We start from the raw sequence: 59,247 nt of genomic DNA, 5'->3' as shown, positions 1-59,247 counted from the left end.
TCTTTCTGTGCCCACTTAATAACACAGAGGTACAAAAGAACAGGAGATAAAAGTGCCTAATGCAGAGCCCTTCAACCAAATTGAAGGTACTTTTTTGGATGATTGGCCTCTGTGAAGACCGATCACCGAGCTAGTCTCCAAACTGGGTGACTGAGAAATCAGCCTGTAAACTCTGCCTGATGTGGAGTATGCACCATCTTTCTGCTTATAACAATTCAACTCACTTTAGTTTGGGGAGCTCAGTTGCAACTTGGCCAAGGCTTGGAAATCTTTAGTTTGCACAGGAGTGCCAATGAAAATAGGCAACATTCTGGCAGGTAACACTATTGTTGTGCAGCATTATCTATAATTGAGTGAGAACAAATTCTGCAATGAGTCCAGGCCTCTGGCTTGGATAATTTATAATATAAATATATATATTAGCAATCGCCAGGATTACTCCATTCCTGTCTAGCTCACGATTCAGGTTGTGGAGTTTACTGTGGGCTGCGATCTGTTCCAATCATCCATTGCCAGGCATTTTATCTGGAATGGAGAGAGACCTTGCTCACGTTTACTCTTTTGTTCCTCTCTCTATCCCACCCCCATGCTCCCAATCACCTCCCACCACCTCAGACCGGACGTAGACAGTAGTCGGTCATATCCACCAATTGGACAGCAGACACCATATCCATATGTGTGGCACAATCCTCTTTAATATCTGCACTCCCATCATTGGGACCCCACATATAGACTTGCAGCGCGCACCTTTGGTTAGGCCATATTCGGAGTATTGCGTGCAGTTCTGGTCACCACACTACCAGAAAGATGTGGAAGCTTTGGAGAGAGTGCAAAGAAAGTTCACCAGGATGTTGCCTGGTCTTGAGAGTGTTGGCTATGAGGAGAGGTTGAATAAACTAGGATTGTTTTCACTGGAAAGGCAGAGATTGAGGAGAGACTTGATAGAGATCTACAAAATTATGAAAGGCATAGACAGGGTGGATAGTCAGAGGCTTTTTCCAGGGTGGAAGTGTCAGTTACAAGGGGGCACAAGTTCAAGGTGAGAGGGGGAAAGTTTAAGGGAGATGTGCAGGGGAGGTTTTTCACGCAAAGAGTGGTGGGTGCCTGGAATGCGCTGCCAAAGGAGGTGGTGGAAGTAGGTACTCCTGCAACATTTAAGGGGCATCTGGATGGGTACAGGAATAGGGAGGCATTAGAGGGATATGGACCGAGTAAGGGCAGAATGTTTCTTTAGTTTAGTTCGGACATCATGATCAGCACATGCTTGGAGGGCTGAATGGCCTGTTCCTGTGCTGTACTTTTCTTTGTTCTTTGTATTATTTTGCGGTGAAGACAAGTCACCAGGAAGTACTGGCTTCATCACAATAAAAGTAAAATTCTGCAGTTACTGAAAATTCAAAACAGAAAACGTCCAGCGGGGCCGTGACAACACCTGTCGAGACAGAAACCGAGCCGATACCCGGACTCGAATATGGCTCTTCTTCAGAACTGAAGGAGATTAGAAATGACATTTATATTTTTATCTTATATATATATATTTACATATGAACATGTACATGACCTTATAGGTGCAATCAAGATAACTTACAGCACTTTGTTTCCCAGTTCTGAATTCCTTCCTCAGTTAATTGACTGCTGGAAAATTCCGTGCAGGACAGTTTACAACATACCAACCGCCTAGATATTCCAAAACATTCAACACCAATGTGCTCTATCGAGTGTACGCTACACCAAATGCTTAACCTAGCTCCTGCTGACAGACTTTGGTAACAAGGCAGCACTTGTCACGTACAACAAGTGGGGCAGAATTCTCTGTTTTTGAGACCAGGTGTGGTGGTGGGTGGTTCCAGCAGCGCCTCTCCCGCTGGCCAGAATGGTGGCATCCGCGCGCCACATTCTGTGCTTGGAACCTCATTAATTATGCACAGATGAGTTGCCCTCCGAGTCACCTGGCAAGTCAGCACCTGATTTGTCCACTTACTGTCTGCTGGTGGGTTCAAAGCTCTCAACATCATATTTAAACAGCAGTCCAGCACACTCGTATCACTCTCTCCAGCCCTGTCTTTTACCAGACTGTGCAGGATGTCAGCAACCCAGAGGGAAAAGGCTCGCAGCCTCAAGAAGCAGTCTGTTGCTTGATTCAACCACAATCTCCCTGAGCCCATCACCTGTGAGCTGCCCAGGCCCCACTCGAACATCTACCCACCACATCAGGACTCTTCATCCATCCCCTTCCAGTGAACAGTATGGCATCCCTTTAAACCCCGTGTTTGTGAGCTTTTCATGCAGCCTTGTCGGAGTGCAGCTTCCCTCCCCTCAGTCTTCCCTCTGCCTTCCATTGTTTGTCTTCTTCATCCACCTCCTTGCCCCTTTGCCCGCCATCACGATCCCTCACCTGCCTTGCACAACCCTCCTTCCACATTGCTCCAGTTGTCTTAGTCAGGTCGCGCCAGCCATCTCTCCCACTCCTCGGTTGACCTCACCGTGCACTCCACCACCGGTCAAACTTCGGACCTTTGTTGCGGTGGCTGCATGAGTCCTGCAGCACAGTGCTGTCCATATAAACACTGGTGTGTGGCACCAGGGAGAAGGAGGCTGCTATACTTTCCATTGAATCCACCCCCTGTGTCGCTGGGAAACCCGTGGCTGTGGTGTGTCACCGGCCAGACTGGAAGATCCTGCCGGTGAGAAGGGCGGGAGCAGTTCTGGCAGCATTTGTGGAGAGAGAAAATCGAGTTAACATTTTGAGTCCATATCATTATTTTTGATACAAATTAGGAGCAAATGTAGACCATTTGGCCCCTCGAGCCTGCTCCGATTTTCAATAAGATCGTGACTGATCTGATTGTGGCCTCAACTTCATATTCTGCCCACCCCCGATAACCTTTGACTCCCTTGTTAGTCAGGAAGATATCTAACTTATTCAGGGTCCCTGGCGCTGTGAGGCAGCAGTGCTAACCACTGTGTCACCATCTCTCCAGTCAGGAAAAAAATTCATTTTGTACCAGTGAACTAATTAGGAACAAACTGCTGTAATTTATTCAATTTGCTTCAATCACCTTCAATATACACAAATCAACAATAATATCTGTCATGTATCTTAGCCAACTACATCCTACTCTCTGGCATAATGGCATTTTATTAGTCCGTAAAATTCAGAAGCTAACTCCTGTCTTGGCTGACCCCACTTCCCATGTTGCACAGTGACCTCAGATACCAGCCCAAAGTTCAAATGAATGTTCTCATGGGTTCCCTTAAAGGTCACTGCCAAATCAGATTAACACATGACTCTACGTCTGGGCATGCATCCATCTTGTCTGGGTAGTGCACAAACTCTATTCATGAAATATGATTAGTGTCCTAGACGTTCTCTCCGTCCAAAGCTTTACTGATAAATCTTGCATATTCCCAAGGTGATGCACCATCAATCGAGCAAAGACTAGTTTGTAAACAAGAACAAATAGACTTTTATTAGCAAAAGACTTGGAGCACACCTATGCCGATGAACTGGTCCAGACTGAGGCACTGGGGTGGGGGGCAGTCGCCTTTATAACTGGACCAGGGGGGGAGGAGTCTTGGGTAGGGCCAGCAGGGATGTGTCCAGGCATGTCACATATACAGGTAATAAGCCAACAGTGGTTTACCACACAAGGTCTAAATATTCTCTTGGAATATGACTAATCCAAATGCCTTTTTACCATGATGCCTTGCAACAAATTGCTGTTGGCTAAAATGAACAATATATCTTAAACAATACATTAATACATTCAAAATATCAGCATATGTGTTTTAAAATCATAAGCACATGTGTGTAAACTATTCTTTTGTTAGCTTATAAGCTTGGTTTAAAAATCGTTTAACTGAATACTGGTAGTTCTGTCAGTGCCTTAATGTCTAATGGCTTAAAAATCTTACCAACCTATTGGGATTCCCACTTATAGATGGGAGACCCCTTACTTTTAAATGGTGTCTTCTAGTGTTGGTCTCTCCCACAAGGGGAAACATCTTTTCAGATTCCGCCGTGTCAAGTTCCCTCAGAATCTTATATGTTTCAATAAGATCACCTCCCAATCTTCTAAACTCCAACAGATACAGTCTCAGCCTATCAAACCTTTCCTATATAACTTCCATCCCAGGTATCAATCACATGAACCTTATAGAATCCCTACGGTACAGAAGGAGGCCATTCGGCCCGTCGAGCCTGCACTGACAACAATCCCTCCCAGGCCCTATCTCCATAACCTCACGTATTTACCCTGCTAAACCCCCTGACACTAAGGGGCAATTGAGCATGGCCAATCAACCTAACCCGCACATCTTTGGACAGCGGGAGGAAACCAGAGCACCCGGAGGAAACCCACGCAGACGCGGGGAGAACGTGCAAACTCCGCACAGACAGTGACCCGAGATCGGAATCGAACCTGGGTCCCTGGCGCTGTGAGGCAGCAGTGCTAACCACTGTGTCACCATCTCTCCAGTCAGGAAAAAAATTCATTTTGTACCGGTGAACTAATTAAGAACAAGCTGCTGTAATTTATTCAATTTGCTTCATAACATCTATTATAGTGATCTTGAAGTGAAAAAAAATGTAAAGTGGAAAAGCAACAGGAAGCAGGCATTTATATTTTTTTTAAATCTCAGCACGCTTGGCAGATTAATTATAGGAATGAATAATAACTTTTACTGAATGGGGAGGACTTATCCCTCTTATTAATCCCCTCCTCCTCCCCTACCCCCAGCAACAATCAGCAGGTCAGCTCATTCAAATGAGCTCTCATTTGATTCTGATCACAAATTACATGCTAATTACTTGCTAAATTGCTGCTTCCATCACGCAACAGGGGTTTGGGTAGAAAAAAGAACATTTCTGGACATTTACTAAAACACAGTTTGGCAGAGAATTAGAAATGAGCTTGAATTCTGGATGGTTCTTCTCCTACAGGTTTTTTAAAAAGTAATATCTGCAAAGAACAAAGAACATTACAGCACAGGAACAGGCCCTTCGGCCCACTAAGCCTGCACCGATATGTGGTTTCTCTCCCTCTGTTCGCCTCCCGTTCCTATGTCTCTTCTGGATAAGAATGGTTCGATCAAGCAGACGCAGCATGGATTCATGAGAGGAAAGTCGTGTTTGACGAACTTACTGGATTTTTATGAAGATGTGACTAGTGCGGTTGACGGAGGGGAACCGGTAGATGTGGTGTTTTTGGATTTCCAAAAGGCATTCGATAAGGTGCCTCACAAAAGGTCGCTGCAGAAGATTGGGGCACACGGAGTTGGGGGTAGGGTGTTAGCGTGGATTGGGGATTGGCTATCCAACAGGAAGCAGAGAGTTGGAATAAATGGGTGCTTTTCTGGTTGGCAGATGGTGACTAGTGGCGTGCCGCAGGGATCGGTACTGGGGCCTCAACTGTTTACTATTTACATAGATGATCTGGAGGAGGGGACTGAGTGTAGGGTAACAAAGTTTGCTGACGACACGAAGATAAGTGGGAAAGTGAATTGCGTGGAGGAAGCGGAAGGTCTGCAGAGAGATTTGAATAGGCTGAGTGAGTGGGCGAGGATTTGGCAGATGGAGTATAACGTTGGCAAATGCGAGGTTATTCACTTTGGAAGAAATAATAGCAAATTGGATTATTATTTAAATGGAAAAAAATTACAACATGCTACTGTGCAAAGGGACCTGGGGGTCCTTGTGCATGAGTCGCAAAAACTCAGTCTACAAGTACAGCAGGTGATCAAGAAGGCAAATGGGATGTTGGCATTTATCGCGAGGGGGATAGAATATAAAAGTAGAGAAGTCTTGCTGCATCTGTACAAGGCATTGGTGAGGCCACAGCTGGAATACTGTGTGCAGTTTTGGTCCCCTTGCGAAAGGATATATTGGCCTGGGAGGGAGTGCAGAGAAGGTTCACCAGGTTGATACCGGAGATGAGGGGTGTAGATTATGAGGAGAGATTGAGCAGATTAGGTTTGTACTCGTTGGAGTTTAGAAGGCTGAGGGGTGATCTTATAGAGGCATATAAGATAATGAAGGGGCTGGATAGGGTAGAAGTGGAGAGATTCTTTCCACTTAGAAAGGAAACCAGAACTAGAGGGCACAGCCTCAAAATAAAGGGGGGTCAGTTTAGGACAGAGTTGAGGAGAAACTTCTTCTCTCAGAGGGTGGTGAATCTCTGGAATTCTCTGCCCACTGAAGTGGTGGAGGCTACCTCGTTGAATATGTTTAAGTCACGGATAGATGGATTTCTGATCGGTAGGGGAATTAAGGGTTATGGGGAGCAGGCGGGTAAGTGGAACTGATTCACTTCAGATCAGCCATGATCTTATTGAATGGCGGGGCAGGCTCGAGGGGCTAGATGGCCTACTCCTGCTCCTATTTCTTATGTTCTTACGTTCTCTCAAGATACACCTTGAATGTGTTAACGTGCCTGCTTCCACCACCTCCACTGGCAGTGTGTTCCAGGCACCCACCACCCTCTGTGTGAAAAGTTTTCCCCGCATGTCTCCCCTAAACTTACCGCCTCTCACCTTAAACCTGTGCCCTCTTGTAGTCAGCCCTTCCACCCTGGGAAAAAGCCTCTGACTGTCCATCCTATCTATGCCTCTCATTATTTTGTAGACTTCTATCAGGTCACCCCTCAGCCTCGTTCTACTTTGAACTTTTTCTCCAAATCCACCGCACCTTTCCTGACAAGATATTAGCATTTATCACAGCTTTCTAAAAGAAAGTGCAACTTTAAAAATGTTTTAAACCCAGTCTTCATGTTCCTATACACTTGCTGTCGCAAAACTCCATAATAATATCGGTAAATGTTCGGCAGATAAAAACTAAATGATCCTACGCTAAGGTAAGCATTATTTTCTTAAGCTCCTATCTTTGCCACTCTTAAATAAATGATCAGATGTATGGGGAGGGTTGCTTCTCCGTCTTGTCAAGCAATTTGACAATCAAATTTACGGTTTGCAATTCAATCCTTTATTGTGTTCAACAAGTCTTTGGCACATAGAATGCCGCAAATCAGAAGACCTACAGAGGAATAAATTATATTACTCCATTATTCCCCTAAGTGATATATGGGGTGATGGGGTAGTCCAATTCTAGGGGTCACAGTTTGAGGATAAGGGGTAAACCTTTTAGAACTGAGGTGAGGAGACATTTCTTCACCCAGAGAGTAGTGAATGTGTGGAATTCACTACCACAGAATGTAGTTGAGGCTAAAACTTTGTATGATTTCAAGGAGAAATTAGATATAGATCTTTGGGCTGAAGGGATCATAGAATCTATAGAATCCCTACAGTGCAGAGTGAGGCCATTCGGCCCATTGAGTCTGCACTGACAACAATCTCACCCAGGCCTATCCTTGTAACCCACATAATCTCCCTGACACTAAGGGGCTATCCCACCCAGAGCTGTTTCCCTGTAACCCCAAGTATTTATCCTACTAATCTCCCTAACCTACACATCTACGGACACTAAGGGGCAATTTTGCATGGCCAATCCACCTAATCATCTCACGTTTGGAGTGTGGGAAGAAACCGGATCAAGGCATATGTGGGCGGGCGGAGGTGGGGCGGGTGGGGGGGGGGGGGGGGGGGGGGGGGGGGGAGGGCGGGGGGGGAGGGGAGGCAGGATCTGGATATTGAATTCAATGATCAGCTATGATCAAAATGAATGGCAGTTTCTAGTTTCTATATAATTTAGTAATCGATCCTTTTAATCCTGACACTCTCTAGAAATTGTTAACGAAAAGTCAAGGCTTACGGTCACGCACGGTCTTTGCTGATTCACTCTGACATGAAAAGTGTTGTTGTGAATAAGAGTTCCTATAAAACTTCCAGATGGTCAAACTGTTTATTACATAGGCATGTAACTCATCATCCTGAGATTGTTGCGCCATTTCCTTATTTCACAATTACTTGATGCTGGGGCAATAAAAGGAAGCCGACAGGTATGAATCCTGCGTGCCGTACCCCACATCCTGTACTTCCACCGAAACCAATTAACACATTCATAAAAGTTGTGCCCTAACATGTTAAATCAGAAAGGCATCCTGAGAATGAACAGGTTTAATCAGTTCATTATGCCTAATGTAAATCTATAAATGATTTATAATTAAGAAGAGAGTGAAACTTAAATCATATGAGATTAAACCAAATCCTAATTATACATATATATACACTGTAGAGATTCTGTGATTCTGTGATTACTGGCCCATTATTGATAAAGGTGGATCTCCTGAAAATGATGTTGGATCTTCAGGTACATTCGGAGGCTGGCGGATGAACCCCCTCCGGAAATCAAATCTAGAAGGTTCTCCTGCAGATGCTCCCCCCCCACCCACTGCTGTGAAGATCCAGCGTCCAGGGGTGCGGGTGGCCTCTACCCTGAACGATGGGGGCAGGCCTCAGGCACTGTTCAGGTGAGTCCCAACATTTGCACACCTTGGTCTACAGATGCTGTTACACCAGCTGAGATTTTCCAGCACTTTGTCTTTTGGTATCTGCACACCTCGTTGTTCCAAACATGTTTCTCACTGGCACCGCGGAGAACTGGGTGTGGGTGGAATACCTGTATTCCGGTTGAATTTGCATCCAATTAACAGGATGCAAATTAGTTTCACGCCAGCCTCCATTAGGTTTTCCAGCCCCTCATGGCGGGCACCAACAGGTGATCCAGCGGGAAATTCACACCAACGTAAAACCAATTTCTGGCCTCCCACCATATTCTCCCCCACATCCGCCATCAAACCTGCTGGTGGGGTCTTGGGAGAATTCCACCCTATGGGCATGATTCTTGAACTTGGCTGCAGATGGGATTCTCCAGTCCCGCTGCAGTGAACGGAGATTTGGCTCAGTGCCAACTTCTCCGTTCTTGCTGGCAATCGCAGCAAGGTATAAATGGCCGGAGAATTCTGGACAATATCAATCTTGTTCACCAGGAGAAAGATTGTATCATTCCTTGTCCAGAGATGTGCAGGTTAGAGCAAAGATCAAAGAACAATACAGCACAGGAACAGGCCCTTCGGCCCTCCAAGCCTGCACCGATCATGTGTTCCTAACTAGACCATCTGTTTGTATCCCTCTATTCCCAGTCTGTTCATGTGGCTATCTAGATAAGTCTTAAATGATCCTAGCGTGTCTGCCTCAACCACCTTGCTTGGTAGCGCATTCCAGGCCCCCACCACCCTCTGTGTAAAAAACTTCCCCAACTTATCTGTATTGAACCTTGCCCTCCTTACCTTGAACTTGTGACCCCTTGTGTTTGTCATTTCTGACCTGGGAAAAAGCTTCCAACTGTTCATCCTATCTATGCCCCTCAGCTTCCGTCTTTCCAGGGAGGACAACCCGAGAATACTCAATCTCACTTCATAGCTAATATCCTCCATACCAAGCAACATCCTGGTAAACCTTTTCTGCACTCTCTCCAAAGCCTCCACGTCCTTCTGGTAGTGTGGCGCCCAGAACTGGACGCAGTATTCCAAATGTGGTCTAACCAACGTTCTATATAACTGCAACATCATATGCCAACTTTTATACTCTATGCCCCGTCCAATAAAGGCAAGCATGCCATATGCCTTCTTTACCACCTTTTCCACCTGTGCTGCCACCTTTAAGGATCTGTGGACTTACGCACCCAGATCCCTCTGTGCGACTATACTCCTGATGGTTCTGCCATTTATTGTATAGCTCCCCTCTTGCGTTAGATCTACCAAAATGCATCACTTCGCATTTATCTGGATTAAATTCCATCTGTCATTTCTCCGCCCAATTTTCCAGCCTATCTATATCCTGCTGTATTCTCTGCCAATGTTCATCACTATCCGCAACTCCAGCAATCTTTGTGTCATCCGCAAACTTACTAATCAGACCAGCTACATCTTCTTCCAAATCATTTATATATATCACAAACAGCAGAGGTCCCAGTATAGAGCCCTGCGGAACACCAGTAGTCACAGACCTCCAATCAGAAAACGATCCCTCCACTGCTACCCTCTATCTTCTATGGCCAAGATGTGGAGATGCCGGCGTTGGACTGGGGTAAGTACAGTAAGAGTTTTAACAAGCTGTGGGGGTTTTAACAAGCTGTGGGGGTTACTGATAGTGTGACATAAACCCAACATCCTGGTTTAGGCTGTCCTCATGTGTGTGGAACTTGGCTATCAGTTTCTGCACAGTGACTCTGCGCTGTCGTGTGTCGTGAAGGCCGCCTTGGAGAACGCTTACCCAAAGATCAGAGGCTGAATGCCCGTGACCGCTGAAGTGCTCCCCCATAGGAAGAGAACAGTCTTGCCTGTTGATTGTCGAGCGGTGTTCATTCATTCCTGGACTTGCAGAATCTCACTGGCTGTCCTGTCTGGAGACAATACACATCTCTTTAACCTTTGCTTAATTTTCTCTCCACTCACATTGTCTGTATCTTTAAGACCTGGTTGGTTGTAGAGATTCGCATTCTAACCAGTATTCTGTAACTTGATTTTGTGTCTCTGTGCCCTGTTTGAGAGCAGATTTCCACTCCATCTGACAAAGGAGCAGCGCTCCGAAAGCTAATGGTATTTGCTACCAAATAAACCTGTTGGACTTTAACCTTATGTTGTTAAAACTCTTATTCTATGGCCAAGCCAGTTCTGTACCCATTTAGCTAGTTCACCTTTGATCCCGTGAGATTTAACCTTTTGCACCAGCCTGCCATGAGGGACCTTGTCAAATGCTTTACTAAAATCCATGTAGACGACATCCACGGCCCTTCCCTTGTCAATCATTTTTGTCACCTCCTCAAAAAACTCAACCAAATTTGTGAGGCATGATCTCCCTCATACAAAACCATGTTGTCTATCGCTAATGAGACTATCTAAATGTGTATAGATCCTATCTCTAAGAATCTTCTCCAACAATTTCCCTACCACAGACATCAAGCTCACTGGCCTATAATTACCCGGGTTATCCTTGCTACCCTTCTTAAATAACGGGACCACGTTTGCTATCCTCCAATCCTCTGGGACTTCACCTGTGTCCAATGAAGAAACAAAGATTTCTGTTAGAGGCTCAGCAATTTCATCTCTTGTCTCTCTCAGTAATCTAGGACAGATGCCATCTGGCCCTGGGGATTTGTCTACCTTAATGCTTCCTAAAACACCTAACACTTCCTCCCTTGTAATTGCGATTTGTTCTAACGGGTCTACACATCCCTCTGAGACACTATCAATCAACGTGTCCCTCTCCTTTGTGAATACTGATGCAAAGTATTCATTTAGGATCTCACCTAATTCCTTGGGTTCTAAGCATACTTCCCCTCCTTTGTTCTTGAGAAGTCTGACTCTTTCCCTGACAAACCTCTTGTTCCTAACGTATGTATAAAATGCCTTGGGATTCTCCTTAATCCTGTCTGCCAAGGACATTTCGTGACCCCTTTTTGCCTTTCTAACTCCCTGTTTGAGTTCTTTTCTACTTTCTCTGTATTCCTCCAGTGCTTCATCTGTTTTTAGCTGCCTGGACCTTATGTATGCCTCTTTTTTCTTTTTGATTAGACCCACTGGTTATCCATGGCTCTTGAATCCTACCTTTCCTGTCCTTCCTTTTTACAGGCACATGCCTGTCCTGCACTCCCATCAACTGCTCCTTAAAAGACTCCCACATGCCAGATGTGGATTTACCCTCAAACAGCCTCTCCCAATCAACAGCCACCAAATCCTGCCTAATCTGGCTGTAGTTAACCTTCCCCCAATTCGGCACTTTACCCATAGGACAACACTCATCCTTTTCCATGACTATCCGAAAGTTTACAGAATTGTGGTCACTGTTCGCCACATGTTCCCCCACTGAAACTTTGATGACCTGACCGGGCTCATTCCCCAGTACTAGGTCCAGTATAGCCCCCTCTCTAGTTGGACTATCAACATATTGTTCCAAAGAACCTTCCTGGACACATTTTACAAATTCCTCCCTGTCCAGACCCCCAGCCCTAAGGGATTTCCAGTCTATCTGAGGGAAATTAAAGTCTCCCACTACAACCCTATTTTTTCTACACCGGTCCAGAATCTCCTTACATATCCGTTCCTCAACCTCCCGTGGGCTGTTGGGAGGCCTGTAGTATACCCCCAGCAAAGTGACTGCACCCTTCTTGTTTCTGCGCTCTACCCACAGTGTCTCGTTACATGATCCTTCCAAATTGTCCACCCTCTGTACTGCTGTAATATGCTCCCTAACCAGTATTGCTACTCCCCCACCTCTTCTAGCCCCTCCTCTGTCTCGCCTAAAACACTTATACCCATTCAGCTGCCAGTCCTGTCCTTCTTTTAACCAAGTCTCTGTCACTGCAACCACATCCGAGTTCCGCGCATGCATTAAGGCCCTAAGTTCATCTGTCTTGCCCGTTACCCTCCTTGCATTGAAGCAGATGCACTCCAGACCTCCAGGCCCACTGAGTTCATCCTCCCCAGATTGCTCTTCCTCTTAAGTAGCCTTGTCCTGGCCCCATGCTCGTCCCCATTCTCTACGCTTGCTGACCTATTGTTCTGATCCCCACCCCCCTGCCACATTAGTTTAAACCCACCCGAACCACACTAGCAAACCGCCCAGCCAGGATATTGGTGCCCCTCCAGTTTAGATGTAACCTGTCCTTCTTGTACAGGTCCCACCCTCCCTGGAAGACTTCCCAGTGATCCACGAATCTGAAACCCTCCCTCCTGCACCAGTTCTTTAGCCACGTGTTCAGCTGCACAATCTCCCTGTTCCTAGCCTCACTAGCACGTGGCACAGGGAGTAATCCAGAGATTGCTACCCTGGAGATCCTGCTTTTTAGCCTTCTACCTAACTCCCTAAATTGCTCTTACAGGACCTCCCTGCTCTTTCTGCCTATGTCATTTGTACCAATGTGGACAATGACGTCTGTCTGATTACCCTCCCCTTTTAGGATGCTTTTTACCCGCTCAGAGACATCCAGGACCCTGGCACCAGGGAGGCAGACTACCATCCTGGAGTCTCGTTCGCACCTGCAGAACTGCCTGTCTGTGCCTCTAACTATTGAGTCCCCCTCTACTATTGCTCTCCTATTCTCCCCCTTTCCCTTCTGAACCACAGAGCCCGACTCCGTGCCAGAGACCTGATCACCGTGGCTTACCCCTGGAAGGTCATCCCCCCCCACAGTATCCAAAACGGTATACTTATTTTGGAGGAGAACAACCACAGGGGATCCCTGCACTGACTGCTTCCTCCCGTCCCCTATCCTGACTGTCACCCAGCTTCGTTTTTAGGTCTTACCACTTCCCGATAACTGCTATCTATCACCCCCTCTGCCTCCCGAATGATCCGAAGTTCACCCAGTTCCAGCTCCAATTCCCTAAGGCGGTCTGTGAGGAGCTGGAGCTTGGTGCACCTCCCACAGGTGAAGTCAGCAGGGTCACTAATGGTGATCCTTACCTCCCACATCCCGGAAGAGGAGCATTGAACTGCCCTAACTGCCATCCTCTCCACCCAAACTCCCAACAAGGTGGATTGGCCATGCTGATTTGCACCTGAATGTCTAAAGATGGGTAAGTTAGGTGGATAGTCATGATAAATGTGTGGGGTTACAGGGATAGGGTGGAGGGAAAGGACTGGGCAGGATGCTCTTTCAGAGGGTCAGTGCAGACTCGATGGCCTCTTTCTGCAATGTCGGGATTCTATGGTTCTGTTGTATGAAACCATTACATTTGCAAACCTAGGACGGCATGATGGCACCGTAGTTAGCACTGCTGCCTCACAGCACCAGGGACCTGGGTCTGATTCCCGGCTTTGGTCACTGTCTGTGCAGAATCTGCTCGTTCTCCCCATGTCTGTGTGGGTTTCCTCCGTGTATTCCGGCTTTCTCACAGTCTGAAAGATGTGCTGGTTGGGCGCATTGGCTGTGCTAAATGCTCCTTCAGTGTACCCGAACAGGCGCCGGAGTGTGATGACTGGGGAATTCTCACAATAACTTCACTGCAGTGTTAATGTAAGCCTACTTGTGACACAAATAAAATAAACTTTATTATTTCAAGTATTCAGAATGTTAACTGAAGAGAATGAAAGTGTAACACGGACTGAAATAATTGTCTTATTGCCCTTGTCCAAGTGGTATGGTTCAATTGCCACACTGTTCAAACGACATAGGGCAATCATGCTTGTCCATGTTATCTGATATGTAACATATTTGAGCAGCCTGTCAGAATTAGCCGTGAAGACTAAATCCAATTGATGAAAATTAAAACTTCAGACTAAATCAGAAACTGCATGTCTCCTCTGCCTCCTCCAGGAAAGCAATGTTTTAAAATTTCAGTCTGCTGACTTTTCTAAATTAGTCATCATGAAAAATGTCCATTGTTTTTCTGTACCGAGAACAGGAATTATATCAATGCGCTTTTAGAATTTTAACTGGGCCAATCCTGTATTGCAGCAAACATAATATTCACATTATGACATTCAGTGCAAAGCATTTGTTGATTAGAGTAGAATCATGCACCAGAACTAACATGTTGGGCGAGATTCTCTGACCTCCCAGCCGCAAGTTTCCTGCCGACAGGTGGTGGCGCGTTGTTTGCTAGCGGTGGGGTTCTCTGGTCTCACTGTTGTCAATGGGAATTTCCATTGATGTCACCTCACGCTGGCGGGAAGCCTGTGGAAGTGGGTGCGCTGCCGATGGGACCAGAGAATCCCGCTGGCGTGAACGGCCGGAGAATTCCGGCCTTTATGTTTTATAGCAGAGTTCTACAAAGGTATGTGGTAACCTTGTCCATATAGTCCTTTCTCACGTGTTCTCTTGCCATTGGAAGCATCAGCAGAGCCTGACCCTCTCTTTACCTTTATCAACCTTTGTTTTCTAACAGTAGTCTTGGGATAACGATTCACTTTTTGTGGAACTCTTCCCTAGTCCAAAACCATTAACACACGTGCAACACCTGAGATCAGCATAGACAAGATCCAAAACTTGCAACTGTCCTGGTCTACATGGCTTGACACAATGCCAGGCCAGAAATTTACTCACTTAACTATTTGGCTGCCAATGTATGAATGTTACCAGAGGATAACAGAGGAAGAGAGGTTGGATAGGCTTGGGTTGTCTTCATTGCCGCAGAGAAGACTGAGGGGTGACTGAGGTGTACAAGATTATGAGGGGCATGGACAGATTGGATAAGGAGCAACTAATCCCCTTAGTTGAAGGGTCTGTCACCAGAGGACACAAGTTCAAGGTGAGGACAGAAGGTTTGGGAGGATGTGACCACCTTTTTACCAAGAAGGTGGTGACGGTTTGGAATGCGCTGCCTGGAGGGTGGTAGGGGCGAGTTGCCTCACAGTGCCTGGGCTGCACCGTGGCACAGTGATTAGTACTGCTGCCTCACAGCTCCAGGGACCTGGGTTCAATTCCCGGCTTGGATCGCTGTCTGTCTGGAGCTTGCACATTCTCCCTGTGTCTGCACGGGTTTCCTCCGGGTGCTCCGGTTTCCTCCCACAGTCCAAAGATGTGCGGCTTAGGTGCATTGGCCATGCTAAATTGCCCCTTAGTGTCCTGGGATGTGTAGATTAGAGGGATTAGCGGGGTAAATGTATGGGGTTGTGGGGATAGGGCCTGGGGTGGGATTGTTGTCGGTGCAGACTCGATGGGCCAAATGGCCTCCTTCTGCACTGTAGGGATTCTATGATTCCGTGAACATCCTTTGAAAAGTACCTGGATGAGCACTTGGCACAACAATATTCAAAGCTATGGGTCAAGTGCTGATAAATTGGATTAAGTGATAGGCCAGGTGTTTCTCACATGTCGATGGGCTGAAAGGCCTTTTATGCTCTGTATGATTCTATGGTTATTACTTCTCAACAAAGTGGTTTCCTGTCAGTGGTAATTAAATATTAGCAAACACTGGTTAACTAATTAATTAGGTTGCCAACTGCCAAAACATTATTACGTCAATGTTGCACTTGAATGAGTATTCAACAAAAAATGCAGAATGTATTGCAAAGTAACTGCCAAGTAATACTGCATAATTTCAAAAGAAATTGAGGTTGGGTGTTATTTTTCTGATGACTATGATCATTCATTCATCCCATTATCTAACTTGACAGTGTAGATCTGTTGCTCATACAAACATTCTTCCACTACCACATGGCAATGCATCATGAATAGTTACCGACGTGACAGAGTTGGTGATGGGTGAAAGCAGTTAGAGGAAATTGGATGCTGTCAGTATATGGCAGTGGGGTCCGCCCCCTAAAACCCTGCAGATAGTTTGCATTTCATGAAATGACTTTGTGAGACTTAGGAGGGAATTTTACCGGCACGTCCGCCCGAGGTTTGTACGATCCTGCTCGAGACCAATGCCGTTCTCGGAGTCTTGCCTGCCCCCGGAATCGGGGTGGACGTGCCGGTAAAATTCTGGCCTTAGGGTGGGATTCTCTGGCCATTCACGCTGATGGGATTCTCCAGTCCCGCTGCAGTGAACGGAGATTTGGCTGACCGCCAAATTCTCCATCCGCGCTTGCGGCAGCAGCAGTGGGGCTTGAACAGCAGAAGAATTCTGGCCTTAAACTTCTATCTCGCTGTCTAACTGGAGTGTAATTCTTACCAGTATACTGCTGTAACAATGCTTCATTAGTCCTTTAAATACCTAAAAGAGCAAGTGGTTTCCAATATTACACACCAAATGACTTTCTGTGAATTAATTAGCGAATAATATTATAAACCTGAATTAAGGTAATGTGTAGAGCTCATGTATTTTAATGAAAGCTTTTTAATTTGAATTATAAAGGCAATGGTTTATGCTGAAATGAAGTAGCAAAAGGAAAAAAGAAAATTAAATCTGAAGGCAACGGAATCCCCCACCTGAAAGTAACCGGCCAATTTCCCATCTGCACTCAAATGTTTCTATCCAATTTCAACAGGGAGAAATGATTTGGACTATGGAATAAACATACTGAATTCTACAGCACAAAAGCAAGCCATTTATTTAATAAAAGCAAATTACTGCGGATGCTGGAATCTGAAACCAAAAGAGAAAATGCTGGAAAATCTCAGCAGGTCAGGCAGCATCTGTAAGGAGAGAAAAGTGCTGATGTTTCGAGTCCAGGCGACCCTTTGTCAAAGCTAAAAGGCACAGTAAGTGGGAGATATTTACACTGCAGGGTGAGGGAATGAAAGATGAGTCATAGCCACAAAAACCAGGGGAAAAGACTGCTACTGGGTGTCACAGAGAGAATAAAAGGTGTAAATGGCCAAACGGCAGAGAAGCTGAAATCAGAGGATAAACTGTGATAGATGAAGATTTAAAAAATGAAAATCAAATTTTCTTACCATTTATGCCTCGCCTTAATCCTATGTTCCTTTTCATTTCTTGTACAATGATTTAAATTAAATTTAGATTTTTTAAATTTCCTGTTTGTCTGTCAGTGAGGATCCTTCAGTCTGATTGGTTAGGCTCCTTGCACAGGCCCTCTATGCAAAGTGCCACTTAATCAGTTATCCAATGACTCCACTTATTAAATCTGCATAAAGGCTCCGGGCATTTCCGCCTCACTTTCCTCCTTTAAAACGCGCCTTAAAACCTTGCTTTTTAATCATAGAATCTGTGCAGGGCAGAAAGAGGCCATTTGGACCATCGAGTCTGCACTGACTCTCCGACAGAGCATCCCACCCAGGCCCACCACCTGCCCTATCCTCGTAACTTTACTCATTTTTCTCGCTAATCCACATAACCTACACATCTTGGGTCACCTAAGGGCAATCTAGCATGGCCAATCCTCCCAATCTGCACATCTTTGTACTGTGGGAGGAAACCGGAGCACCCGGAGAAAACCACACAGACGCGGGAGAAACGTGCAAACTCCATACAGTCACCCAAGGCTGGATTCGAACCCCGATCCCTGGTGCTGTGAGGCATCAGTGCCAACCACTGTGCCACTGTGCAGCCCACTTGATCAAGCTTTTGGTATATGCCCCAATGTCCTATGTGGCTCTCAATCAAATATTACTTTATAATACTCCCACGAAAGGGCGAGGGACATGTCATTATGTCAGTAGTGCTATATGGTTAAGAATCTACTGATGACCATGAAACCATTGACGATTGACGGGAAAACCCATCTGGTTCACTAATGTCCTTTAGGGAAGGAAATCTGCCGCCTTACCTGGTCTGGCCTACATGTGACTCCAGAACCACAGCAATGTGGTTGACTCTCAACTGCCCTCAGGCAACTAGATATGGGCAATAAATGTTGGCCACCCACCGACGCCCATGTCCCACAAATGAATAAAAAAGATATAAATGCAAATTGCTGTTGTTTTATTTAAAGTTTATTTATTAGTCATAAGTGAGGCTCACATTAACACTGCAATGAAGTAACTGTGAAATTCCCCTAGTCACCACACTCTGGCACATGTTTGGGTCAATGCACCTAACCAGCATGTCTTTCAGACTGTGGGAGGAAACTGGAGCACCTGGAGGAAACCCACGCAGACACGGGGAGAACGTGCAAACTCCACACAGACAGTGACCCAAGGCTGGGATTGAACCCAGGTCCCTGGCGCTGTGAGGCAGCAGTGCTAACTACTGTGCCACTGTTTTGCCCTTGGACATGTCGGGATGAATTTTCTCATCTCCCCATCACGGGAATCGTAGAGGGCGAGGGGCGGACCATGGAAAGGTCCATTGACCTCGGGCGGGATTTTCCCGTTTCAGGGCGAGCGTGACCGTAAAATCCCGCCCTTGAGTTGAATGAAGAAATTTTTCCTCCGTCACATACGGATTCTGCATCTCCCACAGTCCTGACCAATAAAACCCAAATTTGTGCCACAAAGACAACTCAGTTAACGTCTGGACAATTCTCTGCTTAGATCCCAAATGATGTGGAGATGCCGGCGTTGGACTGGGGTAAGCACAGTAAGGAGTCTCACAACACCAGGTTAAAGTCCAACAGGTTTTTTTCGTAGCACAAGCCACAAGCTGCCCCTTCTCCCACTCACCTGATGAAGGGACGGTGCTCAGAAAGCTTGCGGCTTGTGCTACCAAATAAACCTGTTGGACTTTAACCTGGTGTTGTGAGACTTCTTACTGTGCTAAACCCCAAATCCCAGTGCAAAAAAAAACTAGTGTAGCATGGCTCTACATTACAATCAGACACAACCCAACACTAAAACATTCTTCTGCCAAATGGTGTTAAGTGCAAAGCTGTGCTATCCGCTGTTGGTGGACAGTTTGGCATTTTTAAAAAAATGTTTAATTTTTTGGTTGCAATTTATTACCCAATTTTTTAAAACTTCCCCTTTAATTGGCTGGAATTCCTTTTATTGGACAAGGAAGTAGACTTTAGCCTCCAGTGAGAGCGGCCAAGTGCGGGGAGAAGATGTGGTTGTACGCGGGGCTGCTGCTGCTGCTGAGCTTGTACTTTTTAGTGGGACTTTACCGCCGGATCTTCCGCCGCTCAGCCTCCAGTCCAAACCCGTTCGCCGAGGACAGCAGGAGACCGCCGGAGCCTTTGGTGACCGACCAAGAAGCAAGGAAGAGAGTTCTCCGTAAAGGTGTCACATAGAGAGAGAAAAAAGTTTCAAAGTCCACATTCCTGCAGTACTAGCTGTGCAGTTAACGTTCACAATCCTGAGCTTCCCCCAACCGGGTTAATGTGCTTATTAAGATCTGGAGAGACATGTAATTTGAGGTTTATGTCAAGCCCTATGATTAATAACTAGCTAGTAAAAGTGATCTCCTCCTGCTCCCCTTCCAAACCTGGGAACTTCATAGAGTCCATGTTTTTTAAAAAATCTGTGGTTCAACTTTGCCAGGTGTCTATTGTGGTTGTAATTCTCCAGCCATTCATGCCCCACTGCCAGCGAGAATGGCGAATTTGGCGCTTAGCTGAATCCCCATTCACCGCAGCGGGACCGGAGAATCCCAGCTGCGGGCGAGGTGGGAGAATTCCGGCCCCTTTGTCTGTTGGTGCCACAAATCAACTCGGAGGGTTGTGAGTCTGTGGAATTCTTTGCGGCAGAGGGTCGTAGAGGCTGGGCTGTAAAGCATGGAAAGTGGAGTTGAAGATTATCATGTCAGATCAATCATGATCCCTTTGAATGGTGGAGTAGACTCGATGGGCCGAATGGTCTGCTTCTGCTCCTTTGTCTTACGGTCTTGTATAAAGAAATCACAGAAACAACAACACGGGTATAACCGAGCATGCAATCACTTTCCGCAGCAGAAATTCCAGATTGTAAAACAAAAAATTACAAAGGTCTTTTTATTCATTTATGGGATGTGGGTGTTGCTAGCTCGCTCAGCATTTATTGCCCATCCTTGAATGTCATTGAATAGTGTGGCTCACAAGGCTATTTTGGAGGGCATTTTAAGAGTCAGCTGCATTGCTGCATGTTGGCCAGACCAGGTGAGGACAGCAGCTTCCCTAAAGGAAATTAGTTGCTTACTCCCAAATAGGTAACCGCCCCCCCCCCCCCCCCCCCCCGCACCAAGAAGTGATTGTAGGTACAACTTTTATTTTGCTTCCCAAGTGTAAGCCAGCTCAATCCCATGAGATGTATAGATATTTTAATTGTTGTTATGAGGGAGAGGGGAGCATAGAGGCATGATAACCACTCTTCTCACTTTTCTCTGTGCTGGTCTCCAGCCTTTGCAAAGGATCTTCCACCTCACACTGTGTCATGGAATCCCTACAGTGCAGAAGGAGGCCATTCAGCCCATCGAGTCTGCACCGACCACAATCCCACCCAGGCCCTATCCCCATAACCCCACACATTTACCCTGCCAATACCCCTGACACTCGGGTCAATTTAACATGGCCAATCAACCTAACCTGCACATCTTTGTCCAGCAAGCATATTTTGGAAAATTAGATTTTTTATTCATTCGTGGATGAACATGGGTGTCACTGGCTGGCCAGCATTTATTGTCCCTAGGGAGGCAGTTGAGAGTCAACCACATTGCAGTGGCTCTGGAGTCACATGTGGGCCAGACCAGGTAACGATGGCAAATTTCTTTCCCCTAAAAAACATTAGTGAACCCCAAATGGGTTCTTCCGACAATTGTTTCATGGTCTTCAGTAGATTCTTGATTCCAAATATTTTTTATTGAATTTAAATTCCACTGTCTGCCGTGGTGGGATTTGAACCCAGGTCCCCAAAACATTTGCTGAGTTTCTGGATTAATAGTCTAGCAATAATACTACTAGGCCATTGCCTCCCCCGGATGTTGTAACTGCTCAAAATTTTACTCGGAATCTGTCTCAGTGTTGACCTGTGGATATTTGTGTATATGGCTCCTAACCCTTTTCTTCGTGGTCTTTGTTGATAATTTTTCAGGCTTTACCACAAGTAAGGTGCCAGGAAACCTGGATGCCATTGTGATTGGCAGTGGAGTTGGAGGGCTCTCGGCAGCAGCATTGCTGGCAAAAGCCGGCAAACGCGTTCTGGTGCTGGAACAGCACAGCCAGGCTGGGGGATGTTGCCACACGTATATTAAAAATGGTTTTGAGTTTGATGTTGGTAAGAGAACCTGGGGTTGAAATTTGCTGTTTTTAAAAAATATGCTTGTTTTGTGAGATATATTTAGTCCTTTTCTCTTTCATTCTGTGTTTCTCTGCCATTGTAAGGAGTCTAACAACACCAGGTTAAAGTCCAACAGGTTTATTTGGTAGCAAACGCCACTAGCTTTTGGGGCGCTGCTCCTTCGTCAGGTGAGTGGGAGATCTGCTCATAAACAGCAAACAGGGCTTATAAAGACACAAACTCAATTCACAGAATAACGAATAATGATTGGAATGCGAGTCTTTACAGCTAATCAAGTCTTAAAGGTACAGACAATGTGAGTGGTGAGAGCATTAACACAGGTCAAAGAGGTGTGTATTGTCTCCAGACAGGACAGCCAGTGAGACTTTGCACGTCCAGGCAAGTTGTGGGAGTTACAGATAGTGTGACATGAACCCAAGATCATTTCTCTGCCATTGGCATTCTTCAACCAATAACAATAGGAGCAGTTCTAGAGTATGATAGAAGGAGGCCACTTGGCCCATCGAATCTATACCGACCACAATCCCACCCAGGCCCTATCCCCATAACCCCATGTATTTACCCTAGCTAGTCCCCCTGAGACTAAGGGGCAATTTAGCATGGCCAATCCACCTAACCTGCACATCTTTGGAGTGTGGGAGGAAACCGGAGCACCCAGAGGAAACCCGCGCAAACATGGGGAGAATTGTGCAAACTCCACACAGACAGTGACCCAAGCCAGGAATCGAACCCAGGTTCCTAGCGCTGTGAGGCAGCAGTGCTAACCACTGTGCCATCGTGCTTTTCTGTTCTTGCTCTGTTGTGGGAAACACGAAAGTCAATTAATCTTCTGATTAAATCCTGATTGTAAAGGAAAGAGTAGTGAGAGAGTCCCTATGATATTTTCGAATAGTCTCAAAATAGATTGCAACCAATATTTAGGAGGTCTTGTGGCACAGTGGGTAGTGTCCTTTCCTCTGGCTTCTCTGTCTTTGCCCGCAGCTGGGATTCTCCAGTCCTGCTGCAGTGAATGGAGATTTGACTGAGCGCCAAATTCTCTGCTTTTGCTGCCAGCAGAAGCCGGGCGTGCGAAACCGGAGAATTCGGGACCCTGACCTAGAAGCTCCGGGTTCGAGTCCCATCCCAGGACTTGATGGTCAAGAATGGTACGTTCCTAATGCGGCCAAAGGGTTAGTATCAGACTGCAAAATGCTTCCAACATACCAATGGCAGGCGGTAAGAGCGGGTGAGTTTGATGCAGAGCGGCACCCCTCAAGTTATAAGTCACTGGTGACAGGAAAAGCTTCACTATGGGAATGAACATTTGCCTTGTACTTCACTAGATGTGGGAAGAGAAGCAGCAATGAACATCAGCCATTATTAAGAGGCCAACATATGGCAGTCAATTATCTACAGTGATATCTGCCAAATGACTAATGTGAGTGGCCTGTTTTTTGTGGTGTTTGAGGGGCACATGCTGACCCGATAATTAGCAAAAAACAACTTATATTTATAAAGTGCCTTTAACATAATGAAACATCTCAGGAGCTTCACCAGGGCAGTATAAAACAAAGTATGATACTAAGCCACGTAAGGCATTATGTGTTCAGATGACCCAAAGCTTGTTCAAGGTGGTAGGTTTTAAGGATTGACTTAAAGGAAATTGGGCGACACAGTGGTTAACACTGCTGCCTTAGAGCGTCAGGGATCAAAGTTCATTTCCGGCCTTGGGTGACTGTCTGCATGTTCTCTGTGTCTGCGTGGGTTTCCTCCCACAGTCTGAAAGACGTGCTGATTAGATGCATTGGCCGTGCTAAATTCTCCCTCAGTGTACCCAAACAGGCGCCAGAGTGTGGCGACTAGGGCATTTTTACAGTAACTTCATTGTAGTGTTAATGTAGGCCTACTTGTGATGCTGCTAAATAAATAGAAACCCTACAGTGCAGAAGCAGGCCAATCAGCCCATTGAACCTGCACCAACTCTGACGGAGAATCTCACCTAGCCCCTATCCCCGTAACCATAAGACCATAAGACATAGGAGCGGAAGTAAGGCCATTCGGCCCATCGAGTCCACTCCACCATTCAATCATGGTTGATTTCAACTCCATTTACCCGCTCTCTCCCCATAGCCCTTAATTCCTCGAGAAATCAAGAATTTATCAATTTCTGTCTTGAAGACGCTTAACGTCTCGGCCTCCGCAGCCCTCTGTGGCAATGAATTCCACAGACCTACCACTCTCTGGCTGAAGAAATTTCTCCTCATCTCTGTTCTAAAGTGACTCCCTTTTATTCTAAGGCTGTGCCTCCGCGTCCTAGTCTCCCCTGCTAATGGAAACAACTTCCCTACGTCCATCCTATCTAAGCCGTTCATTATCTTGTAAGTTTCTGTTAGATCTCCCCTCAACCTCCTAAACTCCAATATTTACCCTAGTAATCCACCCTAACCTACACATCTTGGGATGCTGAAGGGCAATTTAGCATGGCCAACCAACTTAACCTGCACATCTGTGGGAGGAAACCGGAGCAACCAGAGGAAACCCACGCAGACACGGGGAGAATGTGCAAACTCCACGCAGACAGTGACTTGAGGCCAAAATCGAACTTGGGTCCCTGGTGCTGTGAGGCAACAGTGCTTGCTACTGTACCGACTCGATGTTGGCCGTTTTGGAGAATGCAGAGAATGTGCACTGCTCCAGAAATCTGGCGGGTAAAATTAATTAGGGGAGTTTCACATGGATGGTCTCACACATTTACCAGTTTCCAATTACAGAACACCTCTTGAAAAGACTGGCAACAACAACTTGTGTTTACATAGCACCTTTAATGTAATTGAACACCTCAAAGTATTTCATTAAAGCCTTATCGGACAAAGTTTGACACCAAGGCACATGATGTTATAGGGCAGGTGACTGAGAGCTTGGTCAACAAGGAAGTTTATCAGCAGCATCTTAAAAGAGGGATTCTATAGGGGAATTCCAGAGCTTAGCACCCAGGCAGCTGAAGGTTTGATCGCCAGTGGTGGAATGATTAACATTGGGGATGCTCAAGATCTCAGAATTAGCTGAACGCAGATATCTTGACAACCGAGCTGTCTGCATTTTTGGCTGTGAAAGCAGAAGCATATATGAATCAATTGTGTGCTTTTGGATCTTTTATATGTGACCACAAATATCGTTCTCCTTCTTTAGAGAATTTACCACTTAAAGTATCCACTGTACATTATTTCAGGAATTCACTACGTAGGGGAGCTCCATGAACAATCTTTTCTGCGGATATTGGTAGATCACATTACAGATGGCCAACTGGAATGGGCAAAAATGGATGACGTTTTTGACAATGTAATCCTGGGAGACCATCAGACCCGGCGCACATATCAACTCTGTGGTGGGAAGCAAAATTATCGAGCTTATTTGAAGAAGCAGTTTCCAGAGGAAAGTGAAGCAATTGATAAGTTCCTGGAGCTTGCAAAGGTGACTTGAAAAACATGTATAAACAAGATTCATACTGAAGTATTTACAATTGTAGAATCATAGAATGATCAGGCACAGAGAGAAGCAATTCGGTCCATCATGTCCATTGTGACCCTCTGTAACAGTAATTTAGCTAGTTCCACTGTCTGGCTGTTTCCCCAAAGCGCTGCAATACCATTTTCCTTCTTAAGTGTTTACTCAGTTCCCTTTTGAAAGCCTTAATATTTAATCTGTCCCCACCATTCTTTCAGGCAGTGCATTCCCCTTCTTAACCCCACACTGTGTTTAAAATAAAAAGTTTTACCTCGTGCCACCTTTAGTTATTTTGGCAGTACTCTTTAGTTTGGTTTTGAACCCTTTTGCCAATGGGGACAGTTTCCCTCTACCTGCTCTGTCTAGACTCATCATGGTTTTGAACACCTCTTCTGTGAGGAGATAAACCCAAGCTTTTTTTCAATCTACCCATGTTACTTCACCCCGGAACCACTTATGTAAATCTTTTCTACACCCTCCCTAATGCCTTCAAATCCTTCCTAAAGTTCGGTGCCTGAATGTGACACAATTTGCTGGGCTGAGGCCAAACCAGTGTTTTATAAAGACTCATCATAGCTTCAATAAATGGTCATTGACTTTAAATGCTAACTCTGTTTCTCTCCACAGATGCTGCCTGAAATACTGAATATTTCCATCATTTTCTGTTCTTGTTTCATCGTACTTTCCTTGCTTTTAAGACCATAAGAAGTAGGAACAGGAGTAGGCCATTCGGCCCATCAAGCCTGCTCCGCCATTCAATAGGATCATGGCTGATCCAACATTCTTCACGTCCACTTTCCTGTCCTTTGCCCATAATCCTTGATTCCCTTACTGATCCAAAATTTACCTATCTCAGCCTTAAATATACACAAGGCCTCTTTTCCCACAGCTCTCTGTGGTTAGGAGTTCCAAAGACTCACAACCCTTTGAGAGAAGAAATTCCTCTTCATCTCAGTTTTAAATTAGCGCCTCTTTATTCTGAGACTGTGCCCTCTGGCCCTAGACTTCCATGAGGGGAAACATCCTCTCAGCATTTACCCTGTCAAGCCCCTTAAGAATCCTCTATGTTTCAATGAGATCACCTCTCATGGTTCTAAATTCCAATGAGTAGAGTCCTAACCTGTTTATCCTTTCCTCATAAGACAATCTCTCCATACCGGGGATCATCCTAGTGAACCTTTTCTGAACTGCCTTCAATGAAATGATATCTTTCCTTAAATAAGGGAACCACAACTGTTCACAGTGCTCCAGATGTGGTCTCACCAGAACCTTGTATAGTTGAAGCAAGATTTCCCTACTCTTATACTCCAACCCCTTTGAAATAAGGGCCACCATTCCATTAGCCTTCCTGATTACCTGCTGCACTTGTGTGCTCTTAATGTATCCATTTATGAAGCTTAGATCCCGCATGCCTTTTTAACTACTTTCTCAGCCTGCCCTGCCACGTTCAACAACATGCACATTTAACCCCGTGGGCAGCACAGTAGTTAGCATTGCTGCCTCACAGGGCTAGGGACCGGGTTCGATTCTGGCCTTGGGTCACTGTGTGTGTGTGGAGTTTGCACCTTCTTCTCGTGTCTGCGTGAGTTTCCTCTGGGTGCTGCGGTTTCCTCCCACAGTCCAAAGATGTGCAGATTAGGTGGATTGGCCATGCTAAATTGCCCTTTAGTGTAAGTTAGGTGCATTCCAATTCCTAACCACTCGCTGCATTGCCACCATCAGTCTGTCAGTCAATGTGAAACATAAAGTTAAAGTTTATTAATTAGTCACAAATAAGGCTTACATTAACACTGCAATGAAGTTACTGTGAAATTCTCCTAGTCGCCACACTCCTGTGCCTGTTCTGGTCAATGCACCTAACTAGCACATCTTTCAGACTGTGAAACCGGAGCACCCGGAGGAAACCCACGCAGACACGGGGAGAACGTGCAAACTCCATACAGACAGTGACCCAAGCCGGGAATCGAACCCAGGTCCCTGGCGCTGTGAGGCTGCAGTGCTAACCACCATGCCGCCCCTCGGAATAGTGTTCTTGTAACTCTAGTGCATTTGTCAAAGTGTAGCCCTGTGCTCCCAATGATATCCATTGCTCCAGTTCAATAAGCAATAAACAGGCCGTTCAATTAGGTGTGGAGGTTGAAATACTTATTATTTTAATTGTATCCTCTTCAGAAATGGTGCATTCATTTTAGCCAACGGCAGAAAAATAAAATATAATTTTTGATTTGTTTAGATCAACAAGTTTTGTTTAATAATATATTACCTTCTTTAATTCTGCTACGTTAGATGGAGAATTAAAATCTGCTATCAAAAGTCCTAGTCCATCCTAATTTGATATGCTGTTGTTAGAATCGGTCAATGTTTGAACTGTTCCAATGGAGTTACCAAGCCCCACAATTCAACAACACCACAGCCTCTTTGATTTGCTCAAGAATGTGGTTAGCAGGTTTCTTGGAATTTAACAATTGTTTCTGCTGGGGTTCATTTGATTGTTTCCAATGTATTTAATGTTTTTCTTAGTTAATGGATCCCTTTCTTCGGGTACAGTCATTCACTCATTCAAAATGCTCAAATTGGCTTACCACTCACTACCCACTCCGTTCCCCCCCCCCCCAAAAAAAAATTGTGACATCCAAGTACCCCCATCTCTAACCTTCCTTTCCTTTCGAAAGTCTTTGAATGCATTCTTGTCTCCCAACTCCATCAGTCAATATTCCATGCATGAATGGAATTTTGTTAATGGACTAGTGGTATTATCGCTAGACTATTAATCCAGAGGGTCAGCTAATGTTCTGGAGACCCGGGTTCAAATCCCACCATGGCAGGTGGTAGATTTTGAATTCAATTTAAAACAAAATCTGGAATTAAGAATCTACTGATGATCATGAAACCATTGACGATTGTCGGAAAAACCCATCTGGTTCAATAATGTCCTTTTAGGGAAGGAAATCTATCCATCCTTACCTGGTCTGGCCTACATGTGACTCTAGACCCACAGCAATGTGGTTCTAGAGTCACAACTCTCAACTGCCCTCGGGCAACTAGGGATGGGCAACAAATACCCAGCGACGCCCAATATCATTAAAACGGAAAATAGATGTTTTACAGAGGACGCCTCCTGGAATCCACAATAAATGATAAGATTTGAGAGCAGAAGGGAGTAATTGTGGGCTTCTTCTCTTTTGCATTACGTGGGCAGAGAGGTTAGCATGGCCATTATCTCAAACATTGCCTGAAGGGGGCGGCACGGTAGCATAGTGGTTAGCTCCAGGGACGTGGGTTCGATTCCCGGCTCGGGTCGCTGTCTGTGCGGACTTTGCACATTCTCCCCGTGTCTGCGTGGGTTTCCTCCGGGCGCTCCGGTTTCCTCCCACAGTCCAAAGATAGGCAGGTTAGGTTGATTGGCCAAACTCAATTGCCCCTTAGCGTCCCGGGATGCGTAGATTAGGGGGATTAGCGGATAAATATGAGGGTTAGAGGGATTAGCGGGTAAATATGTAGGGACACGGGATAGGGCCTGGGTGGGATTGTTGTCAGTGCAGACTCGATGGGCCGAATGGCCTCTTTCTGCACTGTAGGGTTTCTATGGTTCTATGTGGAGAGCTTACTGAGCCGATAATCAGTGACTTTGGCTGCAGCTGGACGAGAGGGATTCATGCACGGAATTCTGACTGATGGGAGCTGGAAGGCATGAATGCATTCAAAGACTTTAGTTCTTTCTGCACTTCTTGATGCATGTTTTCTGTTTTTCTCTAGACGGTCACCAAAAGAGCGCAGTTGGTAGTAATTATGAAAATGATCCCTCTTCCACTGGCCAGATTCCTCATAAATACGGGCATCATCCACTGGATCTCCTCAGTCTTCAAGCAGGCAACTACCCCACTTTCAGATGTGGTTAACAAGCTGACAAAAAATAAAGACCTTCGAGCCGTCATGTGTTACCTCTGCGGGGATTACGGTAATGTGCTTTCAGTTATATCAGTGTACAATGCTTCTCACTAATGGAGTAAGTGGAAAATTTAATTTCAGCTTGCACTTCTTGGTGTGTTTGATTCTGATGATCACAGCTGCAGCAATTTGTGGAATACTTGGTAAAACATAGCACTAACTGACACCATTCAATTTCAACATTATGCTTTCACAAGAATAATTTAAGCACGAGCTGCCAAAATAGAATCACTGTTAGCTTTGTGTTGAGCTCTTGGCGAAAGCTAGGGATGGATGGGTTGAGCATTTTGCACGCATTGGGGGAATTTTACTGGCACGCCAGCCCGAGGCTCGTAGGATCGCGCCCAAGGACAATGGAGAATGCCGTTCTGCGAGCCTCACCCGCCCCGATTTTGTGTCGGGCGTGCTGGTAAAATCAGGGCCATAAAGTTTAAGTTTATTTATTAGTGTCACAAGTAGGCTTACATTAACACTACAATGAAGTCACTGTGAAAATCCCCTAGTTGCCACACTCCGGTGCCTGCTCGGGTACACTGAGGGAGAATTTAGCATGGCCAATGCACTTAACCAGCACGTCTTTCGGACTGTGGGAGGAAACCGGAGCACCCGGAGGAGACCCACGCAGACACGGGGAGAATGTGCAGACTCCACACAGACAGTGACCCAAGCTGGGAATTGAACCCGGATCCCTGGCACTGTGAGGCAGCAGTGCTAACCACTGTGCCACTATGCTGTCACATTTAGAATATTTATATCTCCAATATTTCTAAATTTAAATTACATCTCTATTAGGGATTCCGTTCACTTCCTGAATTTTCCTTGGAATATTGCTGGCATTACCAAGCGATTTCTTTTCGAAGTTAATTGCCAAAAAGCATACTGGAAAGCAAACATTTTCCATTTCCAGGAATTGGACAGGTCACTGAGATTCCTCTTTCAGGAGATGTGGAAATTTCTGCTAGATCTTTGTGCGTTAAAGGGTGGTGGAAGCATATTTCAATAGGGAATTGGATTTGGTTTAGAAAGGGAAAATATGCAGGGCCATGGAGAAAGAGCCAAGTAGTGGCTCTAATGTAGCAATTTCAGAGGATCATCACAGAAGGTGATGGGCTGAATGGCCTTCTGTTTTCTATGACTGATTCCGGTTGATGCAGTGAGCTGATTTTATTTTATTTTATTTATTATTGTCACATGTATTTTGATACAGTGAAAAGTATTGTTTCCTGCACAATATACAGACAGAGCATACCATTCATAGAGTACATAGGGGAGAAGGAAAGGGGAGAGTGCAGAATGTAGTGTTACAGGCATAGCTAGGGTGTAGAGAGAGATTAGCTTAATGCAAGGTAGGTCCACTCAAAAGTCTGACAGCAGCAGGGAAGAAGCTGTTCTTGAGTCAGTTGGTACGTGACCTCAGAATTTTGTATCTTTTTCCTGACAGAAGAAGGTGGAAGAGAGTATGTCCGGGGTGCTTAGGATTCCTGATTATGCTGGCTGCTTTCCCGAGGCAGCGGAAAGTGTAGACGGAATCAGTGGATGGGAGGCCGGTTTACATGTTCGCAATCCTTTGTAGTTTCTTGCGGATTTGGTCAGAGCAGGAGCCATACCGAGCTGTGATATAACCAGAAAGGATGCTTTCTATGGTGCATCTGTGAAGATCCTGTTTAAAAAATAAAGCTGCATCCAACAGGAAAAGCAAACGTTTAACGTTCAGTTTCAATCTGAACAATGTCATAGAATCCCTGCAGTGCAGAAGGAGGCCATTTGGCCCATCGAGACTGCACCGACAACGATCCCACCCAGACCCAGCCCTGTAACCCCATATATTTACCTTGCTAACCCCCCCCCCCCGACACTAATGGACAATTTATCAGCAGTAGATAATCAGGAAATTCATCACCAAAGATCAACACCCAGATACATGCTGCAAACAGCTACATAGCGGCAGCAAGGTGTTCTGTGCAAGTAACTGATGGGGGTACAGTTAGTTCAGTTGCTGAGTTTTGATTTCCATTCTGGGCTGCTTATCCAGAAAGAAGTCTTTTCACCTCACCATGAAGTGTTGCTTAATGGGTTGATTTCTGTATCTCTGAGATAAATGGGTTATCCCTTCATCGTCCCCTGAAGATGCTTTTTCACACCGTGCGTCATCGCCCTGCTATACCTGATGAATAAACAAATGAGAAATCAAATGGATTGCCAACTTTCGATAATGTCTTTCTTTTAGGAGTTGAAGTTTATCTTCGACATGCAGTGCTTCTTCCCTTTGGTTATCTCGGCCTTACGAGTGCTCGGAGCTCATTAAAATTCCGATAAATTATTATTCATTGTGTAAACATAGTTTGTGACTCAGACACTGCATTCACCTTGGATTGGAATGTGTCAGAGGTGGGATGGGAATAAATCAAGTACAACTGCTGCTGTGCAATTTATTTCCTTAAATTTAAATTTGTTTGGCTACTAATTGCATATATAGTTTATTTTGAAAATGTTCCCATTGATTCCTTTCATTTGCAGTGCACAAGGTTAAAAAATTGGACTGGATGTCATTTGTTTCAGAAATTTGGGCAATGACCTTGGTTAATGAGCCCCTTTCTGACGATGTCTTGGTCATGTATCTTATGACTCGGGTCTGATGCGTCATTGTCTGGACGTTGCCTGCATCTTAGCTTCTGATTACCGAACAAAGAAATATACTGCACAGGAACAGACCCTTCAGCCCTCCAAGACCGTGCCGATCATGATGCCCTAACTAAACTTTTTTTTAAAAAAAACCTTCTGCCCTTACTCGGCCTGTATCCCTCTATTCCCTCCATATTCATGTACCCATCCAGATGCCTCTTAAATGTTGCTGAAGTGTCTGCTTCCACCATCTCCTCTGGCAGCACATTCCAGGAACCCACCACTCTCTGCGTGAAAAACCTCCCCTGCACATCTCCCTTCAACTCCCCCCCCCCCCCCCCTCACCTTGAGCCTGTGCCCCCTTATAATTGACACTTCCACCCTGGGTAAAAGCCTCTGACTATCCACCTTGTTGACGCCTCTCATAATTTTGGAGATCTTTATCAGGTCTCCCTCTTTCCAGTGAAAATAATGCTAGATTATTCAACCTCTCCTCATAGCCAACGCCCTTGAGACCAGGGAGCATCTTCTTTGCACTCTCTCCAAAGCTTCCACGTCCTTGCTGCATAATACCTCTGGGTCTGTGCTTGATCTGATTGATAGCTGTGCAACACCTATACCTTTACTCAGGGCTATGTGGTGATGCCGCACCTCCCATTCCCCCATCGTTGATATCATTGCTCTAAATGCACTGAATGAACCTGTGCTCACCTTGTGTGTGATGCAGTGTTCTTAGTGCTGGAACCATGGTGGGGGAGGGGTCTAGAGCTGGCTCCAGCAGCTACTGAAGGGCTGCTGGCCACTTTTGAAACTTTGCCATTTATGGAAAAAAAAACAAAGTTGACAGGATTAGCAGATTTAGCGGACAAATAGACTAGCTTCTTCTGAAGAACTGACCATTGGAAACCCAGCGAAAGTTGGGGCAAAAACAAAGGCTTCTCCTACTACAAGGAGAGGGCTGCCACGAAATAAGTATTTTTTAACAGTAGGCCTCCCTTGACATATCCATCGGGAACTGACATTTAGGCCTGGATTTTCACGAGGTTGGGAAAGATCTACAGACCTTCAAAAATGACACACAGGACTTTGATGCAGAGGTCCTGCCCCATTTGCAGCGGATCCAATTCTTGCCAATGGGGATAGACGGCAGGATGAGATTCACAGAGTGGGGAAGCCAAACTCAGCCAGGCCATTGGAACTTAGTGCTGAGTTCAAACAGACCCCATTTTGATTGTTGCAATGGCCTCAACCCTGAGTGTGGAGTCACAAATTAATGAAGTAGATGTAAACACTTCTGAAGGGCAGAGAAAGTTGGTTTAAATGTCACGATCTGAAGTTTTTAAATTCCCTGCTCTTTAAACATAAAACAAACAGGCTTAAGCTGTCAGACATGTTCAATCCTCCATGTGAAATCAAAAGATGAGTGCTTGGCAACAAGTGATAATTGTTATACACAGCTGAGTTTAAAGCTGTCAGGCTTAAGCTGAGTTTAAAAATCCCTATGCTGGATGGCTTTGGTCGACAGGCCATCTGGAGTTAGTTTAAAAAAATGCTACCTGGTTGTGCACTTTCGATAGAGGCCCTTACTGACATTTCCCCAAGGAGTATTATTATGTGGTTATGAATACTTGGCTGTGTTTCAGAAGCTACAATTATTTCATCGGGGCTTCTGAATTCATAGTTTCATTGACAGTTTAATAAAGTTATTAAAGTATTATCTGTTTTTTATGTGGCTAATGACTAGAAATTTGCTTTTATAAGAGAATAACTACTTGAGGGGCTTTAAAAGTTTTGAATGGACTTCTTGAATGGGATTTTATTTCACCTGTCAAGTGTTTATGAATAAGAACTGTATTACATCATTAGATGTTTATTTTTTGTATCTTCACATGGCCCCTAAGCTCTGCCCCAGGTGGTTACTGAGTGTGTGGATATGGAGGTGACATGGGGCATGTTGGCATGGGGTTTGCGTGGGAGGGTATGGGTTTGCATGGAGGTGGCATTGGGATACGAGGGGGCATGTGGATTGCATGGAGTTAATGAGTTGGCATGGAAGTAGCATCAGGGGTGCAGTTAGCCACGGGAAGTGGGTGAGGGCTAGAGGGTCAATAAGTGTATAACAGCAGGGACAAAGTCCCAGAGAGCTAAGGAGGACCTTCTAACCAGCTCTCTTCATCCTTCACTCACCCTCTTGGCTGCAAAGTATTTGCTTCCAGGCTCCAATGAGTCTGGCCCCACCCCATCCTTGACTCCCTGGACAAAAATCAGATCTAACGGGATCCTTTAAACCAAAGTGAGTGCTGGGTCCATTCATTTCTTTGAATGGACGAAGACGGCTTTGCCACGGCGTTTAAATTAATTTCTTTTATTGAACGGAACTTAAAATTAAATCATTACAAAAGCGAAAAGGAAAGAGAAAAACTGGAGAGAGAGTTAGAGACTGGCTTCTTCTGCCTGTCCTGTACTGATCAAAACAGAACCCTAAAACAAAGCTGAACTGAACTGCAAACACAGAGCTGAAACTACAATATATGTCATTCTTTATCTTTGTTATTGAAATGGTTTTGCACATGCTGGCCCTGATTTTTACCCCACACCCGCCCCAGTTTCTCTGTTGGCCTCGGGTGCGATCTTACGAGCCTCGGGTGGGCGTGCCAGTAAAATTCTGGCCGCTGTCTCTAACTTGGAGACACAGGCCTTGCGGATGTTGTTTATGAACAGCTTTGTTTGGCTGATGAAAATCCTGTTTTGCTTGCATTGTACCCTACAAAAATGCAGTCAACTTCTAGCTAACCCAGCATGCCTTCTGAGTTTTAAAATGTAGTCAAGTTAATTTTTTAAGCTTAGCAGAGTTAGTTACATAGGCAGAAATATCTTGAAATGAAGTCTTTGCATAGACTGAAGCAAACCATACACAGGATCCCTCAACAGTGAGTCAGCCCGGCTAGAAATCTCCCAACTCAACCCACTTGCCTCAATAGTGAAAATCTGGCCCTGACTAGCTGCTGTGTTACTCAAGGACTACAACTGCAAAACGTATAAGAAATTTGGACTAGTCCAGGTCTCAATGCTGCTTGTAGTTTAATTCTCAACTCAACATGTACATATTGCCAGGATTTGTTGCTCCCTACTTGGATTCCTGACAAAAACGTTCCATAATTAATGGATGTGGTGATAGTGTTGGAAGCTTTAGTGTGGTAAGAGATCAGCCATAATCTTACTCAATGACAGAACAGGCTCAAGGGACCAAATGTCCTCCGCCTGCTCCTATTTCTTATTCCCCTATGTTGGTGATATGAATACGTAATCCTGTCCATACTGTTAGAATCCTCTTCCACAAATTTTAGTATTTATGAATAGACTTTCAATGCAATTTAGTTTGATCATTTCATAATAAATTAATTCCTCTCTGCCAGTTCAAACTTCACTATTGGTTGATTCCCTATATACACAGCATAAGTGAAAGCTCAATCTGAATTCACTGGGAATTTATAGTTCACCTGAGTTAGTCTCAGTCATTAGCTTTGTAACCGCAACTAAATTTTGTTTAATTTCTGATTCAATGTGATAAAACATTGTGTGATCTCAAGAAGAAATTAGACACAACTCTTGGGGGCTAAAGTGATCAAGGGAAATGGGGGGAAGGCAGATTCTGGATATTGATTTTTTGATGATGGGCCATGATCAAAATGAATGATGGAGCAGGCTCGAAGGGCTGAATGGCCTCCTCCTGCTTCAATTTCCAAAAACTGAATCGGTATAGAAACATCTCCAGGTAATTAATTTATTAAGATAGATTCATGAAAGTTGCACTCATGTAACTCGGATCACTTTTGACATCCTTCTCTCGCTGTTAATAACTGAACGTGACTTCTGCATTTATTCATTCTGTCGGTGCTTAGTGTTGTGTTGATGTTGGGACCTCATTTGTAGTTTATAAGTGTCCCTTTTCTAATTGCCCAAAATGGTCCCCAACAGGTGGTTTAAAAACTTTGGCAATACATAGATTTGCAATTGAGTCAGTAGTTTGTATTTTTAGTTACAGCCACCTTGTGTGGAATTGGAATTTAATAAGTCAGTTGATTATCCTCCATTTGTACTGAAGTCTTGTTTTCTCTCTCCAGGAGTCCTGCCTAAAGATGCCAGCTTTATGATGCATGCCTTCACTACCCAGCACTACCAGAATGGTGCCTGGTACCCAAAGGGTGGGGCTAGTGAGATCGCCTTTCACATAATTCCAATTATTACAAAAAGTGGTGGTGATGTTCTTATGCGGGCACCTGTCCAACAAATATTAATAAATCAAGATGGTCAGGCATGTGGTAAGTGTGATTTAAGCATTGGGTGACAGTAAAAGTGTGTTTACTTTAATTGTTGCTACTTAGGGTTTTTCCACTTTTTCACTAGGTGTGACTGTGAAGAAAGGTGAGGGAGAAATAAACCTGTTTGCTCCTGTTGTGATATCTGACGCTGGAATATTTAATACTTACAAAAAATTGTTACCTCGTGAACTGCAAAGTAAACCAGGTGTGTGAATATTGGAACTTTATTTCTACAGAATATAAAGAGCACCACCACATTAAACAGTGTAAAGTGTGTAACTTGTGGTTGCCTACCTCACAATCAGTTGTTTAAGCGATGAATTCTCCTTTTTGGTACACAAATTCACTGTTACATATTTTCCTGTTGCTTTCATTCATGGGTCAGGAATAGCTGTTTAAATGGAAGAGGAATATACATGTGCAGTTAGTGAACTGGCATATCATAGAATCTCTACAGTGCAGAAGGAGGCCATTCGGCCCATCGAGTATGCACTGACATTTCGACAGAAGATCCCACCCTTTTCCCATAACCCCACGTATTTACCTCGCTAATCCCCCTAACCTACACATTACATAACCTAACCTCCCACACTCCAAAGATGTGTGGGTTAGGTTGATTGGCCAAGCTAAATTGCCACTTAGTGTCCCGAGATGCATAGGTTAGAGGGATTAGCGATGTAAATATGTGGGGTGACGGGGATAGGGCCTGGGTGGGATTGTGGTCGGTGCAGACTCGATGGGCTGAATGGCCTCCTTCTGCACTGTAGGGTTTCCATGATTTCTATGATCTTTGGATACTAAAGGGGAAATTTAGCATGGCCAATCCACCTAACCTGCATATCTTTAGACTATGGGGGGAAACCGGAGCACCCTGAGGAAACCTACGCAGACACGGGGAGAAAGTGTAGACTCCACACAGTCATCCAAGGCTAGAATTGAACCCGGGTCCCTTGCGCTATGAGGCAGCAATGCTAACCGCTGTGCTGAAAGCTATCAGAAGATTAATTTGATTGCTGCTTGATTTTTGGCCCTATCTGTTGTTGGTGTCTAAATTCACAGTAAGCCCCATTTGCTTATCAAACTTGTCCTTGCTGACCTATGTTAGCAATATCTTGATTTTAAATTCTCATCCACTATATTAAATCCCCCTATTGTCTCTGCCCTCCATATCTCTGTAATCTCCTCCAACCACACAACCCTCCGTGACATCTGCACTCCACTAATTCTAGCCTCTTGTGCATCCCCGAGTTTAAATGCTGAACCATTGGCCATGCCTTCGGTTGCTTAGACCCCAAGCTCTAGAATATCCTCCCTACACTTCTCAGCCTCCCTACTTTGCTTTCCTCCTTTAAGGCACTCCTTAACAACCTATCTCTTAGACCAAGCTTTTGGTCGACTGATCTAATATATTTTTTTGTGCCTTGGAGTCGTACTTCACAGAATCACAGAACTGATACGGTGCAGAAGGAGGCCATTTGGCCCATCATGTCTGCGCTGGCTCCCCAAATGAGCATCATGGCTTGGTACCAGTCTTCTGCCATTTCACCGTATCTCTGCACATTGCTTCTATTCAACTTTGTTTTATGCTCCTCTGAAGAGCCTTGGAATATTTGATTGCATTATAGGTGCGATTGAAATATAAGTTGTTGTTGTTGTTAATATTCTATGATTATTTTAACCTTGTATTTATTTTTGAAATATGCAATTCAAGTGACTAGGTTTCAAAGTAAGTGCATTATAATGGTTCAATAATGGGAGAGACCGAACTTCATTATGAATCGGAAAGCCTTTACCTCGATGTGTACACCCATCAATTATTTTAGTTACTATGTGCTTCCAGCCAGGTCATTCAACAGCATACAAGACGGAAGTAAAGTTTTCCCTTTGGGAGTGAAGTTGCCAAACTGCCGCTCCAACTGGGGCTAGTTTATCAGGCTGGGCTTTACAGGGGATGGGTGGATGGGGGAGGATTAGACAGCTCAGTAACGGACAGACTGGCTTTAAAAAGGCTGCCCTGTAGCAATAATACCCAGCCTATCCTGGCAGTACTCCTCCAAGCAGTCCTACCAGCGCCAGTACTCAGTAGTGGGTGCTGCTGGGAGTGCAAGCACAAGAGGAAGAGCGCAATGGATCCCAGACTCTTGGGCACAGAGTCATTAGAAATCCTGAGAGCGTGGTGGGGGGGGCTTTGCAGGCCGGACAGGATGGCACTAGAGGGGGATATCATCTTGGGAGGTCGGTGGCCCGATGCGCACAGGGCATCCCATAAATAATGTGCCCCACTCCCCCACCCCTTCACCTCATCTGGTTAAAAAAAAAAGATCCCCACTCTTGCTTCTGGCACACACCAATTGTGTCAGAGACAATTGCATTGTGTCAGGGACAAAGATACACTGGGTCAATTGGGTTGTTAACAAGTCCATTAATAATTTATTTTAAAAACTCACCAACCATATTATGGGAAACTGGTGTGTTGATGTCAGCTTTGCGGCCTGTTGTCATCTTGCTGGACTTTGCGCATGCGTGGAAAGCAGCTGTCCCAATTTGCAAACTTAAAATCCCACCGGGCCGTAATCTAAGGTCTGAAAATCCTAGAAATTTTATTATTGAGCTTCTAGAAGCCCAGAAATTCTCGTTTATGATGCTAATGTTCAGGAGCATGCAAATACCTCCTTCAATTCTAAATGGATTATGATGGTTAATGATCATTCTGTTGACCTCACAGTGATCCAGTCTCAGCTGAACATGGTGCAGCATGGAGTGGGAGGATTCAGCATGTTCGTTGGTCTTGATGGTTCCAAGGAAGAGTTGGGATTGAAAGCAACAAATTATTGGTTTTTTCGGGAGAATGACCTTGATGAGCTGTAAGTCAAATCAGTGCTTTAAACTTGGCGACATAATGGCCAGTGCATGTGAACCCACCTTTATTTGGTCGCATTTAACTTTGCAAAACAAAATGCGTGTAGGACTCCAAAGCATTACAGTCTCCCGCTGTCAGGTGTATCTCTAGTTGTTGAAATTACATTTTTTCAACATTTTTTGTTTCTTTCCTCTGATAGAATCCCTACTGTGCAGAAGAAACCCATTGAGCCTGCCCTGACAATCCCACCCAGGCCCTATTCCTGTATTTACCCTGCTAACCCCTTTGACACTGAGGGACAATTTAGCATGATCACTCGACCTAATCTGCACATCTTTGGAGTGTGAGAGGAAACAGGAGCACCCAGTGGAAACCCACGCAGACACTGGGAGAACGTGCAAACTCCACACACACTCTATTAATGCTCCTTTAATTTATAATTTCTACTTATTTGTTTCTCCACTTTCCAAGTCTACAGGCTTTTCCACGTAGAAGAACCAGGGCAGCATGCAACTGGAAACACCACCACATGCAACTCCCCCCCCCCGCCCAAGTCAAACGCTATTCTGACTTGGAAATGTGTTCTCTTTCTTTCACTGTTGCTGGGTCAAACTCCCGAAATTGCCTACCTAGCAATGTTGTCGGTCTACCTACACCACACAGACTGGAGCAATTCAAGGACAGGCAATAAATGTTAGCCCTGCCAGTTGATGGCTGCATCCCTTGAATGAATGATTTTAAAAAAACTTCTCTAAATTTATTTCCATTTCACCACACTTGCTTGGCGGGTTTGACTGAAATTTTATTTTCAATTCATACCGTCTTGTTTGTTGTCGTTCTGAATGTGGAAGTGGAATTGATCTGCCCTCAGTGCAAGAAACACCTAACTTTCCAATTTTGAGACTCGGGACTGGGATTGTCTGCGGTGGAGGTGGCCTGCCACTAACCAGCGGCGCAACCGATGAGCCATGGAAAACGCCATTGCCTTTGGCAGAACTGGAAGATCCCACCGCTGGCTAATGGTGGTCACCTCCATCACGCGGCCGGCATGTGGAAAATCTCAGCCCCAGGAAAAGTGCTTGTATATTGATAGCACAGTGGCACAGCGGTTAGCACTGCTGCCTCACAGCGCCAGGGACCCGGGTTGGATTCCCGGCTTGGGTCACTCTCTGTGTGGAGTTTGCACTTTCTCCCCGTGTCTGTGTGGGTTTCCTCCGGGTGCTCCGGTTTTCTCCCACAGTTCAAAGATGTGCGGGCTGGTGTTAAATTGCCCCTTGGTGTCAGGGGGACGAGCTGGGGGTAAATGCATGGGGACAGGACCTGGGTTTGATTGTGGTGGGTGCAGACTTGATGGGCCGAATGGCCTCCTTTTCACTGTAGGATTCTATGATTCTATTCTAAATCATTTATATGTTCCAGTATTCTCTTGCACCTATAAATGCGCTAAGGAATAAATGACAACAACTAATCCATCAAAACTTTTTTGTTTAATGATTTTACTAAAATCTGCTCTCATTCGCTCACCTCTTTATTTTTCCCCACTCTACACTTGCCAATTCTGGTTTGGAGAATTCATCACGATAACCCAATCAGACAATTTTTTTTTCCTATCTCCAATATTTTTATAGCCAATAGTTGAAAGTGTTCAAAGAATATGTGAGGTGGAGGAGTGGTAACAATTTTTTGAATGCGCCAGTAATCTTTCTCCTGGGTTTGCTCTGGGTAGGTCCAGGTGGTTAAATCGATGGTGAAATTGGTCTATGGCAGCAGCAAGGAATGGGTTCATTGTGAATCATTGGGTCAGTTCTGCTTTCTGCCGCACCTGATCAACATTGAAGTTCACAGAACAATAGTACAAATATTTTTGAAGACTTGTTTTCTAGTCTCATGATTTTTAAAAAATATACTTGGTTTGAAAGTAAAAACCTTGAACATTTTCAAAACCAATGGAAATTGCAATCAACTCTTAAATCTCTGTCTATTATCTTGTTGTGCCCTGCGTGGAGTGCACCACAACCTGTAAACCAGAAGCAAAGGGCAGCATATGGAGGTGACTTTCCTTTGAGGTCGGCAGTGGGGAATCAGGCATTTAAAAGCCGTAGAAAATATACAAGTGCAGTTTAGACCTTCACCTTCCAGATTATGGAATTCCGACCCCTACATTTAAGACTGTATATACAGGGTGAACTGGAGCTCTCCAGACTGAGACTGATTAGATTTTTCTTATGTAAAGGTATCAAGGGATATAAAGCAAAGATGGGTAAATGGAATTGATGTGCAGATCAACCATCATCTAATTGATGGCTGAATGGGTTACTCTTGTTCATATATCCCTACCCTATGAAAAACCCATTGGAGGAATCCAAGGTGACACGGTGGCACAGTGGTTAGCACTGCTGCCTCACAGCGCCAGCGACCCGTCTTCAATTCCGGCCTCGGGTAATTGTCTGTGCGGAGTCTGCACGGGTTTCCTCTGGGTGCTGCGATTTCCACCCACAGTCCAAAGATGAGTAGTTTAGGTGGATTAATCATGGTAAATGCATGGGGTTATGGGGATGGGGTGGGCCTGAGTAAGATGCTCTTTCGGAGAGTCGGGGCAGACTTGATGAGCAGAATGGCCTCCTTCTGCACTGTAGAGATTCTATGGTACTATGGAATCCAGAAGCTGCACTCGAGTGGTAATATGCTTTGAAATGTCCTGATAATTTGACAAATGGAAAGAAGGAAATACCAAAACTCTTGCTTTTATATATAAAATTACAAGGTTCTGTGTAAGTTCTTCTCCTCCTAAGTTTTATTGAATACATCTTAGTTGCTTTGCTTCTAACACTGTCTTGCAATTATTTAAGATGCAATAAATACCTCACACTCAGCAAAGAGGATGTCACTGAAGGGTGTCCCATGATGTTGGTCTCCTTTCCATCAGCTAAGGATCCATCTTGGGATGACAGATATGCAGGTAAACAGCATCAGACATGTATCTAAAATTTCAAACCAATTTTTCACTGTAATCTTTTTTTTCATCTCCTCAAAAGCTCAGTTACTTAAAGCAATGGAGTCAAAATAGACCGGAAGATCCTAGCTTCAATGGTCTCTTGTGCTAAATTAGTTAATCTCACTCAAGCAGTAAGAGTGCCATAACTGACCTCTGGATGTCCCTGATCTAGGGAGGCAACAATCAGGTCTTGCCTCTGATTACTATCCATGATAGCAATCTGAAATAGGGAATCTAGAACCAGGGGACACTGCCTCAGGATATAGTTTAACTCTATTTATTAAGGTCACAAGTAGGCTTAAATTAACATTGCAATGGCATTACTGTGAAAATCCCCTAGTCGCCACACTCCGGCACCTGTTCGGGTACATTGAGGGAGAATTTAGTATGGCCAATTCACCTAATCAGCACACCTTTCGGACTGTGGGAGGGAACCGGAGGAAACCCTCACAGACATGGGGAGAATGTGTAGACTCCACACAGACAGCGACCCAAGCCAGATCCCTGGCGCTGTGAGGCAACAGTGCTAACCACTGTGCAATTGTGCTGCCTGGATAGATCTGGGGTAGATCATTTAGGACTGAGAGGAGGAAAAATTCCTTCACTCAAAAGGTAGTAAATCTGTGGAATTCTCTGCCATTGAAGGCTTTGGAGGCCAAGTCACAATGTATTCAAGAAAGAGGTAGATCATTTTTTTTAGTTTTTAATGGCGTCAAGGGATTTGGAGAGAAAGTGGGAGTATGGCATTGAGAAACTTCAGAGGGCTTTGGGTTTCATGGATCACAGAAAGCTAGTATGCATCTACAACAGGTTACAAGGAAGGCAAATGGAATTTTGCCATTTATGACTAAAGGAATAGAGTATAAAGGTAAGGCAGTGTTGCTGTAACAGTATGAGGCATTAGTGAGACCGCACTTTGAGTATTGTGTACAGTTTTGGTCCCTTTATTTGTGTGGGGGATGTAGTTGCATTGGAAGCTGTTCAGAGGAGGTTCACTAGATTGATTCCAGAGGTGAGGGGTTCATCTTATGAATAGAGATTGAGCAGTTTAGGCCTATATTCTTCAGAGTTCAGAAGAATTAAAGGCGATCTAATTGAGGTATATATGATGATAAAGGGGATTGATGGGGTAAATGTACAGAGGATGTTTCTTATTTTGGGGCAATCTGGAACAAGAGGTCATAGTTTTAGGATAAGGGGTAGCAGATTTAAAACAGAGATGAGGAGAAACTACTTCTCTCAAAAGGTGGCGAATCTGTGGAATTCACTACCCCAGAGTGGTGGATGCCGTGACATTGAATAAATTTAAGGAGGGGATAGGTTTTTAATTAGTAATGGGTTGAAAGGTTATGAAGAACTGGGCAGGAAAGTGAAGTTGAGGGTGAGATTGGATCAGCCAGGATTGTATTTAATGGAGGAGCAGGCTCGAGGGGCTGAATTGTGCACTCCTGTTCCTAGTTCTTATGTTCATAGATTCTTTATTCATTCATGGGACATGGGTGTCACTGGCTGGCCAGCATTTATTGCCTGTCCCTAATTACCCAAGACCATTTGAGAGTCAACCACATTGCTGTGGCTTTGGAGTTGCATCTAGGCCAGACCAGGTAAGGATGGCAGATTTCCTATCCTAAGGGACATTAGTGAACCAGATGGATTTTTCCAACAATCAACATTGGTTTCATGGCCATCAGCAGCTTCTTAATTCCAGGTTTTTAAAGATTAAATTCAGATTCCACCATCTGCCATGGCAGGATTTGAACCCGGGTCCCCAGAGTTTCTGTATTAAAGGTCTTGCAATAATACCACTAGGCCATCACCTCCCATGGTCATATTGAGGGGCGGCAGAACAGGCTGAAAAGGCTGAATGGCCTACTCCTAATTTCCATTTTTCTTTATGAGCCCATGTTGGAAAGTGTGTACTTAAGGACTTTGTTCAGAACAGGGTAGGCTCAGTTGTGCAGCCACCACGATTAGCTGCCATATTGAAGCTTACAGAAGAAGAATAACCACTGGGACAAGGTCTCCAGAGAGTGAATAACAAACGTGGGAATTTATCCCAGATAAAGCTAATAATTTTAAGGGAAAATGAAAGGATAATCTGGAGAAATTTCTAGCCATATTCCTTGCTATTTTAAAATAAATGCCAAATGTTACATTCTAGCAGTGAATTAGCATGAACACAATTTTGAAAAATCATACAGTGGTAACTTCTCCAACCCAGTGAAAGATTTTGGACCCAAGGCAACAACACTGCTGTCTTAAAACGTTCAAGAACATAGCATAAACAAGTTTATCACCATGACAATCAGTTCAAAAGAACCCATTAGTTTTACGACTGTGAAATTTGTATTTGAAGGAATGGTCATTTAACTTCTTACCATTTAGGGAAATCTAGTATGGTAATTGTGACACTCGCACGCTTTGAGTGGTTTGAAGAATGGAAGGATGAACGCGTGAAAAAGAGAGGAGAGGACTATGAAAATTTTAAAATGGGCATCGCCAAAAGTTTGACTGACCAAATCATTGAGTATTTTCCACAACTCAAAGACAGGGTATGTCTGCCTTTCAAACATCTTGCGTCGAGTCTTGTTGATTATTATATTGCGAGAATGAAAAGCTACATTGTATCCATAGAATCCGTACAATGCAGAAGGAGGCCATTCAGCCCATTGGGTCTGCAGCGACCATCCGAAAGCACTGCAGCACTACCTGGTACACCCCACCCCCCCCCCCCCCCCCCCCCCAATCCACCTAATCTGCTCATCTGAGAATGACTTAAGGGGCAACTTAGCATGGCCAATCCACTTAACCTGCACATCTTTGGACTGTGGGAAGAAACTAGAGCACCCGGCGGAAACCCACATGGGGAGAACGTGCAAACTCCACACACACAGTCCACCCAAGGCCAGAATTGAACCCGGGTCCCTGGCAGCTGTGAGGCAGCAGAGCTAACCACTGTGCCAACGTGCGGCCAATATTGTAGGTTAGAGTCTGCATTCCAGTCGGAGATTTCCCTGGTTTGAGTGCTTCTTGCAAGTGTACAATTACTTGTGAATCATACAAAAAAAATCATTTCTGTTTACAGTTTCTCTTGGCTAACTTGTTATGTCTGAATGCTCTCCAGATGGAGTTCATCAGGGTAGGATCTCCTCTTACAAATCAGCACTACATAGGCGCTTCACGTGGGGAAATGTACGGTATCAGTCATGATGTGTCCCGTTTTGCGCCAGAGGCTATTGCTTCCATTAGAGCGAAAACACCAGTCAAGAACCTTTACTTAACAGGTACGTTATCCAAAGTCGAGCAATTAGAATGATTTAGAAACCAAAACAGAGGCCAGAAGTTTTCTTTTCCAATTGAAAATATTGCTTGCCCTTGCATTAAATTGTCAACTGTCGGATAATTCACTGAGACGCTTGACTGCTGGAGGAGCCAGTGGTCGGAGTCAATTGGCCTAAAGTGGAAAGGGAGGACTTCTGACGGGAGTGAGGAGGATGGAAATAGGCAGTGATTGTAGTAAAGAATGGTCTTTGAAGAAAAAATATAACATCAATCATAAAGATGAGAGTAATGCTAATGCCATTTAGTAATTTCAACCGATCATAAAATATGGCAGTTTAAAAGTGTTTGATGCAGCCAATAGCTCTAAAAGGAAGGTAGTAAACTAAAGAGTTGTAATTTAATGGAAATATTAAAAGAAATTGATTGAACTTGTTTGATATAATTTTAGCAGGATTTGAAATTTTCCCCAATTTATCATTCAGTTTAAGTTATTAAATTGAATATGTGAGCTAAATCACTAAGGCCTTGAAATTACGCTGCGGAATATTTTGGGTACAAATAATTAATGCATTCATTCCACCCTCCATTTTAGCTAAGCAATGCCCAGTTATCTCAAAGCCTAATTTCAGAAACTGTACCATTTGCAAATCAATCAAGGAGTTGGGATCGACAGTGCCAGTTCTAGATAAATGGCCAAGCACGAGGAGATTTGGATTCTGTACTTACCCATTGTAAGAAAATTCTTGTTGAGGAGTAACCTTATTGGCAAAAGAGACAATCGCTAATCACAGGTGCTAACTTCTGAGCAAGTGCTCTACCACTAACCCCCTCTTCTGACAAATACCCCCCCCAGCAAGTGTCATGAGGCAAATACCACCCCCTGGCAAGAGCAGAAACCCTAGTGATGTTTCCCTATTATATCCTTTTTGCAGGCATACTTTGCAACATCCAGCCCAAATATGTGCAACAGTGTCAACGCAACCAGCAGTTTCTAACTACGTAATTGCAATTCTTGTCCAATGGGAAAAGTGCTCATGCTTCCCCCAACTATCTAACTTTAGTTTGTACCCAATATTTACAATTTTTGACCAATGCAAAGAGTGTTCCTGACTTCCCCACAACAATCTAACCTTAATTTCAGTCCTTTTCATCAGAGACCCATCTTTAGATCATTCTTCTACCAATCAGTGTTGCAGCTTCTGTTTACTGTTAATGCTAGACTCACAGGAGCCCGAAGGTGTCCTAGCTATAACTCCACTTCTGGAATTTTACCGCCTCGCCCACCCGAGGCTCGTAAGATCCTGCCTGAGGCCAATGGAGAATGCCGTTCTGCAAGCCTCACCCGCCCTGATTCTGGGGCGGGCGTGCCGGTAAATTCATAGAATCCCTACAGTGCAGAAGGAGGCCATTCGGCACATTGAGCCTGCACTGACAACAATCCCACTGTGGTGAACCATCGTTGGTTCACCACTGGGGGTTGTTACTATGTTACTGTTGGGCTAGGGTGTTGTTACTGTGGGGGTTGTACAATGTTGTTGGGTTAGGGTGTTTACCTGTTATAAGAGTTATCATGGCACATTCCAGTGGGGTCCTGCCTCCGGTGGCGAGGTATAAGACCCCCTGCTCCGGCAGGACCCCTTCAGTCTGAACTGGTGTATTCGTGTTAGTAGTTCCATTGTTACTCTATTAAAGCCTTCAATACCGAAGCCTTGGTTCCACGTGCTTATTGTCGCGCATCACCCACCCAGGCCCTATCCCCATGCATTCACCCTGTTAATCCCCCTGACACTAAGGGGCAATTTATCACGGCCAATCCACCTAACCTAACCCGCAAATCTTTGGATTTAAATTCCGGCACACATATTCTTCCTTAAAACTACAATACAGTACTATGGCTTTCTTACTTAAGGACTTTCTTAACGACATTCCAATAATGAATACAATTTTTTAATCACTAAGCTTATGCATAGTACAATTTGATAACTTAAGCCTTATTGACTACACCAATGTGCAAACGAGGTGAAGTCTAACACATGCTTAATGCAGATAAAATCATGTTAATGTAAACTGTTTTGAATTGCAATATGTTGTTATTATGTAAGGAATCTTTGTCCAAGTAAAAAGGCCATGAATTCACACTACAAATCAACTTTAAGAGGCAATTCTCAAGTCCAGTCTGAAGCTTCTATTAGTTGGAATCACGGGGAACTGTAGTATTGCGGTTATTCAATTTAAACAAAAAATGGAATTCAGAATAACATAGGTGGAATTTTCCAGCTGTTCACGCCGATGGGATTCTCCAGTCCCGCTGCAGTGAACGGAGATTCGGCTGAGCTTCAAATTCTCCATCCTCGCTTGCGGCAGCAGTGGGGCATGAACGGCCAGAACATTCCGGCCCATATCTCTAATGGCTGGTGTTGGATGGTTATGAAACAAAAAACACTGGTTCACCTGTGCTCTTTAGGGAAGGAAATTAGCTATCCTCACCCCAAAGGCCTATACATGACTTCAGGTCGGCAGCAATAAACCACTCAATTAAGGGCAATAGATGCAAATGTGGCCCACAGCCTGTGAATGTTAAAACAAAAATAACCCAAGTGCCAAATGTTTCAGCAGATGTGAGCAAATGAACTTTTACAAATACTGATTCTCAGAGTAAAAAGCTTGACCTGCTGCTCCATCATATTACCCCAGCGCAAAACTTTCATTAAATACCAAAGATTGTTTGCATGTAGTGAGAAAACAGAAGTGAGAGTGTAAATATAGAAATGGGAAAAGGCCATTCCTGTCTATACCACTGTGTAATCCTTTCCTCTGCCTCTCCCCATATCATTTCAGGTCAGGACATCTTTTCCTGCGGGTTTATAGGAGCCACCTTCGGGGGCCTTATTTGTGGGTCAGCGGTTCTTCAACGCAACCTGTTCATGGACATGAAGAACCTGCGGAATAACCTCAAGAAAGCGAAAGCCAAGCAAGCTTAACAGTGAGCTGCAGAAGTTTTAATCTCAATGGTTTTGTGATTACATTGAGATCCAAATTCAGTAGAGACACGTGGTGGACAGACCGGTTGGCAGGCCCATAATGTTACCTCGTGGACAAGAGCTAATCTATAAAAATGGTTTTTCACTGCCGTACATATTCTGAACATTTACAGCAGGAATCTGGTTCTATTAACAATGTGTACATGGTGTAATCCAATATATTGACAGCACTGTGCTCTCAGCATTCAAATCAAATTTGCAATCTTAGGTTTGTTAATAATGTGATTCACAAGCAAATAAGTTAATTAGAAAATTAATCTAGGAGAATGAAGAATTAACTGTGATATTTTTTTCACGATGGTATGCTAAGTGGACAGTTGCAACATGACTGGACCAAACAATCCTTCCACATGCGAAGTTGAGGAGGGTAGGTCACGCGACAGAAAATTAAAACCAAAGCAGGAAATGCTGAAAGCGGCCTGGTCAGTGGAAACAACGAGCAAATAAAAGTTTTAAGTGTAACGTTTTTTTATCAGTACTTAAAACTGCCCTGGATTGAAGAGGAAATCCAAAATGTGATCTTCTTTGCAACCTTGCTAAGTGCCACAGGGTTCATAAGGATCAAATTGTAAATGGTGCAAAAATATATCACTCCTAACAAACTGTCCTTCAATTTTCCTCATTGTTGAAATGTTAAGTAGTGAATAACAAACTGTGGTAATGTTATTTGAACTTGCTTTAGGAATTCACTTCCACACTTCCTCAATTTAGACTACCGGAGGAAAACCGTTGCCTGAACTGGTAGCTGGCAATGTGAAACAAAATCCCTCTACACTGCTGTTTAATTATATGTAAATAGCAGTACCAAATAAACTTGTAGAGTAAAAAAACATCCTGGAGACATTAATTAACTTCCATGTAATAAGCTTGATTGCAGATAAAGACCTGGTGAATTATTTGGATAAGGGCATGTGACCAGTTACTTTCCAAAAGTAACAAGCTACTTTATGCTGTTTTCAGGAGTTTTTTTACTCTACAAGTTCCAGTTTGGTGCAGGGTAGTTTTCATGCTAATCTGGTACAGCGCAAATTAATTATTAAGGTTTGGCGCACTCCAAAATTGAGTAGAACGCTCTTTGCTCCACTGCAATCTACTCTCAAATTGGGCTCTGGATCTTTAGTCAGGCTCCATTTTTACAAGTCAATGTGCTGCAAAACTGCTATTTACATATAATGGACAGCATTGCCGAGGGATTTTGTTTCACACTGCCAGTTGCCAGTTCAAGCTCCATTTGCAACAATTTTGCTTTGGTAGTCTAAATTGTGATTGTGTGGAATGGAATAGCTTTGCACTGATGTATGTTTGAACCTTGGTATCATTTTTGACCCCAAGAATAACTTCTGACCACCTATTGCCCCATCATCTGGAAGGCTGATTTCCACCATTTTGTTGTCTCTGCCCTGGCCTCAGCTGCTGAAACCATTATCCGTACCTTTGTTACTCCCAGTGTAACCCTGTTCCTTCTCCCACTCCCTAAACTTGAGAGTATACCTAAAATTATGCTGCCAATGTCTTAACTCGCAACAAGTTCCATTCATCCATTACCCTTGTGCTTACTGCATTAGCTTCTGGTTAAGCAACACTTAAAGTTCTTATCCTTGGTTTCAAATCTTTCCACTGTCTCGCCCCCTTCACCTCTCCATCTCTGTAATCTCCTCCAGGTTCTTGATACTGAGATATTCATGCCTCTGACCTCTTGAACACCTCTGGTTTTAACCACTCTACCATTGGTTGCTGTGCCTTCAGCTGCCAAGACCCTAAACTGGGGCAGCATGGTGGCAAAATGGTTAGCACTGCTGTCTGACAGCACCAGGGACCTAGGTTCAATTCCAGCCTTGCCTGACTGTCTGCGTGGAGTTTGCACATTCTCCCCGTGTCTGTGATGCTCCAGTTTCCTCCCACAGTCCAAAGATGTGTGGGTTAGATAGATTGGCCATGCTAGATTGCCCCTTGGTGTCCAAAGATGTATAGGTTAGGGGGATTAGTGGGGTAAATACATGGGGTTACGGGGATAGGGTGGACCTGGGTAAGATGCTCTGTTGGGGGGGGGGGGGGTGTCTGTGTAGACTTGATGGGCTAAAATGGCCTCTTCCTGCATTGTAGGGATTCTATGATTATAACTCTTAACATTCCTCCCTAAAACTCTCCACCGCTGTGACTCTTATTGCCCCTGTTGAGACGCTCCTTAAAACCTGCCACTTCCTTTGACCAAGCATTTGAACATTGACCCTAATTCTCTTTAAATGCTGCTCAGTTATTTTGCACTCTCTGCCTTGATGCATGTCATGATCTTACCAGCACGTTGGTGTTTGTAAACAGTTGCAGTTTGATGCAGGGTCAGACTAAGTGAAGTGATGCATGGGACACATAGCAGCCCTGTTCCAATGCAGCACAATGTCTTGGACCACCAGCTTTCTGAGATGAGTTTCACTCTTAAGAACTGGGCAAGTTTATCTTTAATGTGCACAGTATTCCTTTAGGTGGAAGGTGCAGAATTGCAAAATGGGAGGGAGCAATGTGATTAAATTTAAGTCACAAATTTAAACAACTGTGTATTAATAAAATATTTGTATGGCTTCAGTTGGTCTCTCCTAGAAGCCCCTCCAACACATTTTTACTCCCAATAAAGTACTCTGTTCCAACCATGCATAATTCACTTTAAAAACAAGTAAGGACACACTTTTTTGAAGGACACGTGCAAGGGGTGGGAGGAGTCGTGAGGAGGGTGAGTCAATTATGTGTTCACTGAAGATAGTTCTGCATCGAGGACAAAGTGATCGCGACTCGGTGATTCTTCAAAAGGACATCTTCAGGGGTTGGTTTGAGTTGAGAATGTTTTACCTGGGGTGGAGGGGGGGGAGGGGGTAATCCTGCAGATTAGACTTTGGAAGTTACGTTTCGTTCTTGATGCATTGCATTTACAATTTGGAGGTGCAATATTTAAAATCACCTTTTAATATGCGAGAGATATTTAAGTAGCTTTTTGCTGCGTTGCTGTCAAGCTGACGAAAGGCTTTGGCCACTGCTCGATCCTTTCACGTTTAATGCGAGAATATTAAACCACTTATGAGCGCGATCACTCACTTACAGGTAAACCCTTGCAAACATGTTGGAAATTAGTCTTTACACAGGCAAATTTCAGCCCCAGTATTAGACTGAACAATGCTAAAGTGCAGTCCTGCTTAAGGATAGGCATTGATTTGTGGCTTTGGGGTAATAGTGATGTCATTGCAACATGTAGCAATGAGTGACAATTCGGGAGGTTGGCAGGGATGGGATGAAATTTTGGGTTGGGGAGGTTAATATTTGCAGATTTAGCAAACGCAGGTGTATGGCAGCAACTGCAAGAATGTAGAAGACCACATTTCTAAATTTTGTGTTTCTTTGGGGGAGATCAAAATGATTGCATTTTGATTTTTCTCATGATCCTCCTAGTTGCATTTTGCAAATTCAAGATCGTGCATTAGAATCACTGCTACATCTATAATTCTAATCGATTGCAAATGGAATAATCCCTTCAATAAATGTAACAAAGACAGCCGCTGCTCCATTTACATTGGAAGAGACCCTTTTTTTTGCAGCTTATTTTTAATTAAACTGCTACTTTGGGGCTGTGGATTTTATAATGGTGTGCAAATTTCCATCATTTGTGTTGTATTTGCATGTTATTACTAAGGGTGGCATTGTGGTTAGCACTGCTGCCTCACAGTGCCAGGGGCCCGGGTTCAATTCCCGCTTGGGTCACTGTCCGTGTGGAGTTTGTACGTTCTCCCCGTGTCTGCGTGGGTTTCCTCCGGGTGCTCCAGTTTCCTCCCACACTCCAAAGATGTGTGGGTTAGGTGGATTGGCCATGCTAAATTGTCCCTTAGTGTCAGGTGGAACTAGCTAGGGTAAATGCATGGGGGATATGGGAATAGTGCCTGGGTGGGATTGTGGTTGGTGCAGACTCGATGGGCTGAATGGCTTCCTTCTGCACTGTAGGATTCTATGATTCTATAACGAAAGCAGCACTGTATAGTGGGTACAAGAAAAGGATACAAACAGTTTACAAGATAGGTAGAGATAAGGAAGCCTCTGTTATTCCCAGAAAGGATTTATTTTTCTCCCTCCATCATGGCATCCAGTTGTTTATTTAATACCTCAAAGTTTTAGTGTCAACTACAACTAGGGTGGCACAGTGGATTAGCACTGCTGCCTCATAGCACCAGGGGCCTGGGTTCAATTCCTTGCTTGGGTCACTGTGCGGAGTTTGCACGTTCTCCCTGTATTGGCTTGGGTTTCCTCCGAATGCTCCGATTACTTCCCACAGTCCAATTAGGTGCATTTGCCATGATAAATTCTCCCTCAGTGTCCCGAATAGGCGCCAGAGTGTGTAGACTTGGGGATTTTCACAGTAACTTCATTGCGGTGTTAACGTAAACCTACTTGTGACAATAATAAATTAACTATACCGAAGCCTACCCAGTGTCAATCATTCTTCAGAGTTCGGACAGCTCCCACAGTCCAAAGATGTGCAGGTTAGGTGGATTAGCTATGCTAAATTGCCCCTTAGTGTCCAAAGAAGTGTAGGTTAGGTGGATTAACTGGTAAATGCAAGGGGTTACAGGGATGGATGAGTGGGGGGGTGGGGGGGGGGCGGAGTTCTGGGTAAGATGCTCTTTTGGATAGTTGGTGCAGACTCGATGGGCCAAATGGTCTCCTCCTGCACTGTAGGGATTCTGTGGTTTTGGTTCTTTGGATATTGCGATTGTGACTTTTCTGTATACTCGCCGCCTTCAGCAGTTGGGTAACCTCAGTGTTCGAGTGAGCATTCTTGTTCGGGGATCTATTGTTTTGAATTTATTTGTTTTGCCTGCATTTTGCTTCTTTGATTCGGGATTAAATTAGTATAGGATACTCAGGGTTGCTAGGCATTTCCAAAGGAAATAAGGTCTGAGGAGACTCACCTAAAACTAACTTTTTCAAACCTTTGTTGTAGTTTAACCCCCCTGGTTGTCCTCGAAGTGTATGTAGCTATTGCTGCGGTTCTTCATTTGTTTCCTACTACCGTCATTATACCACAGAGACCTTTCACACCGGGAGTTCCTGTCAATCTTTGGAGAAGACAAGAAAGCGGGAAGGAACATCTAACTGTCTCTGAAGCAACCAGCAACTTGCCCAGCGGTATCCAAGCACTAGAACATTCTGAAAGACAAATACTTCCACTTGCCTGAGGCCCAATGCCTGTGGAGACTTTAATCCATTGCAACAGTTGTCATGGAGTTGGACCACATGCTGGAAGCAGACCTGTAGCCAAACCTGACATCAGAGTTAGGACATTATTGTTGCCTTTTAAACGTGTAGCGTCACGGATGTTCTAAGATGGCACTGGAAATGTAGTCAATATTTGTCAGGATGTGTGAAGTCGTTCATAGGTGTGTCTTACTCAGAGTAAGGGGCACCCATTTAAGACGGAGATTCGGAGGAATTTCTTCTCTTAGAGGGTAGCGAATCTGTGGAATTCTTTACCGCAGAGGCTGGGTCGCTAAGCATGTTCAAAGCTGAGGTAGATTTTTAATCAGTGAGGAAACTAAGGGATGTGGGGATAAGGCAGGAAAGTGGAGTTGAAGATTATCATATCGGGTCAGTCATGATCTAATTGAATGATGGAGCAAATACGATGGACCGAATGAGCTACTTCTGCTGTTATGTCTATGGTTTTGTCGATGTCTATGGTACTATGGTTTTGTCGATCATCCCGGTTCATCATCTCCTCCATCAATAACAGTGTTACAAGGTCCTGCAATTTTACATCGTGAACTATAAGTTTAAAGAAATGGAATCTTCAGTTATTTTGTTGTCTGTTGCATCTAGGACTTGCTCACATTACATGGCCCCGACTGTTATTTGACACATCATTAATTTTGGATGACAGAAAGAGGTGGCCAAGAATTTCTGCCACTGGGAGGCCTGGATTTCAATTCCAAGCCAAGATAAACATATACCTTGCCCAGTTTTGGGCCAGTGTGGGAGTGGGAATCCATCACACCTGATCCCTGCCCACTTCATTCTGCCTGATGTTCCTTTATCTATCTCATTCACACTGATGGTCAGTGGTAACAGGTAACTGGCCAGGTTTGCTCGATGATGCCATGAACTAAGTTTAAACAGACAAGTTTAATCTCTTAAAGGCAAAATACTGCAGATGCTGGAATCCAAAACAAAAACAAAGTGCTGGAAAAACTCAGCAGATCCGACAGCATCTGTGGAGAGAGAATAGAGCCAACGTTTCGAGTCAGGATGACCCTTTGTCAGAGCTCTGTTTAATCAATTTAACCAGATCCGTTGCTACTAAAACTGGAAGTGATTTTTGCACCCGGCCTCTCTGATGTTTGTGGAGAGATTGCCATTTAACTTCCAGTCTTCTTCCAAGGGGGTCAAGTAGGTTTGCCACTGATGCACCTCAATAAGAGGAAGAGCAAAGGGCGAAAGCAAGTCTGCATGCAGACATATGACACCCTCCCCAACCACAAAGTCTGCCCCCACTGTCATCAACCACTGATGATTTCAACTAGTATTTCTGATATGCCTTTAAGGGATAGCAGCATTCCATCAGTAGAAGGGAAGTGTGTCATGCGATCCAGTCTCAGTTTCATTGTGATCTGTGAGTAGAACACAGCACACACAGCTCTGCTGCTGTTGTTCAGTGTATCCATGTATATCTCTTCTCATGTGCCTAGTTAAATAAATGAACCCATAAATGTGTTTACCCAATCTCTTATGAGTGATTGATGCCTTAATATTATAAAAACACGACATGGTTTTTAGCAGTGGGCAAATAGCATAGCGGCAAGATTAGGTACGGGTACGACATGGTGAATTGCCTTAGATTTGATTTATTATTGTCACGTATTGGGATACAGTGAAAAGCATTGTTTTTTGCACGCTATACATACTCACAAAACATACTGTTCATAGACTACATAGGGGAGAAGGAAAAGAGAGGGTGCAGAATATAGTGTTACAGTCATGGTTAGGGTGTAGAGAAAGATCAGCTTAATATAAGGTAGGTCCATTCAAAAGTCTGATGGCAGCAGGGAAGAAGTTGTTCTTGAGTCAGTTAGTATGTGCTCTTAGACTTTTGTATCTTTTTCCCGACAGAAGTTGGAAGAGAGTATGTTTGGTGTGCATGGAGTCCTTGATTATGCTGGTTTGCTTTTCTGAGGCAGTGGGAAGTGTAGACAGAATCAATGGATGGGAGGCTGGTTTGTGTAATGGACTGGGCTACATTCACAACCCTTTGTAGTTTCTTGCAGAGCAGGAGCCATACCAAGCTGCGATACAACCAGAAAGGATGCTTTCTATGGTGCATCTTTAAAAATTGGTGAGAGTCGTAGTGGACATGCTGAATTTTCTTAGCCTCCTAAGAAAGTAAAGGCGTTGATGGGCTTTCTTAAAAATAGCATCAGCATGGAGGGACCAGGACAGGTTGTTGGTGATCTGTATACCTAGAAACTTGAAGCTCTTGAACATTTCCACTTCATCACCATTGATGTAGACAGGGACATGTCCCCCACTACGCTTCCTGAAGTCGATGGCTAGGGACCCGGGTTCAATTCCCGGCTTGGGTCACTGTGTGAAGTTTGCATGTTCTCCCCGTGTCTGTGTGGGTTTCCTCCAGCTGCTCCGGTTTCCTCCCACAGTCCAAAAGATGTGCTGGTTAGGTGCATCGGCCATTCTAAATTCTCCCTCATTGTACCCGAACAAGTGCCGGATTGTGGCGACTAGGGGATTTTCACAGTAACTTCATGGCAGTGTTAATGTAAGCCTACTTGTGACACTAATAAATAAACGTTAAACTTTTGTTTTACTGACATTGAAGGAGAGATTATTGTTGTTGCTCCATGTCACCAGATTCTCGTGCTGGAATATTACTGCCTTGGCCGCCACGGGAATTGGAGCAGGCGAGGGGCAGACAATGATAAGGTCGGTTGACCTTAGGTGAGATTTTACGGTTTCGGGTCGAGCAAGGCCATGAAATCCCATCCTCTATCTTTCTCCTGTACTGTGTCTTGTCATTGGTTGAGATTCGACCCACTATGGTGGTGTCATCAGCAAACTTGAAAATGGAATTGGAGGGGAATTTAGCCACACAGTTGTAGGTATATAAGGAGTATAATAAGAGGCTGAGGACAGAGCCTTGTGGAGCACCGTATTGAGGATAATCGTGGAGAAGGTGTTGTTGCCAATCCTTACTGATTGTAGTCTGTGGGTTCGGAAGTAGTTCAGTTTTAAGAGCATAGAACGAGAATAAAAGATAGAATGAGAGGGTATGCTACTGGCAACAGCTCACAAGAAGTCGCCTCGCCCTGGCGCCATCTTGAACTTGTGTCTTGCGACATGGCACAAGATGACCCCCAAAGTTTTGCCAGGTGGTGCCGAAGCTGCGGCATCAGAGAGTGTTGGCAAATGGAATTGAATCTGGACAAATGTGAGGTGATGCATTTTGGAAGGTCTAATGCAGGAGTATACAGTAAATGGTGGAACCATTAGAAGCATTAAAATACAGAGGGATCGAGGCGTGCAGGCCCACAGTTCCCTGAAAGTGGCAACACAAGTGGATAAGATGGTCAAGAAAGCATGCTTGCCTTCATCAGTCGGGACATAGAGTATAAGAATTGGTAAGTCATGTTGCAGCTGTATAGAACTTTAGTTAGGCTACATTTGGAATATTGCACACAGTTCTGGTCACCACACTACCCAGAAGGATGTGTAGGCTTTGGAGAGGGTACAGAAAAGGTTTACCAGGATGCTGCCTGACTTGAAGCTATGAAGAGAGATTGGACAAACTTGGTTTGTTTTCACTTGAACGTTGGGAGGCTGAAGGACGACCTTAAAGAAGTTTACAAAAGTTATGAGAGGCATGGGTAGAATTGATAGTCAGAGTCTTTTTCCCAGGGTAGAAATGTCAACTGCTAAGGGACATAGGTTAAAGGTAAAAGGGGGAAAGTTTGAAGGAGATGTGAGAGGCAAGTTTTTTTTACACAGAGGATGGTAAGTACCTGGAATGCGCTGCCAGAGGAGGTGGTAGAAGCAGATACAATAGCAACGTTTAAGAGGTATCTTGACGGATACATGAATAGGCAGTGAATAGAGGGATACGGACCATGTGGAGGCAAAAGGTCTTTAGAAAGGCATCATGTGTCGGGCTGAAGAGACTTCTGTACTGAACTGTTCTTTGGAATTGCAGCGTGGTGACTGCACAGAGAAGCTTGGAGAACATGGTGATCGAATAAAGAAATGGGAAACAGATAGATCCCTCATGGTGAGTGGGACAATGTGTCAAAAGCACCAGTGCCATGTTACCTCAACCAGGAAAGGTATGACCAGGATGTGGGCCAGATCAATAGCGAGCGAGGGAAAGACAAAAAAGCCACGCAAAACTATCATAAAATTGAGACAGGAAAGGTTTTAATTAAAACAGGTGGCTTTGGGGCTGTTGAACAATAAATTGAATAAAGCAAGGAGGTAGGTCAAAGGGGCATTGTCAAGATATCCACAAAATTCCCCAGTTTGAATTGGGATGTAGCTGGTCTACTATACAAATTTAAATGTTACACCAATGTACTAAGCTAGGATTTCTTGATTCAGCAGTGTCTGAACCAGACAAGCCATAAAGTCCTGCCTAGCAATTGGGACTGAAGGTCCACACAGGCTGAAAAAAATCAGGATTAGCAGCAGAAGAGCGAAAGGATCCCCAAAAGATATGGACGACATTGGAAGACCTGCCTAAACTTCCGTAATCATCAACTAGAGTTTATGTCATTTTGACAACAGCCGATAGAATCCATAGACCACATTGTCAGCAGACAGAGAAAAGGGTACAGACTATGGTTTTTCAAACACAAAGCTGGCTGACAGAATCATTGAGTTGGCGATCGATCCACTCCCATGGAAGAATTCCAGAAAGATCTGCAAGACAAGCCCAAAATGTCTAGCGTCAAAGAGCTACTCCAGGATGGAGGTAAGTACAAAGCAATCCTTGCAGGTGACCAAAACTTACAGGTCTAAAATATAACCCCAATTGTTGTGAGACATTGGCCACAATTTTACCGGCTCACGAAAATCGCGCGAGAGCAGAGAAAGCAGGAATGAATATGTCTACTGCATGTCAGATAGAGTCTTTTGGAGCTCCGATAATTGGTCAGACTACATCTTTTGTACTTCTACAGAGGCACACTGGCTCTGTGAACATTCAGCATATCTGCAGTCTTTGGAAGAATTGGGGAAGTGGTGCCGGAGTGGTATTGTCACTAGTATTGCTTAATCCAGGTTAATGTTCTGGGGAGCTGAGTTCTAGTCCCACTGCAGCAAATGGTGAAATTTATGTTCTGTTAAAAAAGCTGGAATTAAAAATTTAATGAGAACCATTTTTGTAGAAACCCATCTGGTTCACTAATGTCCCTTTAGGGAAGGGAATCTGCCATCCTTACTGGTCTAGCCTACTCCAGACATACAGCCGTGCTCTCTGAAATAGCCAAGCACTCTATTCAGTTAAGAGGCAGTTACAGATGCTCAATAAATGAGCAATGCCTGCATTCAATGAATAAATTTTTAAAAAGCAATTTCTGACGTTGAACAAACTCCTAATCGATTGTTCACAATGAAACAGCTATTGTGCTGAGTGTTTGGAGTTGAATTGCAAAGGACTGGTTGGGTAAGGAGCGTTTTTGTTTTGCATTTAGCTACACTGCCTCAGGGGATTAGCAGGGTATATGTATGGGGATATTGGGCTTGAATGAGATGCTGTGTCAGGGTTGGTGCAGACTTGATGGACCAACTGAGGAGATCTCAATCCTGACTGTGCAATCCCGAATAAATCTCTCCCAAGGAGAAACTTCACTCACCAAAATAATGTTCCAATGCTACTTTTGGGAAGAATGGAAAAATAGGTTTGAAGGATCCCACATTTGGAGGTTTATTGTCAATTAACCCTTTATATGCCTTTTCAATAAGGATTGTCCGTTGATTGACTTGGCTCCTCCTAATTTCATAAGTTCCCTTATTTTCCTGGAAAAAAACATTTACCCCTCTTGGCTGTGAGACTGATGTTGGTAATTGTCTATGTGATACACGCATAGCTGCCTCCCTGTGTCTGCGTGGGTTTCCTCCGAGTGCACTGGTTTCCTCCCACGGTCCAA

At 44.4% G+C, this 59,247-nt stretch overlaps 1 protein-coding gene across 1 annotated transcript; it reads left to right on the top strand.

The window, feature by feature from the left end:
• The first annotated feature begins 19,325 nt into the window (after positions 1-19,325).
• Positions 19,326-48,663, top strand: LOC144500664 (all-trans-retinol 13,14-reductase-like). Its single transcript, XM_078223962.1, has 11 exons — positions 19,326-19,522; positions 21,308-21,490; positions 24,723-24,964; positions 28,754-28,955; positions 35,692-35,889; positions 35,975-36,094; positions 38,615-38,753; positions 41,599-41,708; positions 44,130-44,296; positions 44,869-45,028; positions 47,865-48,663. Exons 1-11 carry the CDS (start codon positions 19,348-19,350, stop codon positions 48,005-48,007), a joined length of 1,839 nt encoding a protein of 612 aa, XP_078080088.1. The 5' UTR covers positions 19,326-19,347; the 3' UTR covers positions 48,008-48,663.
• The last annotated feature ends 10,584 nt before the right edge of the window (positions 48,664-59,247 follow it).

Source organism: Mustelus asterias, chromosome 11 (genome assembly GCF_964213995.1).
Source record: "Mustelus asterias chromosome 11, sMusAst1.hap1.1, whole genome shotgun sequence".
Classification (NCBI taxonomy): domain Eukaryota; kingdom Metazoa; phylum Chordata; class Chondrichthyes; order Carcharhiniformes; family Triakidae; genus Mustelus; species Mustelus asterias.
This window is presented reverse-complemented; position numbering and strand designations above follow the sequence as displayed.

Bases quoted from the DNA above. Each gene is read 5' to 3' on its own strand.
- LOC144500664 (XM_078223962.1), top strand. From the start codon at position 19,348: ATGTGGTTGTACGCGGGGCTGCTGCTGCTGCTGAGCTTGTACTTTTTA. The intron at 21,491-24,722 runs GTAAGAGAACCT...ACATTATTTCAG, and splicing joins TGGTTTTGAGTTTGATGTTG to GAATTCACTACGTAGGGGAG. The intron at 45,029-47,864 runs GTACGTTATCCA...ATATCATTTCAG, and splicing joins CAAGAACCTTTACTTAACAG to GTCAGGACATCTTTTCCTGC.